Source organism: Leguminivora glycinivorella, chromosome 25 (assembly GCF_023078275.1).
Source record: "Leguminivora glycinivorella isolate SPB_JAAS2020 chromosome 25, LegGlyc_1.1, whole genome shotgun sequence".
Taxonomy (NCBI): domain Eukaryota; kingdom Metazoa; phylum Arthropoda; class Insecta; order Lepidoptera; family Tortricidae; genus Leguminivora; species Leguminivora glycinivorella.
The window spans coordinates 555,703-624,536 of record NC_062995.1 but is presented as its reverse complement, the minus strand read 5'-3'; the positions used below and the strand labels follow the sequence as shown (position 1 = coordinate 624,536).

General features: G+C 40.4%; 3 protein-coding genes across 4 annotated transcripts; 2 read left to right on the top strand and 1 right to left on the bottom strand.

Moving 5' to 3' along the window:
• Positions 1-8,674: 8,674 nt before the first annotated feature.
• Positions 8,675-17,022, top strand: LOC125239394 (zinc finger protein 595-like). The gene is made up of 8 exons (XM_048146962.1): positions 8,675-9,115; positions 10,163-10,359; positions 11,275-11,382; positions 11,878-11,956; positions 13,754-13,878; positions 15,066-15,177; positions 15,882-15,986; positions 16,850-17,022. Exons 1-8 carry the CDS (start codon positions 8,786-8,788, stop codon positions 16,979-16,981), a joined length of 1,188 nt encoding a protein of 395 aa, XP_048002919.1. The 5' UTR covers positions 8,675-8,785; the 3' UTR covers positions 16,982-17,022.
• A 2,635-nt stretch (positions 17,023-19,657) lies between these two features.
• On the bottom strand, positions 19,658-40,175 carry LOC125239416 (zinc finger protein 239-like). Of its 2 annotated transcripts, XM_048146987.1 has the most exons (10): positions 39,880-40,175; positions 38,589-38,708; positions 37,036-37,713; positions 36,403-36,563; positions 34,778-34,885; positions 33,387-33,506; positions 32,569-32,658; positions 28,279-28,390; positions 20,832-20,933; positions 19,658-19,862 (listed from the first exon to the last, which is right to left on the bottom strand). In XM_048146987.1, the coding sequence occupies exons 1-10, from the start codon at positions 40,006-40,008 to the stop codon at positions 19,692-19,694; spliced, it is 1,791 nt and encodes a 596-aa protein (XP_048002944.1). In that variant the 5' UTR covers positions 40,009-40,175; the 3' UTR covers positions 19,658-19,691. The 2 variants fall into 2 exon arrangements, with proteins under 2 accessions (XP_048002944.1, XP_048002945.1); XM_048146988.1 differs by lacking the exon at positions 37,036-37,713.
• Positions 40,176-40,836: 661 nt separating this feature from the next.
• On the top strand, positions 40,837-62,257 carry LOC125239484 (zinc finger protein 33A-like). Its single transcript, XM_048147098.1, has 10 exons — positions 40,837-40,948; positions 41,435-41,551; positions 43,411-43,974; positions 46,443-46,633; positions 47,102-47,209; positions 56,379-56,486; positions 57,129-57,332; positions 58,938-59,061; positions 60,495-60,599; positions 62,064-62,257. The coding sequence occupies exons 1-10, from the start codon at positions 40,946-40,948 to the stop codon at positions 62,217-62,219; spliced, it is 1,680 nt and encodes a 559-aa protein (XP_048003055.1). The 5' UTR covers positions 40,837-40,945; the 3' UTR covers positions 62,220-62,257.
• The last annotated feature ends 6,577 nt before the right edge of the window (positions 62,258-68,834 follow it).

Here is a 68,834-nt window from a genome sequence, read left to right as displayed (position 1 = left end):
AAAGTGGGGTGGACAACTTTGAAAAAAAAAATAGCCCACAGGTGGGCTAGTGTAGCTACCAAGTGGATGCCACAAATAGATCGCGGACGCGGCAGGCCCAAAAGTCGATGAGATAAGATGTTTATTTGTAAAAGTCATGTACATAGGATCTTAAAATTTTACAAATAGCTTCCATGACAGCCTGTCAGGGCACACAAATTACTTATATCTAGCTTAATACTAAGTTTCAGGCCATGTAGTTAGTTAGTAATTTGGATAGGTGCCATTATGATATAATAATTTTTGGTCATAGCATAATATAATTCGAGTAATACGATTTAGGAATAAATGATTTCCATTAAATTCAAAATATATGTAAAAAAAAAACCGTTTTAGAGGAAAATTTAAGTTAAATACTAAAAGGTTTCGTCATTAAAAAAAGATGGAGGGACGACCTAGACACCTTTCTCACTAACTGGCCGGAAGAGGCACTAAACCGGGAATCATGGAGGTCAAGGGTCTCCCCTTTGCCCAGCAGTGGGACACCATTATAGGCTAGCAAAAAAATGAACACTTTTTTATGAGACCAATGCTGAAATCGCAAAAAAATTTGCTGTTTCGTCGAAATGTATGAAACAGCTATATTTTTCTGCGATTTCAGCATTGGTCCCATAATCAATTTTGTTCATTACGACCTCAAAAGTCACTATGTAAAGTTTGACCTGCCCTTTTTATTTTACCCTGTAGGTATTACAACTCATTTAAATAAATGTGTTTGACCAGAAATATATGAGTACGCGCCATGTTGCGGAATTTCATTAGAACTATTTTCTTCATACTATACTGAACTGTCACCGCATACATCAGAATAACAGCGCCCTCTTGACAATAGTCATTTATTTCTGGTCAGAGTTTAGAGTATAATAAATGGCCAAGTTCTTAACTTTTATTTATAAAAAGGGTAAGAATATGTTTGAACTCATTTCTAGACTAAGTCCCTTCTAGGTTCTAGGCCAATTATGTGTAACTAGTATAGGTAATAAGAAAGATGATTTTATATATAAGCTACCATGGTAATATATTATTTAGTGTTAGGATCTTTTTGTAACTCGATTCTTAATCATTTTTTTTTATAAAAAAACTCAAAGAGAAACAGACTAAACATGTCTAAGGCCCACTTATACCAACCACTTAACTCAGGGTTAGTGGGCTGTCAACTGTCAAATTCCATATAAAATGGTGGGTTAACCCTCCATCTTCGTTGGTGCAAGTGACACTAAATTGATTATAGATTGGTACCGTCACAAAATTGAAATGTTATAAATTATAATCTACCTCTTACATATACATATACCAACTACCTTACCTAAATTATATTAAAAGGCAGCTGTAGAATACAATATGTACAGTTGAACACTATTCGAGTCGAAAATCTTTAGTCCTCATATTCGTTGCATACAACTTGGTACCCTTTACTTAAGAACTTCACATATCTAACTTAAATAAGGCACTGGTCTCACCGCGAGCTAGTAAGCTATGAGCTATCGGCTATAAAAACGAACAAAAGATAAGCACTCCCGCGTAAATAAAAGAGACACGGCGATATTGATAGCTCACCGCTGGGCGAGTAACTATAAACATCGCCGTGTCTCTTTTATTTACACGGGAGTGATTATCTTTTGTTCGTTTTTATAGCCGATAACTCACAGTTTACTAGCTCGCGGTGGGACCAGTGCCTAAGGATGTGTAAGTAATGCCGCACAAGTAGATAGGTGTTTTTTTCACATGTGTACATATCTGTTAATTTACTTGAAAGTACAAGGAAGCAATAATCAATAGCCGGTCCACACTGACAGCCTCGCGAGGCAGCCGTCCGTGCTCGTGCGCGCACGTTTGCCTCGCCCGAGACAATTTGTCGTCAAGATGGCGGCCCTCGGTCAGCTGTTCAAATTCAAATGTGTCGCTTAACTTCAAACTTGGGTAAATCCATTCTGCTTTAATGTTGAATATATAATAGTTATTTGTTATACAAGGGGGCAAAGTTGTATTTTAACGCCGAGTGTGGAATTGAAAAACGAGCACGTGAAAGGATTCTATAGTTGAACCACGAGCGAAGCGAGTGGTTCGAGAATAGAATCCTGAACTTGCGAGTTTTTTAACACACGAGAAGTAAAATACATTTGCACCAGAGTGTAACACAAAACTTTTCCCCTCACTACAGCGAGGAAACTACAACGCAAAAAATGCGTTTATCACTGCTTCCAAGTAGTTTCACAGGTGGTAAATCATCTTTATTACTAGATTCACCTAATTTTAATTTTAAAGCAGTTAATTTGACTACATTGAAGGTCAAATTACTTTACCCACTAGTGGATAAAATGCGTTTTTACCCGCTGGTATTAAAGGACAAAACACGTGTTTCCGAGCTAGTGAGGGGAAAAAATTGTAATACGATCTGAAAGATAATCAACTGTATATCAGAATTAATTTACCCAAGTTTGAAATTAAGCAACACAAATTGTCTACCCAAAATGCATTAAATTGTGTTTGGTCTTGAACTTTTTGATGGCAGTGTATATCTTATTAATTTATTGATGTAAGGGTAAGTATCTGCGTTAGATGAAATAAATACATGTATCTATTGTATTTTTGTATAATATATGTATAAGCTTTATGGTATTCAAATGTGACGATCCGCGGAAAAAGGTACCTTTACCCGTTGGACGTCACCAATGTGTAGGTACTAATAAGTGTCGGAATAGATTGAACTTTTTTTTGTATTACTTTTTTTTTTATTAAAAATTTTCTCAGATGTATTTTGGTCTCAATAGCATTTATTTCCTAAAGCAATTCGCTTCTCAATTAAATTTAGTTTGCTAAACATGTGTTTTATTTTTCCACTATATTGTCCATTTTGCTTGCAAAAGTTTCGTGTTCAAAGTTCATATCCTATGGTCGTAATCTTAAGGTAAGGTACAGCGGGGGCAAATCCCGACTGGGGGACAATTGTAACTGAAAAAAATAGATATTTTTTCCATTATTAATTATTACACTACTGAGTTCCAAATGTATCCACTGAACACGCGTGCCATTTTTTTTTTTATACTACGTCGGTGGCAAACAAGTATACGGCCCGCCTGATGTAAAGCGGTCACCGTAACCTATGGACGCCTGCAACTCAAACAGTGTCACATGCGCGTTGCCACCCCATTAGAAACTTGTACATTCCCCTTTGCTGTGTTAAGTACACAGCAAAAAGGAGTGTACAAGTTCTAAGGAGGGTTCGGGTTGCCGACGACTCAAAGGACAATAAACGGAACAAGTTAGTTTCGTAAGTCCTCCCGTCATCAGCACACCGCACCCCCGTTGAGCTCTGGCAGCCTTACTCACCGACAGGAACACAACACTATGAGTAGGGTCTAGTGCTATTTGGCTGTGGTCTTCTGTAAGGCGGAGGTACTACCCCAGTTGGGCTCTGCTCTAGATTCGAGCGAGACGATATCCGCTGTGCTGTGCCCTACCACACAAAGCGGAATATCATTCGCTATGCCTTACCTCATATATGTAAAACCAGTCTAATTAATAATGCAAACATGGAAAAAAATGGATCAGTTGCATTTGTCCCCCAGTCGAAATTGCCCCGCTCTACCTTAAGGTGCAGGGTGGTAATTTCAACTCATCGATTTTTCGACGTGAAACGTTAAGTTAAAGTGCGCTGTTGAGCATTTCTTTTTTTTTTGCCACTTATGAAGTGTGATATTTTTGAAAAAAAAAAATGCTATTTCTACTCAGAATTACTAGCCTTTTCAATCCTAGTAGTTAAAAAATTGTCCCATACGATTTTTTCTTAATTCGTTACCATTTTCCGTACATGTTGTGTGGGGTAACAAAAGAGGAAAGGAACAAAAATGTATGGAAATTCTGGGACACTTTTTGTCTCCCAGTGAGATTGAAAGTACTCGAGATTCTGAGTACAATTGACCTAAAATTCCCTAAAACAATAAAAAAAAATATTGGCAAAAAAAAAGAAATGCTTTGTTACGCCATCAGTGCCTGGCTTTATATTCAGCTGTGCACTTGAACCTGTCGAGCGGCTTCGCACTACGTCCGATCCCAATCCGTGAAAAAAACATCCGTCTTTGAACTTTTTTTTTTTAACCCCCGATGCAAAAACGACGGGGTGTTACGAGTTTGACGTGTCTGTCTGTCTGTGGCATCGTAGCTCCCGAAAGGATAAACCGATTTAGATTTAGTTTTTTTTTGTCTGAAAGCTGAGTTAGTTGGGAGTGTTCTTAGCCATGTTTCATGAAAATCGGTCTACTATGTCACTGTCGGGGGTTTTATCAAAATTTCAATTTTGTTGTTAGGTTATTAGGAAGCAAACGAGCAGACAGACCGCCCGACGGTAAGCGATCGCAGCTGCCCCGGGCACACCCGGACATCTGCCTGCCATGGACACCCGAAACGCCAAAAGTGTTGGAGATGCGTTGCCGGCATTTAAGATGGGTGTACCTACGCTCTTTTTTTTAAGGTTTGTATGGTAGTTTTCGCACTAATACAGTTAAAATGCGTATAGTACCCATACAAATAATTCTACAGCTGTGACGGATCTTATTTTCACGAATTCAGATAGGATAATGTGAAAACGCTCTTAGACTAAACTTTATCACAAAGCCAGAGAATCCGGTTCCTTTATTTAATCGTACATGCATATAAATGTTATTCACTTTAATTATCAAATTTACAAGTACAATTTCGATTCTTTTCGTTTGTGTATAGAACTATACAGGAGTAAGAAAAATACAGCCTGTCAAAAAAAAGAGAAATTAATAGGGGGCGCCACCGTCTACGTAAACCGTTTTGCATGTGGCAACTATTGAGTCACTTTTGTTTGTGCTTAAACAAAGGATACTATAGACTAGACAGCCAAATAATAATACCACTACCGAACGAGATGGTCACATACAAATTATAATAAGAGTGACAGAGAGCAAATAGTACATTACATCAGAGGCCGGGAAAATGAGGATTTCCGGCCAAATGGGTATATACGGATAGGGATACGAGGCCGGGAATCCGTTTTCACGCCGAGGCATGTATAGTGCTTTTCTTAAACATACAATGAAATTTAAAAAAATGCTCTAAAGGACAATATTTTATAAAAAAAAGTTACTTTGCAGTTACAGTCCTCTCGAGTTGTTGCGCCCAAAAAGCGGTACTTCCCAGCCCATTTTAAGGAACGTTAAGACAATATTTCATTGCATGTTTGAGAAAATGTTATTTTTTGTCTTTGTCATAGTTTCACTTTTCCGCCGCTGCCACAAACGAGTTTGTGGCAAACAATAAGGACGTGACTTGTCAAGCTTATTATCCGCCCAAATTACGTAGGTTGTGTATGGTAAACTGTGAGCCATTTTTAAAGTGATTCTTAAATTCGCTCCATTATTCTATTTCTGTCCCTTACGGGTGTACCCTTGTGTCAAGTCTATAGTATCCTTCGTCTGAGCTTTTGTGAGACCCAAATGAGGACATTAAGTGTTGCTATGATAAAAACTTTAGTTCCATATTTCTACTCTTTTTGCCTGACTGTACGGCTCTATGACTGTTAATTTTTCCCTTTAATAAGTTATACCTATTATTCAAACAGCCGCTGATTTCCTGAAGTCAACAAAGTTTTAAAAAACAAGGAAAATTTTACTTAGGAATTACCCTGTAGCAATTTACATACCTGTTTCCTCAATCAACAATATAAGAACATCGATCACCATACTTATATACAAATACACTATTTGTGCAGTGTGCACCCAATGTGCACCATTCACGCTATGATCTGCTCAAAACTTGACAGTTCTCCAAGATGGCGGGTCAACTTTTTAAAACTTTCTTTTTTCTAACGCTGGTCCTGGCGTTGGCCGAAGCGGTGTTAGTGCCGGAGTGCGCACAGGCGTGCTCGGCGGCGGTGCAGGAGAGACACTATTGCTGCAAGGCGCACGGGTACCCGAGGGGGGCTCGTGGTTGCGTCGGCGGGAAGGTGGACTGCTATCCTTAGCGCGTATACTCTGTCAAACAAGTCTGTCAGTAAATAAGAACAAAGAAAACTATATGCATCCTATTCTTTAGGGTGCTAGAGAAAAGGATACCTATAGTTTTCTTTGTTCTTAACGTCACAGTGTAAGGGGGAGGGGGGGGTCATACTAAATGTGACAAGCCCTGTTAAAGGGATACAAAAAAGCGTGACATAGGGGGGGGAGGGGTCCAAAAACCTGAAATTTGGTGTGACGTAATATGTGGATGATCCCTATTTACTGACAGACTTGTTTGACAAAGTATAGTTTATGATGTGTTTGAAGTGCTAACAAGTATCCTAATTAAATCATTTAAATAATTTGATGAGATTTTTCTTTCATTACTTATCACAGTTTGAAAAAAGGCGTGAAATTCAAATTTTCTATGGAAATCAAAACTTTACCCCTACCCTACATCCATAATTCCATATGTAGGATAAGAACTTATATACTTATAAAATGAGAAAGTGTGTGTTTGTCCATCTTTCACGGCAAATTCTACCAACGTCAAGGTAAGGCACGCGTCTTATGAGGACAACATTTTTCTAATTTGCCGCTTTTTTTCTTTGAAACGATTGTCATGAAATAAATTAAAAAAAAAAAAATTGAAACGATTTCTGAACGCGTGCGAAATGTCAGTGACATGACAAGGAAGCGTTCTGAGATAAACCTGATGAAAGAAAAATCAATATACGTAAATTAATTTTTGAATACATTCTATTTTTTTGCACCTCATTGTTGCTACAATTCACTAAATTAATAAAAATTACAATAAATTTAACAGCTGATAGTGGTTTTAGGAGTGATATGAAATGCAAAAATTTTACATATTTTGCCCGTGACAGGTATTAGAACGTACGACTTAAAGAAAATAAAAACAAAACCAAAAGTTGCGAATCTTGTTTGGTTTTTTATTATTTATTAAGATATTTATATGTTTTTACAGTCAATATTATAAATATTACATATGCTAGAAATTAAATATATAGATACAGAGTGATTTAAGATTATAATTATGGAGTTAGAAGATATTAAACATGAATACAAACTGGACAGATCGCAGTGCCATACATGTCTTACTTTTGGTCGAAAGCTTACCCCTTTGGGTGAATATGTGGATATATTCAGAAATATAGCACCACAGACTGGTTACTGGGTGAGTTTTTATATGAATCATAACTTATTTCATTAATATTTTCAAGGCCACCTATATGGTTCCCTTAGGTTATATTTAGATTTATTTATTAAAATTGTACATAACAGCCCTAAAAATGAAAAGTAAACCATACTGACACTAAACACAATCTCGCCATACATTGTTTTAACAGAGCTCAAATAGTTTCGGCAGCGTTTTCGATTGAAGCTCTTAGCCAGCGGAATTTTGTCCAACTCTATTAGCATATATGGTCAACCAATTCAGATGAAATCTTAACAAATTATATACCTCCTAAACCTTTCTTAAGAATCACTCTATTCATAGGTGAACAGCACGTGAAAATCTGTTCAGTAGTTTTTGCACACACATGCGGCAGGGGACTTAGTTTTATAAGGTGTCGGATATAGCCAATTAGCCAAGCCTGTATCAGGGGTAGGCAGATCTCAAAAAGTGTTACTAATAGCATTGCCAAGTAATTGTTACAGCGAAGAGATAAATGACCAACATATTTTGTGTAGATGCATGTCAACATGGAAACGGTGCATGTTTGCTGGGAGTGCAGCGGAGTCCTGGCCAAGATGGCCGCCTTCCAGAGGCAAGTGCTCAAAGCCAGTGAGATGCTGGAGATGGGACAGGTCGGTGTTACCTGTGGAATTATGATAAGTAACATTAAGTATACTTAATGACCGGTTTGGCCTAGTGCATAGTGACCGTGCATGCTAAGCTGCAGTCCTGGGTTTGAATCCTGGTAAGGGCATTTATTTGTGTGTGCACAGACATTTTTTCCTGAGTCATGGATGTTTTATGTATAAGTATGTATTTCTTTATCTATACAAGTGAGTATTTTTTTTTTTTTAATTATTTTTTATTATGGACTGATCTGCGATTGACCCTAGTCACACCTGATGGGAAGTGAAGACAGAGTCTAAGATGGAGCTCACCGATTCAGTATAATTGTTTTTTAACGTCCATATGGATCCGTAGTACATCTTTGCTTAATTTGGGGCTAGATTGATCTGTGTAAGGTGTCCCCCAATATTTATGTATATTCATTAAAAGTCAGTTCTAAACTTTGTTATTTAAGGTACAGCGGGGCAAATCTCGACTGGGGGGCAATGGTAACTAATCCACTTTTTCATTATTACACTATGATGGTGAGTTCTACATGTATCCACTGAACACGCCTACCATATATAACCGGTGGACACTATTTAATAATGCAAACATTGTAAAACATGGAAAAAATGGACCAGTTACATTTGCCTCCAGTCGAGATTTGCCCCGCTGTACCTTACTTACTAAGTAAATAGATAGCACTCAAAACTTTGTAAATAAAATACCTATTACTCATTAAGTGAAATGTAATCATTTATTTTGAATATACATGTAAATGTCTTTAAAATATAAATGTCTTTAAACAGATATAATCAAATACATACATAAGTAACACAGTTTTATTTTTCAGGCCTATGGAACCTTGTCAAATCTCACCACAGTCATTTTAAATGACATAAGTCCTAACACAATATACATCACACAAACAAACGAGCCGACACACACAGACACAAAATCTGAAACAGAAGACATGCATGATACTGGCCAGTTTTCTGATTTCATAGACAACATAGAATCTTTGAAAAAAAAAGAAAGTGAGATTAAAAAAACTTTAAAAGTTAAAAATAATAAGTGGACTTTGAAAAGAGCGTTGCAGAATAAAAAGCCTAAATTTAAAGTTATTGATAATGGGAATATATTTAGAAAAGTAAAATTAAGTTCCGAGGAATTGAAAAATTGGTTGGGGAAAGAAAAGCAAAGTGAATTTTATATGTCATGTGTATTTAAGTGTGAAAGTTGTGTGCTTGGTTTTAAGGACGAAAAATGTCTGGCTAAGCATATCGACAGATGCCATAATGAGGTATGTATTATACTTTCAATTGTGTCGCTTATCTTCAAACTTGGTAAATCCGTACTGCTTTAAGGTTGATTAATATAAAAATATATATTAAGATCTGAAAGATAATCAACCTTATAGCATAATGGATTTACCCAAGTTTGAAGTTAAGTGACACAATTTATCACCAGTATTAATTTTATACCGAGTATAATATCTTTACACCTCTAAACACTCACTACCTAGAGCCATGTAGACCTTTATTTAAAGAAATAAAAGTATTGCCACTTCCATGCTTGTACATCAAACAGATGTGCATGTTTGTAAGAGAACATCCTGAATTTTTTGAAAAGCAAAGTACATTCTATCCTAGATCTACCAGAAATAAAGATAAACTATTCCTACCGTATTCTAGAGTAAAGCTTCACAAAAATAACTCGTTCTGTATGGCAATTCAAATTTATAACCTGCTGCCTAAATCGATCTTAGAATGTCCTACAGATCGCTTTAAGAAATCACTTACGGAACGGCTACTAGACAAATGTTTTTACTCGGTAAAAGAATATTTAAGTTGCCAAGATCTCAATTAATTGTAAATCCTGAAATTAAGTAATTTATCTATGCCTATATTTGACATTTTAGCTGTGTAATTTATAAAATGTAATAAATTGACTCAATCCTTGTGTATATTTGTAATGAATTATTGTGTAACAAATTATATTGACATTATATTGTACATACTTGTAAATAATTGTTAAATATTGCATGCCTTGCTTGGTAGAACATAAGAACTGCTTTTCAATGTTATCATCTTATGTAATCTCACTATGTTCTTGCAATAAACTATTGACTATTGACTATAAAGTTATCATAGATTCTTTATCTTTGTATATTGTTTTTTTGTGACATTTAGAGACTATACAATACATCGCTAATTATTTATTTATATCCGTATACTTTTCTTAGAATTAATATTTTAAATTTTTAATATTCTATATACCTAATGTTGACGTGTAAAAATTGTCCTTGAGGCAATTTGCTAAATAAATAATTTTGTATTTTTACTTCCAGGCAACAGGCCCATATGCCTGCGATATATGTTACTCGCGGGCCCCAACCAAACGCTCCCTAGCGGCACACATACGCAGCCACTACTACACGTTCGAGTGCCGCCTGTGTGCGTTTGTCTGCCACGCGACGCGCCGGCGTGTTCACGCGCGCTCGCATAAGGTCGTGCTGGAGTGTGTCAAGTGTGGACTTCAGTTTGGGTATGTACGGCGACAGGCCCATACGCCTGCGATGTATGTAAAATGCGAGCACCAAGGTTACAGGCCCATACGGCTGCGATATATGTAACACGCGGGTCCCCAGGCTACAGGCCCATACGCCTGCGATATATGTAACACGCGGGTACCAGCCTACAGGCCCATACGGCTGCGATATATGTAACACGCGGGTCCCCAGGCTACAGGCCCATACGCCTGCGATATATGTAACACGCGGGTACCAGCCTACAGGCCCATACGGCTGCGATATATGTAACACGCGGGTACCAGGCTACAGGCCCATACGGCTGCGATATATGTAACACGCGGGGCACCAGGCTACAGGCCCATACGCTTGCGATATACATAACATGCGGGGCACCAGGTTACAGGCCCATACGCCTGTGATATATGTAACACGGATTCCCAGGGTACAGGCCCATATGGCTGCGATATATGTGACATGCGGGTACCCGGTTACAGGCCCATACGGCTGCGATATATGTAACACGCGGGTACCAGGCTACAGACCCATACGCCTTCGATATATGTAAAATGCGAGCACCAAGGTTACAGGCCCATACGCCTGCGATATATGTAACACGCGGGTATCAGGCTACAGGCCCATACGCCTGCGATATATGTAACACGCGGCACCTAGGCTACAGGCCCATACGCTTGTGATATATGTAGCACGCGGGTACCAGGCTACAGGCCCATATCCCTGCGATACATGTAACTCGCGGGCTCCCACCAAGCGTTGCCTAGCGACCAAGGATGATTTATAAAGGATTGACAATGTTCATATTAAGCATCGTACCTCCATTTATTAGCGCCATCTATTAAATGAAATGGAAGTTTGTATTGACACAGCGACCTTTGCTAACATTCAGTTGATATGTATTTCTCCTACTTCAGTTCCCGGCGAGAATTCTACCAGCACTACAAGGAGTGGCACGAGAGGTATATCTGCGACCACTGTGGCGTCGCCTTCAAGATGCGGTACTGCATCAAGGACCATATCAGGTAATGTCGTGTCAGTACGTTGCCAGCCAATGCATTATTTGATGAAATGTATATCAGTAACCATTTAAATTGCTTTCATATGTATGTACATAAGTTGGCACATTTCAGTATAACACAGCTAGGGTTGCAAATAGAAAAAAAAAACTTTTTTTTTTGAGAATTATGAAAAAAAAACCGAGCTCCATTATTTTTTCTAAATATGCTTTTTTTCAGATGAACAAATAATTCGACAATAACGGTTTTTCGTGAGTTGTAACGTGTTTCAATAACAATAACGTACGTTTTAATTCGATTAAGATTCAGTATACAAACGTTTATTGGGGAATCCCCGATGCGGAGAGGCGGTGGTGTTGCCAACAGTAAATAGTGATAACTATCAACTACAGATTTCGTAAAACGCCGCGAAAGGTAGTCTGGCTTTGTCGCGCCAATACGTAAGAGCAATAGAGATAGATATCTACGAGTGTTTTATTGTAAAATGCTATATTTTTTCAGGAAACAACATTCTGCTTTTGAGTGCAAACTCTGTGATAAGAAATTTTCCCGATACAATGGATTATGGCTACACAAAAAGGTATACACATATTCAGTTTATATTGTATTTTTTGCGTTTCTTTACACTTATTTAACCAAAAACCCGCCTGGTGGGCACTCGTGAACTTTGCTTAGTTGCCGGAGAACCCGCTGGGCGAGTTCTCGCAATACAAGCGAGCGGTTATACATTTTCCGATTTCTGACGTAATGCGCCATTCTTTATCTAGTTTCGAATGTGTTGATACTGTTAAGAGTGCACAGTAATCTTAGTTCTCCATTACAAATCTAGTTCATATTTTGAAACAACGCGTAACGTTAACATTTATTAAGTACTAGCTTTTGCCCGCGGCTTCGCTCGCGTTAGAAAGAGACAAAAAGTAGCCTATGTCACTCTCCATCCTTTCAACTATCTCCACTTAAAAAATCATATCAATTCGTCGCTCCGTTTTGCCGTGAAGGACGGACAAACAAACAGACACACACACTTTCCCATTTATAATATTAGTATGGGTTACGTTTTTTTACCACAGCAACACTTTCTGTTCTCATACAAAAGTGACTCAATAAGTAAATATTAAAATAAATATTATTATAGGACATTCTTACACAGATTGACTGAGGCCCACGGTAAGCTCAAGAAAGCTTGTGTTGTGGGTACTCAGACAACGATATATATAATATACAAATACTTATATACATAGAAAACATCCATGACTCAGGAACAAATATCTGTGCTCATCACACAAATAAATGCCCTTACCGGGATTCGAACCCGGGACCGCGGCGTAGCAGGCAGGCTCACTACCGACTGCGCCAGACCGGTCGTCAAACTCTCAGTTTCCACATGCAACACGGTTTACACAGACGGTGGCGCCCCCTATTCATTGTTACTCTTTTTTGCCGGGCTGTAGACCCCCTATCCCCTACTATTGTAACTATTACTAGGGCAACTTCTTGCCCAAGGAAGAGCCCTTTAAGTAATGTATGTATAATAATAATATTACACTACTACGACTACAACTTAACCCTTAAATGCATGGTGATGTATACCGGGTGCCCGGTAATTAATGGACAACATTTTAACCACCAAGAGGGCACCTTATACCGGTCCAGAAAATCGACTTTAAGGTTTAATAAAAGTCGCCTGGTTTTCGAGATTTTCACACTTTTTAAAATTTTAGGTAGTATTAAAATTTTAAAAACTGAAAATCTCGAAAACCAGGCGACTTTTATTAAACCTTGATGTCGATTTTCTGGACCGGTATAAGGTGCCCTCTTGGTGGTTAAAAGGTTGTCCATTAATTACCGGGCACCCGGTATATGCATCATATCTTTGATGGCCCGTGGCTCGATACGTAGCTATCCAAAATCACGTTTATTGCTTAATTATTATTCATTACTTATTATTATTTAAAAAACAATGAAATAGATTAAATAATATAATGATTTACTATTTAAGTATTAAGATGAAATGGCGGAAAAGAGTGAAAAAACAGGACGATGGCGATGTTTAGTATGTGAGGCTGATTTTTTCGGAGTTAGTAATTAGTTTATGTTTAAACATTTTATCATAAAGGTTTCACAAATAGTTAACCTTTTTAATAGTAGTAATTTTTTTAAATAAAACTTACCAATATGATATGTATATAAAGAAGATTTGGCCTATTTAACTTCTAACACTGATTTAGTATAAAAATCGATCTTAAATATTTTTTTTAATATTTTTCCCAGAGTCAGAAAACCATAGTCTATCACATTATATTAATATCTCTTTAAAAGAAAAATTCATGCATTTAAGGGTTAAATAGTAGGTAACAACAGTATGGGTGTGTTCTAGGTGTGTCACAGTGAGCCGTCGCAAAGCGCGTACTGCGTCGAATGCGACCGGCATTACGCGGACGTGTACCGCTACCGCTGGCATCTCAGCAACAGCGCGCGTCACCGGCCCAGGGCGAAACTACGGTATTTATTTATTTTTACATGTATTATTTTAACATGGGTATTTTTTACGCGATTCATACTCAGACTCGAGAGCTCTTTCGATCCTGATAAATGAAAAAAAAATGGAAAAAGTTTATTGTATAAATTAACAATTACTTAAAGAAAATCGCGACCCTGTGTCCTGAGCTAGGAAACCTTGTGTTACAGGACGCAGTTTCGTCGCACTAGTACCTTAATATATATTATTAAAACTATACAATTTGTAAGCGAGTTAGTATAGGAGAAAAAAAATGTCCCAAGATATCCATACATTTTTTCGAACCTTCCATTCCGTTACCGCCATACAAAATGTATGAAAAAGTGGTAACGGAATGGGAAAAAAACCTTGAGACTCTTTTTATTAGGATTGAAAGAGCTCGCGATTCTGAATGGAAAACACATAAAATATTCCAAATCTAAAAAAATGTGGGGTGGACAACTTTGAAAAAAAAAAATGGCTTAACTGTTATACACTACTTATTTGACGACCAGTCTGGCTCAGTCGGTAGTGACCCTGCCTGCTAAGCTGTGGTCCTGGGCTCGAATCCCGGTAAGGATATTTATTTGTGTGATGAGCACAGATATTTGTTCCTGAGTCATTGATGTTGTCTATGTATACCGGGTGCCCGGTAACTAATGGACGACCTTTTAACCACCAAGAGGGCACCTTATACTGGTCCAGAAAATCGACATTAAGGTTTAGTAAAAGTCGCCTGGTTTTCGAGATTTTCACACTTTTTAAAATGTTAGGTAGTATTAAAATGTACGTGAACGGATGAACCGATTTAGATTTAGTTTTTTTTTTTTTTACTACGTCGGTGGCAAACAAGCATACGGCCCGCCTGATGTAAAGCGGTCACCGTAACCTATGGACGCCTGCAACTCAAACAGTGTCACATGCGCGTTGCCACCCTATTATAAACTTGTACATTCCCTTTTGCTGTGTTAAGTACGCAGCAAAAAGGAGTGCACAAGTTCTAAGGAGGGTTCGGGTTGCCGACGACTCAAAGGAAGAGTTTTTGTCTGAAAGCTAAGTTAGTCGGGAGTGTTCTTAGCCATGTTTCATGAAAATCGGTCCACTATGTCGCGGTCGTTGGTTTTTCAAAATTTTAATTTTGTGGTTAGGTTATGTAGTCGTCACCCCTATTATTCTGAGTTGTTTTGTCCAGGATCCCGTGCCCTGGATGTGACAAGGTGTTCACGAAGAGAATCTACATGAAGGACCACTTCGACCTGGTGCATTTAAAGAAATATAAATACCGCTGCGAGCAGTGTGATAAGGTATAAAGAGCATTTCCCGAATACTTTGCACATAGCCACGTCAGCAAACTTTAATTGATCCTATTTTGATACCAACATTTAGTGATATAGGTCGACTGTCGTAAGATATATACAGGATAATTGCTATAATTAAGAAAATATAGATACTAGAGAACCTTAATGACCAAATAAAACTTACTAAAATCTCAATTCATCAAAAAAATCTTGGTAACAAAATAGGAATAATAAAAACAAAAACGTTTTCCTTAATTTTTGTAGAAACTTTTCGAGAAATATGCAATATATACAGGGTGTCCCTAAAATTAACGCCAAAACGAAACGAAAAGGGGCGATAGGATATCACATTATGCAAATTTGACCTAATTGAGAAGTCATGGTTTTCGAGATATTAGCAGTTTTTTTTTACATTTTATAAACGGTCAATATCTCAAAAACCAAGCTTTGGTCTTAGGCACACCGGGTCTAATCCATACTAATATTATAAATGGGAAAGTGTGTGTGTCTGTTTGTTTGTCCGTCTTTCACGGCAAAACGGAGCGACGAATTGACGTGATTTTTTAAGTGAAGATAGTTGAAGGGATGGAGAGTGACATAGACTATTACTATTTGTCTCTTTCTAACGCGAGCGAAGCCGGCAAAAGCTAGTGAAACTATAAAACTAACCGTCATCAAAACTATAATTTTTATTACTACTGCGTTTTCAGAATTTTCTACGTAACGCGGATCTGGTGCAGCACAGGAAGAGGGTACACGAAGGCATCCTCCCGCCCAAGAACAAGATCTGCTACATGTGCGGACGCGGGTTCACGGTACGTGTACAAAAATGCCATTTTTAGGGTTCCGTAACAAAAAGTTACAAAAGGAACCCTTATGGTGCGGCTCTGTCCGCCTGTCTGTCACATTATTTTATTTGTCGATTACCCATTTTCGATTTTGGATTTTTTATATCTACTCAGAATGAGCTCTTTAGGCACTGGTCCCACCGCGAGCTAGTAAGCTATGCGCTATCGGCTATAAAAACGAACAAAAGATAATCACTCCCGCGTAAATAAAAGAGACACGGCGATGTTTATAGTTACTCGCCCAGCGGTGAGCTATCAACATCGCCGTGTCTCTTATTTGCACGGGAGTGCTTATCTTTTGTTCGTTTTTATAGCCGATAGCTCATAGCTTAATAGCTCGCGGTGGGACCAGTGCCTTAAACCATAAATTAAATATAACAAGATCATACCATCCCATACATTAAAATGCGACCGCCTAAGACCGCGCTTACACTCCACCACACATAGATGGCGCCACAAAAAAAATGTCTTGTAGCTTTCGATTATACTTGTAGATGGCGTTAAGTGTCACTTTTGACATAGATTTATGGCTCGGAATTGACACTTAATGCCAATTTACAAATAATCGGTGGCAACAAGGCACTTTTTGTGGCGCTATCTATGTGTGGTGGAGTGTAAGCGCATTCTTAGGCGGTCGCAGTTTAATGTATGGGATGGTATGATCTTGTTATATTTAATTTATGCTTAAACTGGTTGAGACTAGGTCAGGACCGGGAGAAATGGCTTACTAGAAGAGATGCCTAAGCCCAGCAGTGGGCGATAATGGGCTGATCTGATGATGAGTCTTGACTATCTTGAGCCATCTGATGTGTTTAGTATATTTGTTGCAGACGAACAAGATCCTGCGCAACCACGTGCGCACGCACACAGGCGAGCGTCCGTTCGCGTGCGCGCGCTGCCCCGCCGCGTTTGCGCAGCGCACCGCGCTTCAACAACACAAGCGCAAGAGACACCACGAGTGATATTCAAATACAATCGATTTTTTTTTTTATATTTTAAGCGGGTTACTCACGTATTAAGTCGATATAGCGTTCATACCTACACCACACCTCGGACACTGGCGATCAAATATATGAAAGAGGCGCGTTCCTAGCACACAGTCTAAGCTCGTGTAGGTGAACGCGTGCTATGCTTGTATGAGTTAGATATGACAGGTCGACTGTACGAGTTTTTGACAGGCGGTAACTGTGAGGTAACCGAGAGGGGGTGGGCGGCACTTTCAGCGGGGAGCGGGAGTGGCCATACTGTACGATAGTACTCTTTATTATACTGTGCCTACACGAACGCTATATCGACTTAATACGTGAGTAACCCGCTTAAAATATTTTTAAATGTGTGAGTCTCACGGGAGTTTTGTTGATATTTTCTTTAATAAATGCATTCTATACTGGACAGTCTCCACTTTTACTACTCTCCGGTAAACCCTCCAACGCCGCACACTTTACACTACACGATCGCTGATGATCGTTGATCGTGATAGTTTCTAATCGGCTCATAAAAGTAGGATGACAAGAAATATCTGCAACAAAAATTGATTTTTATTGGAATCGCGGTTTGTTTTGTTTTGACTGAGCTAAGAGCAGTTCCCGGCAACTTTGTTGTACACAGCCACGTCCGGAAATTTTAATTGATCCTATTTTGTTACCAACATTTAGTAATATTAGTCGACTTAATTTGAGAAAATATGGATACTAGAGAACCTTAATGACCAAATAAAACTTACTAAAATCTCAATTCATCAAAAAAATCTTGGTAAGAAAATAGGAATAATAAGAACAAATTTAACTTTTTCCCTATTCTTGCACAAACTTTTCGAGAACTGCTGTTAAACAGTTGCATACAATACTTTTTCTACGATCATATTACCACCATCGACCTACAATAGGGACTGAGCTCACACTTTTTTTGCCATACTAAATTTAACCTTATCACCTGCGCATAAAGGCGTTCTTGACAGACTAGCAAAAGTGTGTCCACATGAGAGGGTCAAAGTTGGGGCTGGTGTCCCTCTCGCACGTGTGACCAGTGTTAAAAAATTACTATAGTAGTAGTATTTTTACCTGTATGATAACTAAGTTTATAAACTTCTTAAATTATTTTCGTATTATATCGAGGCAAGGGTATTAATACCTTGTAACGAATTGGTAAGTCATTATTACGAAGCCATAAAACCAAAAAATTGCGCAATTATTAAAAACCTTTAATTGGGTATTAGTAGATTTGGTAGTAACTTTGAATATTGACTGGTATCCCCAAATGATGACAGTGATGACGTCATTCAAATGATTTTGATAGTGGTAATAAGTGCGAGAGGGACACCAGCCCCAACTTTAACCTCTCATGTGGACACACTTTTTGGCCTAACAACTCATTCTGGTTTAATTATAATTCTGTGATTACCACTTATTTTTTTAATAGATTTCTATTTGATGACCGGTCTGGGTCAGTCGGTAGTGACCCTGCCTGCTAAGCCGCGGTCCTGGGTTCGAATCCCGGTAAGGGCATTTATTTGTGTGATGAGCACAGATATTTGTTCCTGAGTCATGGATGTTTTCTATGTATATAAGTATGTATTTATCTATTTAAGTATGTATATCGTCGCTTAGCACCCATAGTACAAGCTTTGCTTAGTTTGGGGCTAAGTTGATCAGTGTAAGGTGTCCCCAATATTTATTTATTTATAACTTTCGTGAAATAGTGTATATTTTACGAAATTTTCATGGATTTTGACATACAGCTTGAAAAAACATGTCTATGGTTCTCTTTTTTTCTGGGTTGTTGGTAGCAATGTAACGCAATGCAAACCCTTAAATCTTAAACAAAGGATACTATAGACTAGACAGCCAAATAATAATACCACTACCGAACGAGATGGTCACATACAAATTATAATAAGAGTGACAGAGAGCAAAATGTTATTGTTTGTCTTTGTCATAGTTTCACTTTTCCGCCGCTGCCACAAACGAGTTTGTGGCAAACAATAACCCTTTACCGCATATTGTTCCACATTTGGCCGTTATAAATTCTACTCTACTGACAACTGTTATAGTTCAAATTTGAACAAATATTGTATACGTCACATGCGGTAAGGGATATGTACGTGACGTCAAGCTTATTATCCGCCCAGATTACGTAGGTTGTTTATGGTAAACTGTCAGCCATTTTTAAAGTACTTCTTAATTTCGCTCCATTATTCTATATCTGTCCCTTACGGGTGTACGCTTACGTCAAATCTATAGTATTCTTCATCTGAGCCTTAAATACACTGTTGCAAGCCTACAAATTCGTTCACGGGCAATAGACTATAGACTTATCTTGACATGTTTTATGTAGGGTTTTAAAGATGTACGACCCTGTAAATCCATACTAATATTATAAATGGGAAAGTGTGTGTGTCTGTTTGTTTGTCCGTCCTTCACGACAAAACGAAGCGACGAATTGACGTGATTTTTTAAGTGGAGATAGTTGAAGGGATGGAAAGTGACATAGGCTATTTTTTGACTCTTTCTAACGCGAGCGAAGCCGCGGGAAAAAACTAGCAGACTATAATGTAGGCTTATTTCGACATATTTTATGTAGGGTTTTAAGTCTATACTCGACTCTGTAAATGACAAATGACAGTACGAAACAAGATTTAATATTTTTTTGGAGAGAAATGTATATTATAGTACATTATTCCTTGTGTGGCGTGGGTCTGGCAGGCGTGGGCGGCAGGTGCGGATGCAGACGACGCTGGTGCACGCGCAGCGGGTTGGGCTGCGTGAAGGCGGCGGGGCAGTGCGCGCACGCGTACGGCCGCTCGCCCGTGTGCGTGTACACGTGGAAGCGCAGCATGCGTTTAGTCTGCAACAAAAAAAAACGTTGAACCGTTGACGTTTGGAAGCGCAGCATGCGCTTAGTCTGCAACAAAAAAGTTGAACCGCAGCTAGCAATAAATACAGTTTTTTTGGAATTGCAGCATGCGTTTTTTATGCAGCAAAAAATTGTTTTTTTATTGGAATCGCACCTTATGTTTTTATCTGTAATAAAATAGTACATTACGATACAAGTGCGTAAAAAAGGAAGTTCGAAACGAGTGGCGATAAATTAAAACACGATCGAAGGGAGTGTTTTAAATCGACACGAGTTACGAATTTCCTTTTCGCACGTGTATCGTACGACGTTTTTCAGTACAGATGACCCTCCGAAGTTTTGACCTGGCATATAATGAACCACTTCTCGCACTAGTGCGTAAAAAAACGCCATCTGTACTGAAAACAAATTTTTATTGAATCGCAGCTTGTGTTTAGTCTGAAGCAAAATTTAATTTTTATTGGAATCACAGCATGCGTTTTGTTTGCAGCAAAAATAGAATTTCATTGGAATCACGGCTCATGTTTTATCTGCAACAAAAACAGTTTTTTGGCCTTGCAGCATGCGTATATTTTCGTTATTGCCAACATGTTACTCAAGTGTTATAAACTTTATTTCCTTCTTTTAGCCTCAAAAATGCAGGGCTGATTTTTTTCTCATTCCTCATCCACCGTGTACTGAGTAAACATAGTTAATTACAACTAAGGAACAAATCAAATTATTTTATTGAATATTTTTTGATTTGTTCTTTTTTCAAGTACTCACACTACTATATATAAATTATAAATTGAAATAGATATCATACACGAAAGAAAAAACGACAAGGCGGGCGGGTGGTCTAGAGGACGTTAGCCGCGTAAGCTGAAGACCCGGGTTCGATTCCCGGCTCGGCCACCAGTGGGCCTTGTCGTTTTTTCTTTCGTGTATGATATCTATTTCAATTCATAGTTAATTAGTTACCGAGAAGCCGCGGCCGCATATGCTGCATAGCTTGTCCTTCGGCAGTTTGATGTTGAGGTGCGAGTTCAGGTGGTGCTGTAGCGAGCACTTTGATGATAAATACTGGAACAAAATATTAATGATAATTCAATTTCATTTCACTCATTTACCAAAATTCTTAGATTTTAAAACTCAATTGATCGATCCGGACACTATACTCACTTTAGTTTAGGTATATATTTAGGTATTTTTTTAATTCATGTCCTTTCTTGTATATCGTAAAATGGAACGCAAATCTATTAGCGACAGTACGTAGGGTAGTTTCTTCGAATTAATTTGACATTTATAAAAGCCAGTTGAAGGTAGATCGATTTGATGGCTGCTCATTGCCCTGTGCGCAAGCTCGTTCGTCGCGAAAATCAAAAACTCGCTAAAATTGTCGATTGAGGTGATCAAGGCCCTCACCGCGACGTCTCCAGCACCAGCCCGCCATCGAGGAGAGTCGGTACCGACCAGCTGTTCGCCGAGCGGAGACAGGGTGAGTTGGCCTTTCGATTTGATTCGCTTTCACTGGCATAGATCGTTAGATTTTCTCAACTAAAGTAAAATTCATAATCCCACGGACCAAATTGACAAATGACTGACAGGTAAAATGATACCAGGAACAGCAAAATTAAAATAGGGAAGGGTATATGTCGATAACAATATATCGACAAGTTGTAAAGTACATACAACAGACAAGTTTGAATCAAGAATAAGTATATGAGTTTCAAATAAGAGGTACACATTTTGGTTTGTTCTATGTATCTTCGAGGTAGTGGATGGATACCATGCATTTTTACCCACTACTTAGTTTTAAAACATAAAAAGGTTTCCGAGGCTGTAAAAAATAAAATACCATGTCCGACGATACTAAATTATCTGTCACGCTATGGCAAGTATATTATAAATATCTATATAATTTTCGAATAATATTATTGCTGCTTCGAAATAAAAAAAATATCTCTAATCAGCGGTCTACAGACCTTTTGATCTGTCGAAATCACAGAAAAAGTTGGTATATTGATTAGCCGATCAAATTGCCAATTTCATTGTCCCGTCTGGGTGCACCTTAAATCTACGATGTAATAATAATTTTAATATCGATAAGAACGACACTGGCCAAACTGTGGCAACATTCGTTCACACTTACTTGTCAATTTGGTCCGTAGGATTATGGATTTTACTTTACAATTTCCCTACTCGAGGGCGATTGTACAAAATCCCAAATTGTCTGCATTTTACGGTAGATGTCTCGGGTGCGTATCGATCGATATAACTTTTTTTGATATATTTTTAGTCGTTATAACGATCATTTGATATAATTATTGAATCATATAACAACAAATAATATACTAACAAATTGTATAATTCTTATTTAATATAATGATCATTTTTTCGAAAAACATTTATTATAACATACTTTGAGTATAATGATTATTTCGGATAATATATAAATTGTATAACACAAATTCTTTCTAAAGCACAGTTAGAATTAAAAAAAATTACAATAAATTAGATCCAACATTTACCAGAAAAGTAGATTAGCTTAGAACTGTGACCCCTACACACAACGCGCTGCTACCAGAAAAAATAGGTTAGGTTAGGTTAGAACTGTGACCCTTAAACATATGTACTGTCAGAAAAGTAGGTTAGGTTACGTTAGAACTGTAATCCCTTCAAAAAAGTATAAAATTAATTCATGAAATGTTTTATACCTTTTGCTAGTTATATTATAGTCGTATATCAATAGATAGTTATACCATATAATGGTTATTATAAATAAGTGTTATACGAAATAATGATTATACTAAATAAAAGTAGATATTTTGTGGTTATACCAAATGTTAATTATGTCAAATGAGTAATTATATCCTTTAAAAATATACCAAATGTTGTTATATCAAATGTTACTATACCAAAAAAATGTATACCAATCATTACACACCCAGATGTCTCTACAGGTCCTATTGTCTTGGTGGAAAATATAGCTGACTTAGTCGAGTGTTTGGTGTCGCAGATGACAAGAGTTGCCTTGTCGCGCGCGAGGCCATACATCATGCGCGACTTCAAGTATGGACTCGCGCGCGACAAGCCAAGTTGTGCTAGAGGGGCTGAAGGATCGAATTATCGATCCAGAGGTCGTGAGCTCAAGTCTCAACGAGACAAAAAAATTAAGGTAGGCTGCGTCAGGGACACAGCCGCGATGGATAACGTGAAACGTTGTGTGGACCATCTAAAGAGGAGGGCATAGTTAGTAACTAAAATAGCGAAGGCCGAAGGCCGAGCTCCGCGTAGGGCCGAAGGCCCGGAGCGCCTCTGAGAGGCTCCCAAGCACGCGAGGCCGCAGGCCGAGCTCCGGACAGACAGTGCTCCCATGCAGACCAATAATAAAAGTGTTTAAAAAGCGAAGCGGCGGGCCGGAGGCCCAACGCTGAGCTTCTAAACCCAGTGAAGGCCGAAGGCCGAGCACCGCGTAGGGCCGAAGGCCCGGAGCGTCTCTGAGAGGCTCCCAAGCACGCGAGGCCGCAGGCCGAGCTCCAGACAGACGGTGCTTCCACGCAGAACAATAATAAAAGTGTCTAAAAAGCGAAGCGGCGGGCCGGAGGCCCAACGCTGAGCTTCGGAACCCAGCGAAGGCCGAAGGCCGAGCTCCGCGTAGGGCCGAAGGCCCGGAGCGTCTCTGAGAGGCTCTCAAACACGCGAGGCCGCAGGCCGAGCTCCGGACAGACAGTGCTCCCATGCAGACCAATAATAAAAGTGTTTAAAAAGCGAAGCGGCGGGCCGGAGGCCCAACGCTGAGCTTCTAAACCCAGCGAAGGCCGAAGGCCGAGCTCCGCGTAGGGCCGAAGGCCCGAAGCGTCTCTGAGAGGCTCCCAAGCACGCGAGGCCGCAGGCCGAGCTCCAGACAGACAGTGCTTCCACGCAGAACAATAATAAAAGTGTCTAAAAAGCGAAGCGGCGGGCCGGAGGCCCAACGCTGAGCTTCGGAACCCAGCGAAGGCCGAAGGCCGAGCTCCGCCTAGGGCCGAAGGCCCGGAGCGTCTCTGAGAGGCTCTCAAACACGCGAGGCCGCAGGCCGAGCTCCGGACAGACAGTGCTCCCATACAGACCAATAATAAAAGTGTTTAAAAAGCGAAGCGGCGGGCCGGAGGCCCAACGCTGAGCTTCTAAACCCAGCGAAGGCCGAAGGCCGAGCTCCGCGTAGGGCCGAAGGCCCGAAGCGTCTCTGAGAGGCTCCCAAGCACGCGAGGCCGCAGGCCGAGCTCCAGACAGACAGTGCTTCCACGCAGAACAATAATAATAGTGTCTAACAAGCGAAGCGGCGGGCCGGAGGCCCAACGCTGAGCTTCGAAACCCAGCGAAGGCCGAAGGCCGAGCTCCGCATAGGGCCGAAGGCCCGGAGCGTCTCTGAGAGGCTCCCAAGCACGCGAGGCCGCAGGCCGAGCTCCGGACAGACAGTGCTTCCCCGCAGAACAATAATAAAAGTGTCTAAAAAGCGAAGCGGCGGCCCGGAGGCCCAACGCTGAGTTTCAAAACCCAGCGAAGGCCGAAGGCCGAGCTCCGCGTAGGGCCGAAGGCCCGGAGCGTCGCTGAGAGGCTTCCAAGCACGTGAGGCCGCAGGCCAAGCTCCGGACAGACAGTGCTCCCAAGCAAGAACAATAATAAAAGCAAGGACGATTATAAAGGACCAGCAGAGTCCATACTAAATACCGTACCCCGTTGGCAGCCGTAAATCTATGTCGCTAGATGTCACTAAGAGTGTCATTTGAATAAAAATGTCGTTTTTTTTTTTAAATACGCACGCGGTAGTTCAACGGCATTACAAGTGATACAGTGAAAAGTGTATAGATGACGCTAGGGGCCCGTGTCATGTTTCAGTCCCCGTTCCCAACGCAAGCCATCGTTCCTATTTTGAATTACGAGAATCATGCAAAAGAGTACCATACTGTCAAATTTTCTATCTCTTTCATTTTGAGCGTGACGTCAGTGATTAGTAATATTACTTTCAATATATTTAAAATTTAGATTTTAATGAGGCCATTTCGAACGGTGTTTATGATAGTGAGATGACATGTTGACAATCAATCTCCTGACCGTCTCGCTCACACCAATCCTATCCTATATTTGAACGAGTGCGACCGAAACAGTTGAGTATTATTGAAGATTTTTGAATGCCTAAAATCTTATTGGTAGTTGTCGAAAACCCGCTTTTTCCATAAAGTGTTGGCGCGACGTCAAGTGGGTGATAGGCGTCCGAGCAAGTACGCGTTGGATGCTCGACTACTATGCGCGGCGGTTTTTACACGTACTTACGGTGAGTGTGACACACAATCGAAAAAGGTCGTCGAGCCATAAGTACGCATACTTGCTCGTATCGTACGTCTATCACCCACTTCAGACTGCGTTTCGATCGGCGTTTAGCGTCAATGATTATCAGCTCGGCTTCATGGCTTTACGAACCTTAGCTCGGACCATCGAATATGAAACTTATAAACTTCTTTATACACAAAGGTATGAAGAAGTTTATAACCAGGTGCTCCATGACACCATTGCACCAATCTGTCGCCAGCACCGCTACACTTCAACGGCCAAGTCACACAACATCCATACTAATATTATAAATGGGAAAGTGTGTGTGTCTGTTTGTTTGTCCATCTTTCACGGCAAAACGGAGCGACGTATTGACGTGATTTTTTAAGTGGAGATAGTTGAAGGGATGGAAAGTGACATAGGCTACTTTTTGTCTCTTAATTTTTATATCCCCCCACTTCCTTAGAATGGAGGATGGAAGTTTGTGGAGAGATTTTCGAATTTAACGCGAGCGAAACCGCGGGCAAAGGCTAGTTAACTATAATAATAAAGAAATCGCAGTAACTTTATGTAGATTTCATTCCTTTTTAGAGATAAACAAGCAGCTCCATCGAGACGGCTATTTTTTACAGAATGTTTTTGGTGGGATATACATAGGCATAGATAGGTATACAGGGTGTTTGGAAACCGGATGCAAAGCCGAAAGTAGGAGATATTCTAGGCCATGTAGAACATTTTTAGCCATACTTGTCTTAGACAAATGTTATTAGTTTTTTTTTAATTTAAATTTTAAGATTTGTCGGAGAAAACTGCAAAACTTTTAGTACTTTTTACTGCAGGTAGATTTTTTTTTGTTTTATTTCGTATTGTGCAATGTCTATCAAACACTAGATTGAGAGAAGTGATTTCAAACATCTTTGTCTAAAGAAAACAAGTTGACAGCGATTTAAAATTTTAGTTACATGAAAATGTAAATGATTTAAGTGATTTCAAAGTACGATAAAAAAAATTTAAAAATAACATTTGTCTAAGACAAGTATGGCTAAAAATGTTCTACATGACCTAGACTATCTCCTACTTTCGGCTTTGCATCCGGTTACCAAATGTATAACACTAACAAGGTATCTATTGTCTTAGCCCGTTTTCACATTATCCGATCCGATATCGGATGTCGGAAGGATTTAAATGGAAAAAATCCAAGATAGCGCCTGTAATGTATGGGGTATAAGTCCTACATCCGATATCGGATCGGATAATGTGAAAACGCATTTAGTCTCATTCATTATTACTTATGTCAGAGTTTCACTAATTATTTATTTTTATTCATTTATTATCTCAGTTTAGGTTTATACGAGTATAATACTTATAAAAATATATTACCAAAACAATACAAACTATCATTAATTTATTATAAAAACGTAATCCATAGTGCCACACCTAGTCGGCCAGTGCATAGCCTACGCTGCCGATGGTTAGGGTGCTCGGAGTGACATACAAGAAACGCTGAACTATCCGCGTTGTGTCCAAGACGAAGCCTGACCGACGAAGCTAGCAAGTCTCTCTACATGTTAGCTGAAATACTGTCAAACCGTTCAACGTGATTACTCAGATTATTATAAGCAAAATGATCTTCGAATGAACTTTCTGGACAATTGAGATGCATGGGCGCAGTCGAAACCAGCTCGCCCCTTCAGCCGAGTCCCGTTGAAAATCGGAAAGATTATTTTCCTTAGCACATTTAATGTTTACAAATTGGATTCGCCTTCTGTCACCTAAACTGGTAAATTTATGTATGAGGTCATTGGTCATACAATTATTAATTTATACAGTTATTAATTCTGTATATCTACACGCATTGCTGCTGCGATTCTAAAATATTTAATATCCATATTATGAATATTCAATAAATCATACAATGACATTTGTGATGTGACATGGATGTCAGATGTCACATCTGTTGGCACAATGATTGCGTTTTGTTGAACGTATTTGAGCTCAACATATAGGTTTATTATCACTAAGTATATTATATTAATGAACAACGAAACGGATGTGACATTTTCCTAGTCCACCAACGTCATCTAGTCATTTTATTTGGCAATAATTAGACAACATGCGAACAAACTTAGCCAGCGAAGCGATCACAACTACGTCGAGGCCGAGTAGGCCGACCAAAAAATATAATTTGTAAAAATTGTGTTTTGAGCCAATATTTTGATATTAAAATAAAGTTTTTTGATAGTTATTCATAGTATAATATAAAAACAAGTAAAAATATGTGTGAAAATATGTTTTTTTCCACTCCCGGGTTACGAAACAACGCCATCTAGTTTTAAAGCAAAAACTAAGCTTTTTTCAGGGGTACGCTTTTTTGTATGGGCTATATCAGTCTAGTATTAAATGGTCCTTGATAAAAGTGTCTAAAAAGCTAAGCGGTGGGAGCATTGTCTATCTGCAGCTCTTTTAATTCTTATTAGTTATTCTTAGTATTTTAGGTAATTTTTGACAGTTCTATGCTTTAATTTTTGCATACGATGGCCTCAAATGTGAACAATCACCAAATTTCTGTAAAAAATGCCACATTATTGAATTTTTACCGCTGGTTATAAACAAATATGTTAGTCTTTTATAATATTTCGATAAAACAGCACTAGATCTATCTATTAATATCAGTTTATGGTACGGCACAGTACAATTTTTGTGAGTAATTGTTAAACAAACACTGCAAAAAACGTCAATTTTGGCCCGAATGGAACGCTTTTACAGCAAAAGTGGCGCCACCTATATCAGCAAACTATATATATCCGAGTAATGGCTACTTTCCTCTACACATTCATATTAAAATTGTTTATATATGTATTATAATTACAGAGATATAAGCCGCCGCGCCATAACACTTTTCGTTACACCTGGTTTTCGGTCCGGTCACTCTACTACGGGTTTTTAAAGACGTTCACCTAACGTTTCACGTCAAAATGGCGCACTACGTCAGAAACCGGTCGTAATTTATAAGCGTATGGCGAGAACACGCTGGGCGGGTTCTCCGACATCTGAGAAAAGTTCTCAAGTGCCCACCAGGTGGTCTTTGGTTGCGAAAGTGTTAATATTGATTTACCTTGCCGCAGTGTACGCACTGGTAGCTAGTCTTGTCGCTATGAAACAGCGCGTAGTGTTTCTTCATCGTGTCTTTATTGTTGAGCGTTTTACCGCACGCGGGGCACGGCCACCTGGATACAGTTCATTGTTTCACAAGAGAGCAAAATTAGAGCATTAAGTTGTGTCACAAGAGAGCAAAGGTCAAGCCTGGCGACCACTAAGGCAGAATGGGGCTGCGTCGAATCGAGTCCTCATACATTTTGAATGCGATTCGACGCGGCCCGATTCTGCCTTAGTGGACGCAGTCTGATAAGAAATGCAGGGAGCGAATTAGTGAGGCTCGACTCGACGAGACTAGTGGATGTCAGGCTTTAGAGTAGATTATGTGACAGGGGAGTAAACTTAGAGGAGTAGATTGTGTGACAGGGGAGTAAACTTAGAGGAGTAGATTGTGTGACAGGGGAGTAAACTTAGAGGAGTAGATTGTGTGACAGGGGAGTAAATTTAGAGGAGTAGATTGTGTGACAGGGGAGTAAACTTAGAGGAGTAGATTGTGTGACAAGGAAGCAGAATAAGAGGAGTAGATTGTGTGACAAGGAAGCAGAATTAGAGGAGTAAATTTTGTAATAAGGAAGCAGAATTAGAGGAGTAAATTTTGTGATAAGGGAGTAAAATTAGGGGCAAGAGCGTTTATTGAAACCTGACGGGCAAGCACGGTCGCGTAATATAGGCTAACGCGTCGGCGCGTCCTTGTCGCACCTACCGAGCGTACTAAACGGAAGCAGTGACGCGATAGGCGCGACCGTGCATATTGATTCTTATAAATGGACACTAATGTAATAATTATGTTTTTTTTTTTTTTTTTTTTTTATGGGATAGGAGGCAAACGAGCAGACAGGTCGCCTGATGGTAAGCGATCACCGCCGCCCATGGACACCCGAAACACCAGAGGTGTTGGAGGTGCGTTGCCGGCCTTTAAGATGGGTGTACGCTCTTTTCTTGAAGATTTGAAGGTCGTATCGGTCCGGAAATACCGCAGGCGACAATTCATTCCACAGTTTAGCTGTGCGGGGCAGGAAGTTTCTGGAGAAACGCACAGTTGAGGACTGCCAGCCATCTAGATGATGACGATGGAAATGTTGTCGCGTAGGGCGATGGCGGAAAGAAGCGGTAGGGATTAATCCGAACAATTCCTCGGAGCACTCCCCGTTATACATGCGATAGAAAATGCAGAGCGAGGCCACATCTCTACGCAGCGCCAAGGGGTCAAGCCGATCGGAGATATGCTGGCAGTTGACAATTCGAGTCGCTCGTCGTTGGATGCGGTCCAGAGGAGAAGCTGGTACTGAGGTGCCCCTGCCCATAGATGAGAACAGTACTCCATGTGTGGGCGAACCTGCGCCTTATAGAGCTGAAGGCGGTGGGCTGGAGTGAAATACTGTCTCGATCTATTGAGCACACCCAGCTTTTTTGAGGCCAGTTTGGCCTTTCCTTCTAAATGACCGCGAAACTGGACTGCACTCGAAATGTCAACGCCTAGAATTCCTATACTGGCTGTGGCAGTGAGGGAGTGCTCTCAAAAAAGGGTGATGCGACAAACTCTAACTTTTTTGCGGTAAACGCGCAAACCTGTGTCTTGGTAGGGTTAAATCGGACTAAGTTAAGTCGACCCCATTCAGAGACTTCTTTCAAGGAAGTCTCAATTTCAGACACAAGTTTGTTCCGGCTCTCGATGACGTTTTCCCGAGAGATATTGGTGCGGCCGGTGTAAGTAGCATCAACCGTACTATCATCCGCATAACAATGAATGCCGCTGGTTTGCAGCATGTCATTGATATGCAAGAGGAATAGCGTAGGTGATAGCACACAGCCTTGGGGAACACCAGCATTCACAGGCATGGAGTCAGAGCATTTACCGTCAACTAAGACCTTTATGCTTCTGTCTGCCAGGAAGCTACCCACCCAAACACATAATCTCTCGGGAAGCCCGTAGGATGGTAACTTCGAAAGAAGTGCTTTATGCCAAACGCGATCAAACGCTTTCGCGATGTCCAAACTAACGGCCAATGCCTCACCCTTCATCTCGATTGCCTGTGCCCAACGATGTGTCAGGTTAACTAGAAGATCACCAGCCGAGCGGCCTCTACGGAAACCATATTGTTGGTCACTAAGCAGCTGGTGATCCTCTAGGTACCGTAAGAGCTGGCAGTTGATGATGGATTCCATTATCTTCGAGAAGAGGGAAGTTATAGCTATTGGCCTATAGTTGGACGGATTTGAGCGGTCGCCTTTTTTAGGGATCGGGTGCACCAAAGCTGACTTCCAAGAAGCCGGGACTACGCCGGAAGAGTAAGAGAGCCGAAAGAGACGCGTTAAGACCGGAGCCAACTCAGGAGCACAAGTTTTTAGCACAATGGCAGGGACTCCATCGGGCCCACTCGACTTATGAGTGTCGAGGGAACGAAGTGCTTTACGCACTGAGCTTTGGTTGAACCGGACATCCGGCATATAGCTCTCGCACCGCGGTATAGTCGGCGGCGCGTTTCCCCCGTCATCCAAAGTAGAGTTGGACGCAAAGAGTTTGCCCAGAAGGTCGGCTTTATCTTTTGCGTCGTGGGCCCATGAATCACTTCCCATGTGCAGGGGTGGAAAAGATGGCGTGCAGAAATTCCCCTGGATAGCTTTGGCGAGAGACCAGAACGCACGAGTGCCTGAAGGGAGGTGCTCCAATTTCTCGCCAATTCTACCGATGTGCAGCGACTTTGCTCTGGCGATAACTCTTTTGAAGGACCTGGAGGCGAAGTTAAACTCCTTTTTTAGTGCGCTGGTATTTTCATCCCGTACTGCCGCCGCATTAACCCAGGCTCGGTAGCACTCGTTTTTCCAACGCGAGGCCTCTTTACAGAGACGACTGAACCAGGGTTGCGATTTACCACCAACAGGGACTACAGAAGATGGAATGAAAAGCTCCATTCCCTGCAGCACCACGTCAGCAACAGAATCGGCGACGACATCGGGATCATCCGGCGAGAAGCAAACTTGCCTCCAGGGGTAGGACGCAAAGAAGGACCGCATCCCATCCCAGTTCTGCTGACCTATAGTGCCACACACGGCGTGTACATGCAACTCGCCGACGCGGCGTGCACGCGAGCGGAACCGTGCTCCGAATCAAGCAGTGATCCGATGACCCCAGCGGGGCTTCAACGGATACACCGTAATCTGTCGGATGAGAAGTCAGCAGAAGGTCCAACAGGGAAGGTTCCTGTCCTTCCACATCTGGGATTCGCGTAGGCGTAGTAACCAGTTGTGTTAGGCCGTATGCCAGAGCAAAGTCAAAAACAGATCTGCCCGCATGATCGGTCTTATTAGAGCCGAGCCATTCGGCATTGTGGGCATTAAAATCACCGAGCACAATGATCTCAGCGGATGGGATCTGCTGCTGCACAGAGTCTGCAGCCGTTTGAGTGTGCTCAATGAGTCGGTCAGTTTCGGCATCACCGCTGTGGGACCTATATAGGCACGAATAGACGCGGGGATGGTCATCGCAGTCTATACGTAGCCATAGGGTGGAGAGGTCCTTACCTTCAAGATTCCTGAGGCGGCGAGAGCTGATATCGTCTCTAACGTACACACACACCCCAGCTCTAGGCACGAAAGTGTGTTCCAGTCCGTATCCAGGATAGGACAGGTAGGATGTGTCGGCTGGAGACGATATCTGCGTCTCGGTCAGAAAGAGCAAGGCCGGCTTTGCTGTCTCGAGGTGCTGATGGACAGCATTAAGGTTGGAATGTAAGCCCCTAATGTTGCAGAAGTCCACGGACAACATGGTAGGGGTGCCGAAGCAGTACTGCTCTTACCTCGGGTAGATGGCAGATGAGTGAGCGCGGTTTTGCCCCCCCAGAGTACGATGTGGGGCAGCCTCGGCGTCCACTCTCAGGCATAATGCGACCTGAGCGTGGAAGCCCAGTGAGGGATTCTCCAGCACTGCTGGTACCCTCCTGGGGTAGCCTCTTGAACTGCGCAATCATCATGATTAGGGGGGGTGGGGGTGGAGCACTGGGAACCTTACTCACCAACAGGAACACAACACTACATACCTACAGGGTAGGCAGCAGTGCTATTATGGCTGTGGTATTCTGTAAGGTGGAGGTATTCCCCCAGTTGGGCTGCTCCTGATTCGAGCGTGATGGCATTACGCTAGGCCCTACCTCTCTTTTTGGACGTAGTTTAAGGACATACCCGGGTCCAAAAGCTATGTTGTGAAATAAATATATCTATTTATCTAATGTATTTATTCTATGTGTGGTACCTCTTTTTGGGCGTGCTCCGGTGTTGGTTCATAACGTGCATCTTGTACGCCATAATGGAGGGACACTGCATATCACACTCCACACAGTACCTGCAACGTAAGTTGTCCACACAGTATAATAAAGAGTACTATCGAACAGCCACTCCCGCTCCCCGCTGAAAGTGCCGCCCGCCCCCTCTCGGTTACCTCACAGTTACCGCCTGTCAAAAATGCGAACACCTGTCGTATTTCACTTCCGTCGACCTGTCATATTTCACTCAAACAAGCATGGTACGCGTTCACCTACACGAGCTTAGACTGTGTGCTAGGAACGCGCCTCTTTCATATATTTGATGGCCAGTGTCCGAGGTGTGACGTAAGTTTTCATAACAATACTTTTTGAAAAAATAAATAATAATATTGTTGGACACTTTACACAGATAAATCTTCAAAATAAATAAAATCCATCAGTTTGTTTAACATTTGTGACTCGAAATCATCATTTAAAAGTCAATTCCATAGCCAGCTATGGGCGTAAAGTTAAAATTTATATGAAATTAGTCAAATTACTTTACACTCTTGTGAATAAAATGCAACTTTCTTATCAGTTTTTGCAGTATCGAGAGAGCTTTTAACTTATTGAATTTTAACACCCCGTCGTTTTTGCGTCGGGGGTTAAAAGCAGGTATAAATTTGAACCTTACAATTATCAGGATACAGTTGCTTCTTGTTGTCTTAGCGCGTGGCAATACAGAAGCTCTCGCTCAACACAAAAGGAACAATACCTTTGTTTAGAAACGTTCGTTTCAAAAAATTCATACTATAGTAAGTAAGTGTACCTAGATTCTGGCGGCTCGAGCGCTAGGACCGGGTGCGCCATCTTCTGGTGCTGTCGGTAGTATTTCCATTTGGAGTACGTGCGCGGACACTGCGGACATTTTATCGGGAGGTGGCTGGCTCTGGAACAGACCACAACATGTACAATAGGGAACTTGAATGTAGTTAAAATAATAGTTATTTGTTATACAAGGGGGCAAAGTTGTATTTTAACGCCAAGTGTGGAATTGAAAAACGAGCAAGTGAAAGGATTCTATAGTTGAAGCGAAGCGAGTGGTTCCAGAATAGAATCCTGAACCTGCGAGTTTTTTAACACACGAGAAGTAAAATACATTTGCACCCGAGTGTAACACAAAACTTTTCCCCTCACTATAGCGAGAAAACTATAACGCAAAAAATGCGTTTATCACTGCTTTCAGTAGTTCCACAGGTGGTAAATCATCTTTATTACTAGATTCACCTACTTTTATCAATTTTAAAGCAGTTAATTTGACTTTATTCAAGGTCAAATATACTTTACCCACTAGTGGATAAAATGCGTTTTTACCCGCTGCTATTAAAGGACAAAACACGTGTTTCCGAGCTAGTGAGGGGAAAAATATTTTATACCATGCACGAAATAAAGCATCAGATAATTATAAGAAAAACATGGACAGAAGTTATTTTTAAATCAAATTTCTTTTTAATAAGTCAGGTAAAGGTCAGGTAGCAATATATAAAGTAACTGAGTTGACCGTGACGTCACTCATTCATATCAATTCCATATTAGCAAGTCGTTCAAATTCGTTTTGACAGTTCTTAAAAAGAAGCTGATTTGACTAGGAGGCAAGTAGACTATTGTTACAAGAAAAAAAAACATTAAATAAATATTATCATCCATACTAAAATTTAAATGGGAAAGTGTGTGTGTCTGTTTGTTCGTCCGTCTTTCACAGCAAAACGGATTTTTTTAAGTGGAGATAGTTGAAGGGATGGAGAGTGACATAGGCTACTTTTTTTCTCTTTAAAAGCTAGTAGAGGAATAAATAAGAAAAGAGTGGTAACTCCATACATCAGTAAATTCGGGTTATTTTTAGTGACATCTAGCGTCAATCACACAAAGCGGAAATTCCTATATTCCTACCTCCTACAACCATCTAAGTGAGAATCAATAAAAGCTGTAGCGCCATCTAGTCCACCGTACATTGTTCTTGATGGTTCCGAGGTTTTTTAGGGTTCCGTACCAAAAAGGTACAAAAGGAACCCTTATGGTGCGACTCTGTCCGTCTGTCACATTTCTAAATATCTCGAGAACTACTTATGTTATTAACTTGAAATTTGGAATAGTTATGATAATTGTTATTTTTTTCTTAGACTTTATCTGTCTGTACAAAGTGTTTTTGTCAATACTAACCTCATGTGTCGCTCCATGTCGCGAGTGTTTCTCCTGGTCTTCCCACAGATGTCGCACACGAGCGTCGCGTGCACCGTCTTCCAGTGGTGCGAGTGGTCAGCTTTGCTCCTTGAAAATAAAAAGAAATTTTAAATTGGACCCGAATGAAGGGACCCATGAAGGCGTTAATGAAGGGCAACCTACTACTAAAACTATAGAGGAATAAGTACAGAAGACCGCAGCCAAATAGCACTAGACCCTACTCATAGTGTTGTGTTCCTGCCGGTGAGTAAGGCTGCCAGAGCTCAACGAGGGTGCGGTGTGCTGGTGACGGGAGGACTTACGGAACTAACTTGTTCCGTCTATTGCCCTTTGAGTCGTCGGCAACCCGAACCCTCCTTGGAACTTGTACACTCCTTTTTGCTGTGTACTTAACACAGCAAAAGGGAGTGTACAAGTTTCTAATGGGGTGGCAACGCGCATGTGACACTGTTTGAGTTGCAGGCGTCCATAGGATACGGTGACTGCTTTATATCAGGCGGGCCGTATGCTTGTTTGCCACCGACGTAGTATTAAAAAAAAAATAGGAAAGAGTTGTAACTCCATACATCAGTAAATGCAAGTTATTTGTATCTTATGTTTCATGAAAATCGGCCCTCTGTATAGCAGTTTTTGGCGGGGGTATTTAATTTAATTTTGTGGTTAGGTTACTTATGATAGTTATAGGTAGCAATAAACGAGCAGACGAGCCGCCTGATGGGAAGCTGTCATCCCCGCCCATGGACATAGCAACATCAGGGGAGCCACTTATGTAACAAACCGTAGATTAAATATCAGAAGATCATACCATCCTATACATTAATAACCTAATTACAAAATTAAAATTTTGAAAAAAACCCCCGACCGCGACATAGTAGACCGATTTTCATGAAACATGGCTAAAAACACTCCCGACTAACACAGCTTTCAGACAAAAAAACTAAATCTACATCGTAAATTTAAATAGATATCATACACGAAAGAAAAAACGACAAGTTCAAGTGGGGTTCGATTCCCGGCTCGGCCACCAGTGGGCCTTGTCGTTTTTTCTTTCGTGTATGATATCTATTTAAATTTATAATTTATATATAGTAGTGTGACTACTTGAAAAAAGAACAAATCAAAAAATATTCAATAAAATAATTTGATTTGTTCCCTAGTTGTAAATCTACATTGGTTCATCCGTTCGGGAGCTACGTGGCATCGTAGCTCCCGAACGGGAGGAGGAGACAGACACACACACAGACAGACAGACAAACACACAGACAGGCACGTCAAACTTATAACACCCCTTCGTTTTTGCGTCGGGGCCCGGGGGTTAAAAAGTGACCGCCTAAGAACGCGCATACACTACACGACACATAGATGGCGCCACAAAAAATGCCTTGTTGCCATCGATTATTTGTAGATTGGCGTTAAGTGTCACTTTCGAGCCATAAATCTATGTCAAAAGTGACACTTAACGTCATCTACAAGTATAATCGAAAGCTACAAGACATTTTTTGTGGCGCCATCTATGTGTGGTGTAGTGTATGCGCGTTCTTAGGCGGTCGCTTTTCAATGTATGGGATGGTATGATCTTATATGTAATCTATGAACAAACTCACCAGAAGAAGGCTCTTGACCACCTGCATCCCGCGCACTGATATTTGCGTCTGTGACTCTCGAGCAGGTGAGAATGTGTGTGTTCCTTGCGCAGCATTCTGTTGCAGTAACGACACCGATAGAGGGCGCTTGGCTCCTTTTTAATATGCTCTTTGTGCATTTCCTGAAATCCATAGTTATTTCAATTTTTTTGCACTCGCGTTAAGTTCCAAAATTTTAAAATGCTCAAACTTTCACCCCCCATTTTAGGGAAGTGGCGGGTTAAATAGAGACAAAAGGTAGCCTATGTCACTCTCCATCCCTTCAACTATTTCCAATTGAAAAATCACGTCAATACGTCGCTCTGTTTTGCCGTGACAGACACACACACTTTCCCATTTACAATATTAGTATATAAGTATATTCATACTAATATTATGAATGGGAAAGTGTGTGTGTCTGTTTGTTTGTCCGTCTTTCACGGCAAAACAGAGCCATGAATTGACGTGATTTTTTTAAGTGGAGATAGTTGAAGGGATGAAAAGTGAGATAGGCTTATTTTTTTTCTCTTTCTAACCCCCACTCTCATATTTATCATTATTATTCATAACTCCCGCTCTGTGCAAATGCACATTTACCGTGGAAAACGTTCTTACCTTTTTATGGCTATGATTAACATGTCTAGTCAAAGGTTTCTTTGTCCTAAAACTGATTCCGCAAAACTCACATCTGTATGGCTTAGAGTCGTCCACAAGCTCCGCTTGCTTTTCTAAAACACTTCTCATTTGATCGCTCATTTCTACTTCCGTAAAATATTCTGACACATCTTCACCGTACTGTATAATAGTTCTCTTGTACGTTAAGATTCTTTTCTTATATTCCTTTTTATGTTTTCCATCTTTGTAACTGTAGTCGGAATCATTTGTAACATGATCATCGTCAAATGTATCTTGGTTGTCTTCAACATCGCTAACTCTTTCTGATTTAACTTCTACTTCTATGTTTTCATTTACATTAAAAACTCCAATTTCTAATTTATTTTTGTCTTTCTTAGTTTTCTTTTTACTTTTCTCTTTCAAATTTGTTACTAAAGCTTCTTTTTTCTTTTTCTCTATTTTATTTTTTAATTTCCTCTTTTTAGGAGGAACATTTAGATCACTATTGTTTATAGCTTCGACTTTGACATGATCATCTGTTTCTGCATTTCTAGGTAGTTCATTTTTGATTGACTCTATAGAAGGGATTTCTAAATCTAGAATTTGACTGTTTTCGAAGCAAGCGTCATACTTATCCTTAATGTAAATACTGAGACATGATAATGTGTTTTTTGTTGGCTGAAAATTAAATAGTTTATTGAAAATTACCAAATATAACCATATTTAAAGTCACACACAGGTCGAACGCGATTAATTAACATTATTTTTACCTTTTTTCCCAACGTTGGGAAAAAAGGTAAAAATAATGTTAATTAATCGCGTTCGACCTGTGTGTGACTTTAAATATGTGTACAAAGCGCGAGAACTTAAAGTGAAATATAACCATGACTTTTAGAAGCAGGATAGATAAAAATAAGTAAAGGGAGCGCATTCAGTAACTGAGATAAATTATTTTAATAATAATATTTAAGGTACAGTGGGGCAAATCTCGACTGGGGGTAATTGTAACTGATCCATTTTTTCCATTACACTATGATGTTGAGTTCTACATGTATCCACTGAACATGCCTACCATACTCGTATATAACCGGTGGACATTCTATTTAATAATGCAAACATTATGAAAAAACTGGACCAGTTACATTTGACCCCCCAGACGAGATTTTCCCCGCTGTACCTTAAAATATTTCATAATGTGACAGACAGATTTGCGCATAAGGGTTTCTTTTGTAACTTTTTGGAATCCTAAAAAAATATTTACAGAATATTTCAACAGAAATTTATACAACTTATTTATTTTGACGGCGATAGTTACTCATGAAATAAAACTATGGATACGGATTATATCGCGTATGAATTTGAAATTCATCCCGACGTTTCGAACTCTTTACAGTGTTCGTGGTCAACGGGTGACTGAGGAAAAATTACGGCGCCATCTATGTGTGGTGGAGTGTAAGCGCGTTCGTAGGCGGTCGCATTTTAATGTATGGGATGGTATGATCTTGTTATATTTAATTTATGGTATAACGAACACATTTTAAATAATAACTCACAAGTGTCAGTGATTCTTCGAGAACTGTATGGGCTCTCCGCACCTGGCATTGGAACAGTTGGAACCTCCTCAAAACTGTGTTACACTCCCAACATATAAGTATGTACGGCTTACTCAACACCTGTAAGTAAATAATTCAATAAAAGAATTGGGTCGGAACACAGATATAGTAAGAAAGGAGATTGTACATTATTATTATTATTATTATTTATTTATTCATAATAAACAATTACACTTATGCAATACAATTACTGCGCCAAACGGGAATAACCAGTTTGTTGGCGCTGCGCTCAGTTCTAACTTTAATCCTTACTGGTTGATAGGTAACTGTTTACATGTTGTGTCTTATATGAATACTATTGTTAGTAGAGATAAAGCATGCAAATATGTTAGGACATGATGGGCTATTTATCCATACTAATATTATAAATGGGAAAGTGTGTGTGTCTGTCCGTCTTTCACGCCAAAACGGAACCACGAATTGACGTAATTTTTTAAGTGGAGATAGTTGAAGGGATGGAGAGCGACATAGGCTACTTTTTGTCTCTTTCTAACGCGAGCGGAGCCACAGGCAAAAGCTAGTATTGAATATGTCTGTTGTAAATTCTTGAACCCACACACACTTGTAGACGCTCCTAGTGTGTCATCAAACACAAAGTATGTACACTGTACAGTGAGCTACCAAAGTGCATGGCGAATATATCAATTCATTGATAAAAGGCTACTGAGGAGTGACGTCTATGGTCAATTCATTTACTTTACATATTTCTCTTTGACTTATTAAATAGAAGTAATTTCTAATACATACAATCACACCTGTATCCCATAAAAGGGTAAGCAGAGCACATGAAACTACTAAAGCTTCAGTGCCACTCTTGGCAAATAAGGGGTTGAAACAAAACGAAACTGTGACATTGCAGTGACAGGTTGCCAGCCACAATTTAACCCATATCCCACAGTCGCCTTCTACGACACCCACGGGAAGAAAGGGGGTGGTGAAATTCTTAACCCGTCACCACACAGGCACAGAAATTATGCTTCAAAATAACTACTGTTCATATTTTTCTTCTATTATGTGGTGCTTTATTTCATGCACTGCATATTTAAAATATTTTATTTTAAGTATAGGAAACTAGCCTAGTATTTAAATATGGTCATGTAAATAAAAATTACAATCTTTTTTAAAGGTATATTAAGAAAGTGACGTCGCACAGATTCAACTAGCGTACAATCTCGGTTTGAGGCTCCTTTGAGGTCGCTGCGCCGTTAAGGGCGCGCTTAACAAATCTTACCTCTGTCCTCTGCTTTTCGGCCAAAAAACTAAGAAACAGATCATAGTTAGATAAAGGAGAGAGCCGGCGGTCCGTGCTGAGGCAGCCCCGGCAGATTAAATCGTCACATTCTCTTTTCACACAGTTCATTTTCTTCCACCACTTTTCCAATAAGAACTACATGATATCGTCACTTTATAGCATTGCTTGAGTTAATTATCAATGGTAGTCAAACCAGCATCCTTAGTGACTTCATGATTGTGTTTATTTTTGATAATTAACGCGAATTTTCCGCAAAACTATCTAATAAGACAATCCTATACTATACAAAACAATACAATACATACAACAACACCACTGAAATAATATACGTCCATGAACAACACAGACGCTGTCGTCTTGTCAACTGTCAAAATTGCTATTAAAATTTCTAAACGTTTTGCAAGTCAAATGCACGGCCAAATACAGTACGACCCAATAAAGCTAGGAACACACTACGCGGACGTCCGTCGTAAATCGACCGCGGACGGGAATCTGGACAATGGAAATACACGTAGCCGTGCAAACTATCGGTCGACGGACGTGGACGTGGCCTTGAGTGCGTGGACGTCCGATCGAAATCTGGCTCGCTGGATGTTTTGTTCCGTGCACACTGATCGGTCGCGGTCGCGGTCGTTTTACGACGGACGTCCGCGTAGTATGTTCCTAGCTTTATGGACGACCAAATTACACATTCTCATCCATAAGGCGTTTTAAATATTAACTCAAACGTCGTTTGGCTTAAAGTTCTAGTAGCCAGGCCATAAATTTCCAAAAAAAATTGTTTTGGTGTCGCTGTCGCTGTCGGGATGTCACTGTCATGTCATTGAGATTTGAGAGTAAAAAACACTAAAAAGTGTACTCTTCCTACTCTTATTTATTTATTAGTGTAATATTTCATGAAATGGATAAAATCATTATCAAGAATGAATACTTTCCGCATTACGGCACGATAAATTATTGCCACGCATGTTTAAGCTCAGACAGAGTTCTTTCAACAGTAAGCGATTATGCCGATATCTATTTCAAAATTTTGGATGTTCAAAATATGGTAAGAAAATTTTACAACCAGAGTCAATATAAAGATCACCGGTGTTACTACATATTTTACTTTGACAATAATTCTCTATATACTCGATCTTCTTTGGTTTTATTAATAGTTTTTTTTAATACTACGTCGGTGGCAAACAATCATACGGTCCGCCTGTTGGAAAGCGGTCACCGTCACCTATGGACGCCTGCAACTCAAGGAGTGTCACGTGCGCGTTGCCAACCCATTAGAAAGTTGTACTCTCTGTTTGCTGTGTTAAGTACACAGCAAAAAAAGTCTATAAGTCCTAAGGAGAGTTTGGGTTGCCGACGACTCAAAGGACAATAGACGGAACAAATTAGTTCCATAGGTCCTTTCGTCACTGTTACACGCGTGACCCTCGTTGAGCTCTGGCAGCCTTACTCACCGGCAGGAACACAACACTATGAGTTTGTCACTTTACAAGCTCACCTTAAGAATTATTGTGTATATTTTTATTTATTTTAGGTACAGGAATTGTATTTATGCTGGGAATGTATAGCAATACTAAAGAAAGTCAGGATGTTAAAAAAAAAAGTGGAAGAGGCGCAGAGGATTCTTCAATTTTATTACACAAACAAACAGGTAAACTAACCTTCGCAATAAATCTGATTGTTAAGAGTTAAGAGATAATTCCTCTCTTTTTTCTCCATCCATCGATTTTGAATAGAATTGATGAAAAGTTTGTCAAAAATGCCGTTTTTTCTCGCACCATGTATGTTTTTTTCAAAAATCTGTAAATGCCATTTTTCACCAATTTGAAATCAATGGATGGTCCCCTTAAACCATTTTCACGTATATTGATTTAAACTAACACGATCTTCACTCATATTATTAAATTAAAACGGGACTTAATCGCGTAAAACTTACGTTTATATTTATCCCGACGTTTCGGACATGACATTACGTCCTTGGTCACGGGTAGATTGGCTGCGAGTTGTATCAACATCTTCTTGCTGTACGAGTTTTTCGAACTACCTGCACTTGATTGCCACTCTGCCTACATACAACCCTCACGACATCGATGGTATGGTATGGGACCGGAAGTTTTCTCACGTTTACACTCGCCAATCACTGGATTCCACGAAGATGAAATCCCTTGCCCTTCATTTTGATTGAAATTACTATGTTTCCTGATTTCAATCGCTTCACGTACTTTCCTGCTATAGTAAACACGTTCAGTTGAAAGGATTTTGGGATTATGCAGTTCAATTCAGTGGTTTGGTCCTGACTTCAGCAAATTCTCATAGCTGCCCTTATAAATAAAAATAAATAAAATTAGCCTTTATTATTGAAGTTTCATTTAACTACATTTTTTTTTTTGTTACTCATTTACATCGGCAACTCCAACTCGTCCTTTGACGAAGGCCTCCTCCAAAGTCCTCCACTGGTTTCTGTCTCTTGCCACAGTCATCCACGCCCTTCCACCCGTCCCTCTCAGGTCCCCGGACCATCTACATTTTTGAGGCCCGCCTTTTATTGTGCTGTACCTAGGGCACCACTCTACAAGCTCTCGAGTCCACTTGTTTCTGCCCTCTCTCATTATGTGGCCAGCCCTTACTGACCCGCTATCAAAATACACCCTGTATATTTGAGTGATTCCCGAAAAGTTTGTACAGTCAACCAATTGGAACCCTAGGCCACTCTACAACCATGTCAAAGTGACAGGCAGTAAGAGATTTCTTACAATCTGATTTATAATGTCAAATTTCATAGGTTATTTGTTGTTAAGTTATATTGTTTCTGTAAATTTGTTATTTATTTTTTAATTTATTTTAATGTAATTTTGACGATTCGAAAGAGGTTGTAAAATCCTACTTGAATAAACGATATTTTATCTTTATCTTTATCTATCTACTGTGACATAGTTCTACAGTGGCCTAGGGTTCCAATTGGTCGACTGTACATTTGGATCACGTCTCCGATTTGGATAAAAATTGGTAGGCTGATGGAGTCCATGATGCTGAGCAAGATCCACTAGCTTTCCCAAAATGTCCCAAGCTGTTTGTATGAAACTTTCCTTTTTTGCTGTCACTAGGTAAATATTTGTAAAAAATTAAATACGTCACTAGGTAATCTAAAATTTATAGAGGTAGGTTGGCATATTTTTTACTAAATGTTAGTATATAAATATTATATGTTAAATGAATACATTCACTGTTTTCATTGGTGGTTTGTGAGAACTGAGTGAGCACATGTTAATGACTGTATCTTTTGATTTATCTTTTTACAAATTCAGAGATTCGTTTTACAATTGTTTTAGAACTTTTACTAAATGATCAGCATATTTTATTTTATTTTTGGAAGGTGCTCACTCAATCCACACGCACACATAGAAATCTGGTAACAATTCTATCAGCCTACCAATTTTTATCAAAATCGGAGACGTGATCCAAATGTACAAACTTTTCGGCAATTGCTGATTTGTGTATTTTATTTTTCAGGACACCTTTCCTGACGCTCTTTCAAATCTCACCACTCACACCACTGACCATCAGATATGTTTAACTTACCAAGAAAAAGAAATAAAACCAGTCAAAGAGGAAATTGACATTTACGATGAATTTGACCACTTCGACAATGAGAATATCAAAGATGAACCCGATAATGAGACAAATATTACAGTAGTAGACAAAGTGCAAACTACTCTGGTAACCACTCCGGTAATCACTGCGGTAACCACTCTGGTAACCACTCCGGTAATCACTGCGGTAACTACTCCGGTAACCACTCCGGTAACTCTAGAAACCAATGATTGGATGGAGTTCAATTTAAAGCGAATTAAGAACCGGAAAGCAAAATATAGATTTTTGAATGTTAAACTAAGAAAACATAGGAAATTGTTAGTTAGGAAGATACCGATAGAGTTTGATGCTGTTCTGAACGGTTTGGAAGAGGAGAGACGGAGCAATACATTTTTAATAATGAAGTATAAGTGTGTTAGTTGTGTCGCTGCGTGGAGTGATGAAGAGGGGTTGGCGAAACATTATAAGAAGTGTCATGATGAGGTGAGATTTTATTTGTGTTGTTTGACAAACATCCGTGAAATGAAATGAAATATTTATTTTCCAAGTAGGCATATTACAATGCGCATATGAACGTCAAATAAAGCTACGCCGGCTCTAACCCTACGCCTCAGCCTCGAGAAGATTTCAGTCCCCCCTCAGTTGGAGGGGGGTATCCACTATGGGACCGGTAAGAAACTCGGCGGCAGGGATCGGAACCGGTTTCAAAATATCGGTTAATATTGTTCGTAAACAGTTCAAATTTCTGTTCTGTCATTAACCGGTAATCTACAATAACGTTTTGACAGAGAACAAATCAATTTCGGTTACCTGTATTCAAGATGAACAGAATTTATTTCGTTCCGTGAAGTTTATTGAACGGGTTAATAAAATGACATGCTGTGTCAAGTTTGACAATAAATTTATTTACATGTCTACAACAGCCTCTTCAACCAGCAATATACTGATATTGCACCTTTTTATTGTGAAGTTATAAATCGGTACGTCAGACATTGACTTAAATGAGGAGGCACACTGACATTTTATCCCACATTGAGTAATTATTAACATAATTACTAAAAGTTATCCCACCAGGCGGCGCCTGTGCAAGTGTCTAGCCATGTCACTGTCATTCATATGTGAGAGAGAGAAAACAAATATCATCTTCTCTCTCTCACGTATGAAATTCTTCATCTGTGCAATGGAAGGACGGGACGGCGCCATCTGTCATAACTTTTGAGTGTGCCTCCTCATTAAATGCAATAATTGATACCTTTAGCCAGAGACTTCGGTAGAAAGAGGTTATATTCATTTATTACATTTTAACTCGAAAATATGAAAAAAAAAATATATTTTATTATACAAGAAAAGAAAATAAACACCGTGGGCCTGAATAACCCGAAAGATTTTAACCACATGCATTTTTGATGTAAAAACAAAAAATATTGTATGACTTTTTTATTTCTTTTTGTGTTTTTTTACTCTTTTTGAATGTATTTTCACATAAAAAAGTAAATGTTAATTTTTTTGAAATATTTTACTTGTCACATAATCTGCTTAAAACTACTAGGAATCACATTACACAGTGTAACAACATTAAATTTTAAAATCTAAATTATAAAATGCAAACATGGAAAAAGCTTGCCCACTACGAGGATCGAACCCGGTACCTACATATTCTTAGTCCATGTCCCAGACCGCTAGACTACGGAGAGAGATTACTGACCGGACCAAATTATTGAACCGTATCGGAGTGCATTTACCTACACCGAAAGATTCGCCTTATATACATGACTATAAGGTCCATTTCAAAGATACTTTTAACATAATAGTTTGTAGCTTGACGTCATATAATTGTCATTCGCACCAAAGTTTCGCTGCCTGCAAATGAGAAAAGAGTCGTTGTATCTCTGACGTTGACATCTCTGACGTAGAAACCGGTTAATTTCGTTCAACAGAAACAGATCTGCTGAAGAACAGTTCTCTCATATTAACCGGTTAAAAACCGGTAACCGAAAACAAGAACACTATTTTTTCGGTTTGACGTCTAGAGCCAAAACCGGTTTGGTTGAAAATACCGGTATCCGATCCCTGCTCGGCGGGCCACTTCTTTTCAAAACATTACATCTTATAATTAACATGCATTAAAAAACAAGATACAATTTAAAAAGCAAAAGTATTCATAAAAAAATATTAGCAGACTATGATTAATAAGAGATGTTAGAGATGTATAGAGTCTCTAAGTGTCAAAGTACATCTAAAAAAAAAGAAAAATTATACATGATAAAGAAAAAAAACGAACTGATACAAATAAAAGATTAATGATGATATAGACAGTCAACCAAATCTTGGCACTAAAAAATGCCGCAAATTTTACGAATTTCCTTTTCGGACTTGTTCAGTACAGATGGTGCTTTTTTTACGCACTAGTGCGTGAAGTGGTTCATTTTATGTCAGTTCGAAACTTCGGAGATCCATCTGTACTGAAAAACGTCGTACGATACACGTGCGAAAAGAAAATTCGTAACTCGTTTCGATCTTCCTTTTTTACGCCCTTGTATCGTAATGTACTATTCGAGACTAATTTTGAATAAGCTATCACCATCATCATCCTCCTTGCGTTATCCCGGCATTTGCCACGGCTCATGGGAGCCTGGGGTCCGCTTTGACAACTAATCCCAAGATTTGGCGTAGGCACTAGTTTTACGAAAGCGACTGCCATCTGTCCTTTCAACCCGAAGGGTGCCTAGTCCTTATTGGAATTAGTCCGGTTTCCTCACGATGTTTTCCTTCACCGAAAAGCGACTGGCAAATATCAAATGACATTTCTCACATCAGTTTCGAAAAACACATTAGTACGAGCCGGGGTTCTAACCCGCGAATTCCGGATCGAAAGTCGCACGCTCTTACCGCTAGGCCACCGGCGCTTTTAATTTTGAATAAGCTATATCATCAATATTATATTTTTCCAGTCAATCGGGCCATACCAATGCGGAATATGCAAGACTCGCTTGCTGGACAACCTCGGAGCGCACCAGACGAAGCATTACCAGAGGGAATGTAAAGTTTGCCGACTGCGGAGCTGCTCACAGTTCGCCATGGACCGCCATCTTGAGCAGCACGACCGGATGGTGCAGTGTTTGGCCTGCGGGCTATGTTTCAAGTAAGTCACAATACAATACAACGATCATTGCCGGAGGGAACGTAAAGTTTGTCGGCTGCAGAGCTGCTCACAGTTCGCCATGGACCGCCATCTTGAGCAGCACGACCGGATGGTGCAGTGTTTGGCCTGCGGGCTATGTTTCAAGTAAGTCACAATACAATACAACGATCATTGCCGGAGGGAACGTAAAGTTTGTCGGCTGCAGAGCTGGTCACAGTTCGCCATGGACCGCCATCTTGAGCAGCACGACCGGATGGTGCAGTGTTTGGCCTGCGGGCTGTGTTTCAAGTAAGTCACAATACAGTACAACGATCATTGCCGGAGGGAATGTAAAGTTTGTCGGCTGCAGGGCTGCTCACAGTTTGTCATGGACCGCCATCTTGAGCAGCACGACCGGATGGTTCAGTGTTTGGCCTGCGGGCTGTGTTTCAAGTAAGTCACAATACAATACAACGATCATTGCCGGAGGGAACGTAAAGTTTGTCGGCTGCAGAGCTGGTCACAGTTCGCCATGGACCGCCATCTTGAGCAGCACGACCGGATGGTGCAGTGTTTGGCCTGCGGGCTGTGTTTCAAGTAAGTCACAATACAGTACAACGATCATTGCCGGAGGGAATGTAAAGTTTGTCGGCTGCAGGGCTGCTCACAGTTTGTCATGGACCGCCATCTTGAGCAGCACGACCGGATGGTTCAGTGTTTGGCCTGCGGGCTGTGTTTCAAGTAAGTCACAATACAATACAACGATCATTGCCGGAGGGAATGTAAAGTTTGTCGGCTGCAGGGCTGCTCACAGTTTGTCATGGACCGCCATCTTGAGCAGCACGACCGGATGGTGCAGTGTTTGGCCTGCGGGCTGTGTTTCAAGTAAGTCACAATACAATACAACGATCATTGCCGGAGGGAACGTAAAGTTTGTCGGCTGCAGAGCTGGTCACAGTTCGCCATGGACCGCCATCTTGAGCAGCACGACCGGATGGTTCAGTGTTTGGCCTGCGGGCTGTGTTTCAAGTAAGTTACAATACCTCAATCATTGCCAGAGGGAATGTAAAGTTTGTCGGCTGCGGAGCTGCTCACAGTTCGCCATGGACCGCCATCTTGAGCAGCACGACCGGATGGTTCAGTGTTTGGCCTGTGGGCTGTGTTTCAAGTAAGTCAATACTAGAGATTGGCCGAATACGAATATTCGGCCGAACATTCGGTTCAGCTGTTACCGAACCGAACATTCGGCCGAATATTCGGTTGAGCTATATTTTAAATCCTGGCTTAGAGTTAAAAACGTTTCAATGATTGGTAATGGATGAACATTTAAGGCTCTTAATGTTCCTATAGGGTGTGTAATGGTTGGTATAACTTTTTTGGTATAATAACATTTGATATAACAACATTTCGTATATATTTAAAGGATATAATCACTCGTTTGACATAATTAACATTTGGTATAAACACAAAATATATACTTTTATTTTGTATAATCATTATTTCGTATAACACTTATTTATAATAACCGTTATATGGCATAACTATCTATTGATATAAGACTAGTATAATATAACCAGCAAACAGTATAAAACATTTCATGAAATTTTTTTATTCTTTTTTGAAGGGATCACAGTTCTAACCTAACCTAACCTACTTTTCTGATAGCAGTACATATGTTTGAGGGTCACAGTTCTAACCTAACCTAACCTATTTTACTGGTAGCAGCGCGTTGTGTGTAGGGGTCACAGTTCTAACCTAATCTACTTTTCTGGTAAATGATGGATCTAATTTATTGTACAATTGTTTTTTAGAAAGATTTTGTGTTATACAATTTATTTATTATCGGAAATAAGCATTATACTCAAAGTATGTTATAATAAATGTTATTAGAAAAAATGATCATTATATTAAATGGGAATTATACAATTTGTTAGTATATTATTTGTTGTTATATAATACAATAATTATATCAAATGATCGTTATAACGACTAAAAATATATCAAAAAAAGTTATATCGATCGATACGCACCCGTTCCTATAATCTCTAGTCAATACAATAAGCATGTTCACATTGTTCACACGAGCGATTTTTGGTCGGAGTCGGAGAAAACCGTATCCGCGTCAATACGTTTGGGGAGACCCTAAGATTTAACATGCGTACTTCACAAATTTTTGTGCACGTTTATAAATGCACTACATATAACTATAAAATATATAATACACCTCTATAATGCTCCATTGTCTTTGGTTTTAGTATCAGGATTCGTGTACTCGGTTACACGTATTATCCTTGTACTCGGTTACACGTATTATCCTTGCACTCGGTTACACGTATTATCCGTGTACTCGGTTACACGTATTATCCTTGTACACGGTTACATGTTAGGTACTATTGTTGTGTTTAATTTTTCTTGGATCCGCCTATACAGTCAGTGTTTAAAATTAAAATAAATAGCCGGGGCCACGCAGAGTGAGTTATGTCGCGAGGCAATAGTTCAGTGTAGGTAGAGTTGTGGAGGCACCTTGGCCGAGGCAGCACGTGCGTTTTGCTCCTGCCTCGACCGAGGCACATCAACATAGCATAGAACCAGGGGCGGCTCACTCCGCGTTTCTTCCATACATTTCGACGGCCGCGAGTTCGCGGCCCATCAAGTTTGACAACCTTCACGCAGCGCAATAGAACTCAATATCGCATGCAGTCCGTTGACAGGTTGTTGAGAGTGAGCCTTCTGTACTTGTACTTTTATATATTCTGTGATAGAACGACCGGTTTGGCCTAGCGCGTAGCGACCCTGCCTGCTAATCCTCGGTCCTGGGTTCGAATCCCGGTAAGGGCATTTATTTGTGTAATGAGCACGGATATTTGCTCCTCAATCATGGATGTTTTCTATGTATATAAGTATTTGTATTTTATATATATCGTTGTCTGAGTACCGACAACACAAGCCGTCTTGAGCTTACCGTGGGCCTCAGCCAATCTGTCTAAGAATGTCCTATAATATTTAGGCCTGATTTAGACGGCGTTCGAACTCGCATGCGATTTTAGTTACATTACGGGCTGTTGAGGTTACACATAATTATGTACAGCCATCAAATACCGCAATGTAATTGTTAAGGATTGTAGCTTTAAAAATATATTAAAAATAATTTCGCCTGGCAACATTATGCAAAAAAGTAAAAAAAAAAATATAACCGTCGATTCACTCCCGCTTTTCCCATGTCGTCTCGAGGAGCATGTCGCGCTAACCTTTTCGAAATTAAAGTAAAATATAATATACTCGTGAAAAATCGTGTGTGAGTTTGTGGAAGGCTGATCGATTGAAGAAGCACGTCGCCTGTTCCATTTTCGGTGTCTGAGCTGGTTAAGGTAACTCGGATTCAAGGTAAGTCTGGACGAGCCGAGATTCGAGGAGCCTGGCCAGCCACCGCCGACTGCTGCATCGTCGCCTACAGCCGAACAAGGTGAGTGCTTCCCACAATTGACCCAGCCTATCTTAAATTCCCTAATTTCTTGTCGTGTCGTTCGTGTCGTTAAGCTATAAAATTAATCGAATACAGTCCACATATATAATTTAAAGATATCGAAGTAAAATAATCCCCTACATTTTTTGTTCCCTCGACCGGATAATTGTAAAGTGACCGTGGTTAATTTTCGATTTAAAACCCTTTCATTATTAGTTAAATTGTTCGTTGTGAAATCATAAAAACATTGGAGGGTAAGATTAGAAACACTTGGCTTGGGCGTTTTTCCATTAGTTAAGAAGGTGCGTGTTCATACTTTGCATAGACTAAAATTTGTTTCGAGTTTCGATTTAGTGAATTTCTGAACGCAACCATAACTGTCATCGCTGTTGTGTCAAAGTGAAAAGTAAACATAACCTCAATTGATTCCTTACATAAATTAAATTTATATTAAATAGTTTACTAGAGTAACATGGCAACGGAAAGTTTTGATAAAAACCGTGTAGGGCGGGATTACGCCTTTGTGCGGATGGAGTTTATTCATAGCAGTTGCGACTTAAAAGGTTATTGTTTGAGTGACGTGATCAGGCTGGAAGAGGAGTTTCACGCCTTTCAAGTTGATTTATTGACGGCGACTGCAGCTGGTGACCGTAAAAGCGAGCTGGAAATATCGGCGCAGTTCGAAAAAATGGTAAAATCTATAAAAATACGTTTATCGGAAACAGGACCCACCGTGTTAAAGACCAATGAAAATACGACTTCAAGTGCTAAATTGCCTAAAATAACTATAGTTCCATTTGACTCTAAAATTGAAAATTGGGTATCGTTTATTCAGATTTTCGACTCACTAGTTCATAGGAAAAGTATACCTGCAGTTGAAAAGCTTCACTATTTGTTATCAAGTGTGACCGGGTATGCCTTCGATTTGATAAAAAATTACCCATTGTGTGACGAAAATTACATGATCGCGTACAACACACTTAAGGAGCATTTTGATAAAAAAAGAATAATTGCTAGTCTGTTTTATGAAAAAATATTAAACTGTGAGGTGGCAAGATCTAAAAGTCCATCTGAATTAGTGAGAATTTGTCGAAATTTTAAAGAAAATATTGATATTTTGTCAAAGTATAAATTACCCGACAGGAATTTTATGCTATTCCATTCATTGTGGTCTAGATTGGACGCTAGTACAAAAGAAGCCTTTGAGCTTCAACTTCATTCAACCACGGAAATTCCTAGTTATGAAGAATTAATGTCGTTTATCGAAAAGCGGAGCCAAGCATTAGAAAACAGTCTCGGTAAGTCGTTAACAGTTAGTAGTAAACCGGTGTCGAACAAGCCAGTGCTTAATAAAGTTAAATCTTCATTTCTTGTTCCTCCAGTAAATAATGTGAGTGATTGTGTTATGTGCTCCGCACCAGGGCACACATTTGAGCATTGTCCAAAATTTTTGGAATTGCGGCCAATGGATAGGTTCGCCCAAGTTAAGGAAAAGAAACTTTGTATAATGTGTTGTAGGCCATCCCATTCAGTTAAGAATTGCAAGTCCTCGGTGTCTTGTGGCGTTTGTAAACATAGACACCATACATTATTGCACTTTGATAAGGAGTTGGAACCGTCCACTCGGCAAACTCAAGTGACATTGACTGTCCATAATGCAAATGCACCAAGCCTGTTCTCGACGGCTATTGTAATGATAAAAAATAAACATAACCATTTAGTACCAATTCGTATGCTATTGGATAATGCTTCTGCATGTAATTTTATTACATTAGAGTGCGCTCGAAAACTAGGAATACCAATTAAAGTTAACTCACCATCGGTGAATGGTGTCGGTCTAGCGTCAACTGACACTTTTGGAATTGTCGATTGTGAGATAGTCCCGGCAAATGGGGACTCATCTTGCACATTTTCGTTTGAAGCGTATGTGCTTCCTAAGATCTGCCCTGATATGCCACTGGAGCCACTTAAGGTGTCGTCCTGGATGCATCTAAAGGATTTAGATCTCGCTGATCCATATTTTTATAAGTCTGGACCAATAGACATGTTGGTTAGTGTCAACCTTTTTGCTGCGGCATTACAGTCTGGTGTTGTCAAGGGCAACCCAGATGAGCCCATAGCCGTCCGCACGGTGTTTGGCTGGTTGGTGATGGGTGAGTGCCCTAGAGACATTAACACTTCTCGTTCTCGTTGTTCTAAGGGGTCCGGAGGTGATATGGAGAGGTGTTTTCTCGTGTCGAGTCTTTCATTAGACAACAGCATCAAGCGCTTCTGGGAGTTGGAAGGCTTTGATCTGCCTAAAAATATCGTTTTGTCGAAATCGGAATTGTCGTGTGAAAACCAAATGGAAAATTCATATTGTCGCAGTCCCGGGGGAAGGATGGTAGTACCATTAACTTATGTCGACCCTCAGGACAAACCAAGGTTTTCAAATTCTCGTGAGATAGCTCTCAAGCGTCTCTTAAATTTAGAGAGGAAATTTAAATTAAATCCTCAATTTCGGACAGCTTATGTCAATTTCATGGACGACTATTTAAGTTGTGGTCACATGGAAGAGGTTGGTCCTCCAGTGGCGTCTGAGGGTCAGTTCTATTACATACCTCACCATGGAATTTTGCGGCCAGACTCCGTCACTACGCCTCTGCGTTGCGTTTTTGACGCTAGCGCCCAAGACTCTTCGGGGCAGTCCTTGAATAGTGCGCTGCTGTCAGGCCCAAAGTTGCAAAATAATATATTTGATTTGCTGGTTCGTTTTCGATGGCATGCAGTAGTGTTCACCGGGGACATCAAGCAGATGTACCGGCAGTTTCTTGTCGCTTTACAGGACTGCGACTATCAACGCATTTTATGGCGTCCATCATCTGATGAGCCTGTGAAAGATTATCGTTTGCTCACAGTGACCTATGGCGTGTCCTGTGCTCCCTATCAGGCGCTTTGGTGTATATCCAAGCTAGCAAAGGAGTTTTCGTCTCGCTCTCCCCAAGGTGCTGCAGTATTGGCTAGGGATGCATATGTCGATGACATTGTCTCAGGTGCAGACTCTGTTGAGGATGCGTTAGTGCTACGCCAACAGTTGGTGGAAATATTATCGTCTGCGCAACTTCATTTGCGCAAATGGACATCAAATAACCCCGAGTTTCTAAAAGGTTTACCTGGTTCAGAACTATATTCGGAACAACTTCACAACTTTGAAAACGTTCATGATCTGTCGCTAAAAATTCTCGGCCTGTCATGGCTTCCCAAGGAAGATACCTTCACATTCAAGACCTCCTTGAATGATTGTCGTTGTACAAAGCGATCGATCCTTTCGGATATCGCCCGTATTTTTGACCCTCTGGGCCTATTGTCGCCTGTCGTATTTTTCGCAAAATATTTAATTCAACTCCTATGGGTTTCTGGTGTCGATTGGGACAACGAGGTTCCTACTGACATCGCCCAAGAGTGGCGTAAATTTAAGTCACAATTGGTGAAGATGAATTCGTTATCCATTCCCCGTAGAATGGTTGAATCTTTCGTATCGTTGCAGCTTCACGGGTATTGTGACGCCTCGGAGAAGGGGTACTGTGCTGTCATTTATTGTCGTGTCGTTCAAAATGACGGAACTATTGTCGTGCGCCTTTGTTGTGCTAAAACCAAGGTGGCTCCACTTCGTAAATGTTCCATTCCGAGGTGCGAGCTGCTAGCTGCTGTTTTGTTGTCGGATTTAGTCGTCTCGTTTACAGACGCTTTAAAGGATGTTCATACTTTCGATGACATCTATGCTTGGTCAGACTCGACTGTCGCGCTGACTTGGATTCGTTCGTGTTCATCCAAGTGGAAAACCTTTGTAGCTAATAGGGTTGCGCACATACAAGAGAATATTTCTCCTGAAAAGTGGCACCATGTTTCTGGTTTGGATAATCCTGCGGACTGCGGCTCCCGCGGCTTGTTACCTGCTGACTTAATCGAGCATACGCTATGGTGGGCGGGGCCTACCTGGCTTTCCAAACCTCAAGAATCTTGGCCACAATCTGAGATCTTTCCAGATCAAGCCGCTTCGAACGAGCAAAAGATTTATAGTTTGCTCACGGCGTCTAATATGTCTATGATCGATGACATATTAAATCGATTTTCGTCCCTACAACGCATATTGCGCATTCTTGCCTATTGTTTTAGGTTCATGCACAACTTACAAATGTCATCTTCGAGATATACAGATCTGAATCTGTCACCAGAAGAAATTTCCAAGGTTCTTCTTTTTCTAGTAAAGCATGTTCAGGAGCAAGCCTTTGCTTCGGAATTGCGTTGTTTATCGAAAGATAAAGCCACTCACTCCCTATCGAAACCCATGCGGAAATTGGCGCCGTTTCTGGACGACCGTGAATTGCTAAGGGTGGGCGGTCGCCTTTCTAAAGGAGACCTGTCGTTCGATGTGAAACATCCACTACTATTGCCTCGCGATCATAGGTTGACCACGCTGATCATAGAGGATTATCATCACCGTTTTATGCACCCTGGATTGCAAACATTGCAAAACTTATTAGCCCAAGAATTCTGGGTTCTATCGGCAAAAAGGGCTATAAACTCTGTTGTTTCATCCTGCATGAAATGTTTTCGGGCTCGTCCTAAAGCGGCATCCGCTCCAATAATGGGAAATTTACCCGCGTTTCGGATTAATCAAATCAAACCATTTTCGTCAGCGGCAGTAGATTACGCAGGTCCTTTTGATACTAGTTTGGCCCGGGGCCGCGGTTTACGCACATTTAAATCATACATTTGCGTTTTCGTATGCACTGCTACCAAGGCAGTACACCTTGAGCTTGCCTCCGAGCTCACGACAGAGGCTTATCTTGCAGCTCTGCGCCGTTTTATTTCCCGCAGGGGCCGGTGTTCCAGGCTGATCTCAGACCAGGGCCGAAACTTTGTCGGCGCATCTAACATGCTTCAAGACTTCATGGCTAAAGCTTCACGTGCCGAACAAATAAAATTTGTTTTTAACCCACCTGGCAGTCCACATTTCTCTGGGTTAGCGGAAGCCAGTGTAAAGTCAGTAAAGACTCACCTCTCTCGAGTAGTAGGATCACAACGCCTCACATTCGAAGAGTTTTACACAATATTGACTCAAATCGAGGCAATGTTGAACTCGAGGCCATTGTCGCCCATTAGCTCCGATCCCAACGATCTGTCGGTTTTGACCCCCGGACATTTCCTTACTTTGGAACCGCTCACCATATTACCTGAAAGCAATATGGTTGATGCAAAATTAGGTCCACTTCAGAGATGGAAATTGCTCCAAAAGATCCATCAAGATTTCTGGCGCAAGTGGCACGTCGAATACCTGCACACCTTGCAGCAACGCCACAAGTGGTTCGATGACCAGAAAAACATCATCGTCGGGACGCTCGTGCTCATTGTCAATGAGCAATGTAGCCCCATGAAGTGGAAGATTGGCCGGGTGGTACAACTCCATCCAGGGAGCGATGGGATCTGTCGAGTAGTCACGGTCCGCACAGAATCGGGCGAACTTAAACGCCCAGTAGTTAAACTGTGTCCACTGCCTCTACAAAATTAAATTATCTAATAATTCACTATCGTATCGTATCATTGTAAGCACTAACTTTATCGTAGATTTAGATTAAATTTCATATTTAAACGTATGTAAACTTAAACTAGGGAATTAACCCAAGCCATATTGTTCCTTTTTTTCTTATCCTTAGCATACAGTACTTGTGGAAAATACGTTGCATTTTGGCGGGCGGAAAATGTTAAGGATTGTAGCTTTAAAAATATATTAAAAATAATTTCGCCTGGCAACATTATGCAAAAAAGTAAAAAAAAAAAATATAACCGTCGATTCACTCCCGCTTTTCCCATGTCGTCTCGAGGAGCATGTCGCGCTAACCTTTTCGAAATTAAAGTAAAATATAATATACTCGTGAAAAATCGTGTGTGAGTTTGTGGAAGGCTGATCGATTGAAGAAGCACGTCGCCTGTTCCATTTTCGGTGTCTGAGCTGGTTAAGGTAACTCGGATTCAAGGTAAGTCTGGACGAGCCGAGATTCGAGGAGCCTGGCCAGCCACCGCCGACTGCTGCATCGTCGCCTACAGCCGAACAAGGTGAGTGCTTCCCACAATTGACCCAGCCTATCTTAAATTCCCTAATTTCTTGTCGTGTCGTTCGTGTCGTTAAGCTATAAAATTAATCGAATACAGTCCACATATATAATTTAAAGATATCGAAGTAAAATAATCCCCTACAGTAATAAAACTCGTATGCGAGTTCTCGTATCATCTAAATGGGCCCTTATTTTCCCTTGTTTTTAGGAATGTAAGGTTATTTTACAACCACTACAAGGAGTTGCACGCGAGCTTCGTCTGCGATGTCTGCGGGAAGCGTTGTAAATCGCGCGCCATCATCGAGAAACATCTTAGGTAACGTTATTTATAAAACACTGATTTAAACTTTCACGATTATTATACATAATTATTTTTAAAATCGGGACTTAATCGCGTATGACTACATATTAAACTGACGTCCAACGTTTCAGGGACGGCGCTGTCCCCGTGGTTTAGTTTAATATGTAGTCATACGCGATTAAGTCCCAATTTTAAAAATAATTACGTTATTTATAACCTGAAATAAATTATGTATAAACTAGCTTAAGCACTGGTCCCACCAAAAGCGAATAAGCAAATAAGTAGTTGGTTATGTCAATAAGTACCAATTTTAGCTATACCCTTTTAAGGTCCATGTACCTATTGTAAAATGTATATGATGCAAATAAAGAACTATTGAACTATCGAATAAACACCTCAAACAACTTTGACGACCGATCTGGCCTAGCGGCCTAGGTTCGAATCCCGGTAAGGGCATTTCTTTGTGTGATGAGCACAGATATTTATTCCTGAGTCATGGATGTTTTCTATGTATATAAGTATTTGTATATTATATATATCGTTGTCTGAGTACCTGCAACACAAGCCTTCTTGAGCTTACCGTGGGACTCAGTCAATCTGTGTACCTAAGAATGTCCTATATATAATATTTAATTTATTTATTAAACACCCTTACAGGTACCACTTCGGTTACGAATGCCCACACTGTAAGAGAAAGCTAAAAAACTCGACCTCATACAAGAACCACCTGGAAACCCACACATCTTCCGTCTCGGACGGTTCGTACTGCGTACAGTGCGACAGGAGATTCTCGAGCGACAGGATGTATAGGCGGCACCTGCAGAGCAGCGCGGCGCACGCGGCAGAGCGAGACAACACTAGGTAAACTATTACTACTTGCCTTAGCGTCTATTTCGGGTGCAATGTCCGAAAAACATCGCTTTTGGTGGCTAAACAGAACTAATTTGTTCCGTCTATTGTCCTTTGAGTCGTCGGCAACCCGAACCCTCCTTGGAACTTGTACACTCCTTTTTGCTGTGTACTGAACACAGCAAAAGGGAGTGTACAAGTTTCTAATGGGTTGGCAACGCGCATGTGACACTCCTTGAGTTGCAGGCGTCCATAAGTCACGGTGACCGCTTTCCGTCAGGCGGGCCGTATACTTGTTTTCCACCGATGTTGTACAAAAAACAGACCTCGAGAGCATACTTTGCCACATAGCTTGCAATCGATTGCGACGTTTCGCTAAGGTGCCTTCTTTCCTTTTTGTCTGCTAGTGTTGCAAACCAAGTCCTCTCATCGACGAACTTGTGACCATCTCCAATGCACTCGCCATTCCGTCCGTCCCGTCCGTATGTCCCTTTTGGCATAGAAAAAGACACTAGAGACCGACAGACGTGTCTCATTGAGTGCGTGCGTGGTGACAAGACTCGCTGGTCGTTCGCATGCACGCAGACATGGAAATGATGCGCGTGTGTCGCGCAATAGGAGCGTATTAGTTTCATAATAAACAAAATCCAAAATTACACTTTCTCAAAATACCTGAAATTTTATTTACAGTGTGCATTATTCCTTGCACTGTTTGTTTATTATTTCTTGCACTGTTGTTTTATTAGGGTTCCGTAGTCAACTACCTACCCTTATAGTTTCGCCATGTCTGTCTGTCCGTCCGTCCGTCCGTCCGTCCGCGGATAATCTCAGTAACCGTTAGCACTAGAAAGCTGAAATTTGGTACCAATACGTATAACAAGATTTCACGCCAATAAAGTGCAAAAATAAAAAATCGAAAAAAATGTTTTATTAGGGTACCCCCCCCTACATGTAAAGTGGGGGCTGATATTTTTTTTCATTCCAACCCCAACGTGTGATATATTGTTGGATAGGTATTCAAAAATGAATAAGGGTTTACTAAGATCGTTTTTTGATAATATTAATATTTTCGGAAATAATCGCTCCTAAAGGAAAAAAAAGTGCGTCCCCCCCCCTCTAACTTTTGAACCATATGTTTAAAAAATATGAAAAAAATCACAAAAGTAGAACTTTATAAAGACTTTCTAGGAAAATTGTTTTGAACTTGATAGGTTCAGTAGTTTTTGAGAAAAATACGGAAAACTACGGAACCCTACACTGAGCGTGGCCCGACACGCTCTTGGCCGGTTTTATTATTAACTTTAGTATTCACATAGTTTACTAATATTTAAAAAAACTACAAAAATACAGTTTTCATGGATACTGCATTTTGAGAAAGTGAAGTTTTGGTTTTAAGCTAATTTGACTTTTAGACATTTTGAGAATACGGTAATCTGAAAAAGTTTAAGTCATTTCAAGTTTTAAGACATTATGAGACTAATATGTTTTGACATTGCGGCGTTTTAGGAACATGGTATTATAAAATTTGATTCTAACGAACCGTATTCAAATATTTCTGGACAGACTTCACGTGTACGTATCACTTTTATAATTTTAACACTTATATTTTGTTCGCAGAGTCAAACGAAAGTATCCGTGTCCCGAGTGTGCGAACGTGTACTCTCGGCGCACGTACATGAACAACCACTACAGGCATGTACACGCAAAGCAGAGCCGGTACCACTGTGCAGACTGCGACCGGGTGAGTACCCGGGTACCCGCGTGTCCAGCTACCCGTGTCCCGTGTAACGTGTAACAACCACTACCGGTTTATTTCGTGCATGGTATCATCATCCTCCTTGCGTTATCCCGGCATTTGCCACGGCTCTTGGGGGCCTGGGGTCCGCTTTGACAACTAATCCCAAGATTTGGCGTAGGCACTAGTTTTACAAAAGCGACTGTCATCTGACCTCCCAACCCGAAGGGTAACTAGACCTTATTGGAATTAGTCCGGTTTCCTCACGATGTTTTCCTTCACCGAAAAGCGACTGGCAAATATCAAATGACATTTCGCACATAGTGAAAAACTAATTGGTGCGAGTCGGGGTTCGAACCCGCGACTACCAGAACGAAAGTCGCACGCACTTACCGCTAGGCTACCAGCGCTCCTATTTCGTGAATGGTATAAAATGTTTTATTTTAAGTGCAGGCAAATTCCCTATTAGCACAGAATATATAATAGTAGCTACAAGTACAAGTACCTAGTAGTAAGTGCTATAAGAGCGGTTTTATACTACGTCCGTCATAGCCGTAGATCTATATGGTAGTTTTACGCACTAGATCCGAAGAATGACGGAAACAAATCGGATGACGGAGATCTTATTTCCACGGATTCGGATCGGACGTACAGTTGTAGTGCGAAAAGGGTTTCCTTCGTATTTTTCCGGAAACGTTCTTATCTGTCACGCTAGTTCAGTCAATGTTAGTACATCTTGTACAGAGACTGACTGAAATAGCATGACACGTTCGTACGTTTCCGTAAAAATACGAAGCAAGGATAATTTATATAGGATTTACAATCTTCATACTAAGAATTGTACCTCCATTTTTTAGCGCCACCTATTAAATACTATCATAACTATACTGATGAAGCCTACAATTTTTTTTTAAATGTGTATTGACGTGACATCATGATATTAAAATAATGAAATATGTCCTTTGGTCTTATAAAAAATAAAAACACTCAAATATGATTAAATTGATTAATTATGATTTTTTATTTCGAAGCACCTACTCTTTTTGATTATGTTTGTTATTTCCGCTACCCAAAGGTTGTCTGGTAGAGATCGCTCTCTAGCGATAAGACCGCCTGTTGTCTGCCTCTATTTATAATCATTTGTTTTGTCTCCACTGTATCTTTTGCTGAGGTGTGCCAATAAAGAGTGAGTGCTATCTATCTATCTATCTATGTCGGGAAAATATGATTTTGGCCACTTCCAGGCTGCGAAACGGCGCCATCTAGTTTTAAGCCTAAAAAGGCCATACATTTCAGGGGTACGCTTTTTTGTATGGGTTTTGTAAGTCCCGTATTATATCGTTCTTGATACGAAGGCAAGTCTTTTCGCACATCTGTAGTTCGAAACCGCTCTAATATCTTTTTGAACCTTTGTAACTAAATTATATTAATTATTTTAGCATTTCCTGAACCGCACGCGGTACTTGGACCACCGGCGGTTCCAGCACGAAGGTCTGAAGCGTGACAAGGACAAGCTGTGCAACATATGCGGCCGAGGTTTCGCGGTGAGACATTATTACTACACTTATTTCATCTACTACCTTAGGAGCGAGAATTATCCTCCTTGCGTTATCCCGGCATTTACCACAGCTCATGGGAGCCTGGGGTCCGCTTTGACAACTAATCCCAAGATTTGGCGTAGGCACTAGTTTTTACGAAAGCGACTGCCATCTGACCTTCCAAGCCGAAGGGTAAACTAGACCTTATTGGGATTAGTCCGGTTTCCTCACGTTGTTTTCCTTCACTGAAAAGCGACTGGCAATATCAAATGACATTTCGCACATAAATTCCGAAAAACTCGTTGGTGCGAGCCGGGGTTCGAACCCGCGACCTCCTGAACGAAAGTTGCACGTACTTACCGCTAGGCTACCAGCGCTTCAGGTAAGATAATGGGCTATATTAAGAAATCTGTATCTGATAGTGCATCTTAATTTTTATGTTCTGTCTGGAAGCAAGAATCATGCCTATTTGCGAGCAAAGTTCATAATGTATGCACTATGGCTACACATTTTACTTTGAATGTAATTCTCTAGTCATACTAATAATGACGTCCGGTATGGCCTAGCACGTAGTGAATCTGCCTGCGAAGCCGCGGTTCTGGATTCCCATCTCGGTAAGGGCATTTATTATGAGTGATAAGCGCAGATAGTTATTCCTGAGACATGGTCAAGGATGTTTTCTATGTATATAAGTATTTGTATATTATATACACCCTGTTTTTATTGAATTCCGACAACTTTAAGAGAAGGTTCTTTAGATCAAATACAATTAATTTCTCTAAGAAACTAGCGTCCTAACTCTTACGGTTATGGAATTATTAAAAAAAAAAATACTGAACACGTGTGTGGCATCCCTTACTACTTCCTTATGTTACTTGTTTTGACACTTTTGACATTTGCCGTCAGACACTTGACACTGACTTTAATGTTATGATTAAGGTCCTCTCACACTAATTAATTTATTTATTATGTACGGAAAGGAAAAAAATATATTTTTCGAATTTAACGAAAAGCGATATACAGGGTGGTTCTTGATGATGAACCTAACTGACGACCGATCTGGCTCAGTCGGTAGTGACCCTACCTGCTAAGCCGCGGTCCTGGGTTCGAATCCCGGTAAGGGCATTTATTTGTGTGATGAGCACAGATATTTGTTCCTGAGTCATGGATGTTTTCTATGTATATAAGTATGTATCTATCTATTTAAGTATGTATATAGTCACTTAGCACCCATAGTACAAGCTTTGCTTAGTTTGGCTAAGTTGATCTGTGTTAAGGTGTCCCCAATATTTATTTATTTATTATTTATTTATAACTGCGTGTCGAATTTAAAGGAAAACAATAGAAACACGATGTATATTGTTGTCCGAGTACCCACAACACAAGCCTTCTCGAGCTTACCGTGGGACTCAGTCAATCTGTGTAAGAATGTTCTATAATATTTATTTATATACTCGATCTTTGTTGCAGGCGAACAGAACGCTAGTGAACCACATCCGGACCCACTCGGGCGAGCGCCCGTTCGCGTGCGAGTTCTGCGGCGCCAAGTTCACGCAGAAACACGCCATGCTCTCTCACGTCAAGTACATACATCTCAAGAGCAAAAGGAAGACTAACTACGAGTAGACGGACTCGTGTACCCGGGTACACGGTTACACGTGTTCACGCAGGAACACGCCATGCTGTCCCATGTCAAGTACGTACATCTCAAGAGCAAAAGGAAGACTAGCTACGAGTAGATGGACCCGTGTACCCGGGTGCACGGTTACACGTGTTCACGCAGAAACACGCCATGCTCTCCCACGTCAAGTACATACATCTCAAGAGCAAACGGAAGGCTAGCTACGAGTAGATAGACCAGACTTCCACCCCCACTTCAGGAAAGTGGGGGGTTAGAAAGAGACAAATAGAAGGCTATGTTACTCTCCATCCCTTCAACTATCTCCACTTAAAAAATCACGCCTATTCGACGCTCCGTTTTGCTGTGAAAGACGGACAAACAGACACACACTTTCCCATTTATAATATTAGTAAATATGCGCTAATGCTGTCGCACGTCAAGTACGTACATCTCAAGAGCAAAAGGAAGACTAACTACGAGTAGATGGACCCGTGTACCCGGGTACACGGTTACACGTGTTCACGCAGAAACACGCCATGCTGTCCCACGTCAAGTACGTACATCTCAAGAGCAAAAGGAAGACTAGCTACGAGTAGATGGACCCGTGTACCCGGGTACACGGTTACACGTGTTCACACAGAAACACGTCATGCTCTCCCACGACAAGTATATACAACTCAAGAGCAAGTGGAAAGCTAGTTACAGTAGTGTTATTAGGTCCGTACAGACACACTCCGAGGTATGTATAAACACACAAGTCCGTACAAACACAGAGGTCTTTCCAGGCACACCTCGATTAAGGTTGAATTTCGCACTCGATTCGACCTCTTATGATATACCTCGTCATTAAGGTTGAGTTTGACGCATCGTTTAATTAAAAAAAAAATAGGCCCCTAGTGGTAATTTACAATTCCAACAATCGAGCAATGATTTATTTCACTTAATTATCGAGTGGTTACCGTGTAGTCAATTTTTAAATATATTGTTGACGGTTCCTAGTATGAACTGATTCCAAGATCATGATCGTATTAGCATTAGAGATGCAACGAATAGTTGTTTAGCCGGATACAGGATACCGAATATTCGACCTAACCATGAGTATTCGGTATCCGGCTGCCGAATATTCGGAGAGCAGAATTTTACCTGCAATACCTACAATTTAAGCAGGGAGCGGGCGCGTCGTGCAGGTTTTGACTTGTTTCGTAGTGAACTTCGCGCGGAGTCCATTTTTCTTTAAATGTTTATTTTTTTTTAATAATAAAGGGCTATGATTATAAGTATTATAACCGTAACTGATTTTTTTACATTTAATTTGTTTACTCCTAAATCATTCAATCAAAAATAGCACATCCGGTATCCGGCCGGATAATACGTCACTATCCGGTATCCGGCCGAATATTAAAATAAGGGCCGAATAGGCCGGATACCGAATAGTAACCGAATATTCGGTGCATCTCTAATTAGCATGTTACATTGTAGTATGTGACAAACCTTTACGTCTTGGCGTGGATTGTTAATGTTAATTGGTGACATTTCTTTGCAAATATTTTTGGTTTTGGCTTTGAAATGCGGCCAAACAGTTATACTATAAAAGCTAGAGTTCTGGGATGTTAATTATGTATTCACTCGCGTCGGTTTGAATAGAAACGAGTATGTTCATCTCGAATTTGCCACCGCTTTCGGTTTTCCTACTTATCGAGTCGTCGATAAAATAAATAAATATTATAGGACATTCTTACACAGATTGACTGAGGCCCACGGTAAGCTCAAGAAGGCTTGTGTTGTGGGTAATCAGACAACGATATATATAATATATAAATACTTATATACATAGAAAACATCCATGACTCAGGAACAAATATTCTGTGCTCATCACACAAATAAATGCCCTTACCGGGATTCGAACCCGGGACCGCGGCGCTCCTAACTACCGACTGCGCCAGACTGGTCGATAACTAGTGAGAAAAAGAATTTCACCTAACCCCCATGGTGCGCGACATTCATTCCCCGCCGTGTACATCAGCGAACGAGTGGTGGTTTTTAAATGTTATTTTTTTTATTTTTTAAACATTGTGTATAAATATGACCTGTAATAGTACATTTCGATACAAGTGCGTAAAAAAGGAAGTTTTCTTTTCGCACGTGTATCGTACGACGTTTTTCAGTACAGATGGCCCTCCGAAGTTTCGACCTGCCATATAATGAACCACTTCTCGCACTAGTGCTAAAAAAAAACACCATCTGTACTGAAAAATATTTTTTTACCAATAAAGATATGTATTCTGTATACATTACGAAAGCACGAGTGATGGATAAAACTGAGAATGTAATGAGGGGCGATTGGTTCATCAAACTCCAGACGGCGCCCAAAGGATCGATGGAGCCGACCACTTCAGTATGGGCAAAGACCTATATAACTTCGTATAGACAGATAAAGTCTAAGAAAAAAACGTACCCCAAAACCATACAGAAAAAGGTACGGTGAGCTAGATGGCGATACACCTTTAGGGTACGCTCGGCAAGGTGGCGCTAATATTAATATTTGTCTTTTAAAACATTTCAAGCTAAGAATATGGGCCAAATTGTCAAAACTGAGGTTCAAAAGTTTTAAGCCTGTCTCGAGAGATGGCAGTCTATGCACTGTGATTACACATTTTACTTTGACAGTAACTCTCTATGATACTCGATCCTCTTTGGTATGGGTAAAGAAGACTGAAGTTACACGAGTTCCGATATGCACCGAAGACGCCGATGTCAATGTGATTCGGGTGGAAATTTCTCGCGAGAATGCCACAGTTCGTAACCGTCGAGAAGTGACTGTAAAACAGACCTGGTTGACACCTACACCCAATTGGTGCGAGACGTTGGGGTTGAGTTCTCAATAAGGGTGGATAAAAAACCGATAGTCGATACCCAAAAAGTGGAAAACGTGCGGAAACCATTGGTTTCCGGAATAAAACCTCGTAATGAGGCGGATAATGATGATAAGAACGTTGAAAAAGCCCAGGATAAAACGACTTCACCCCGCGATTGTTGATTGTTGATGAATTGATAAGTTGGACTACGATTGAGTTGGAAAAATTAAAACAGGGTAAATTAACATACATACATACAATCACGCCTGTATCCCATAAAGGGGTAGGCAGAACACATGAAACCACCGAAGCTTCAGTGCCACTCTTGGCAAATAAGGGGTTGAATGAAAACGAAACTGTGACATTGCAGTGACAGGTTGCCAGCCTCTCGCCTACGCCACAATTTAACCCACATCCCATAGTCGCCTATCTACGACACCCACGGGAAGAAAGGGGGTGGTAAAATTCTTAACCCGTCACCACACAGGCACTAAATTAACAATGTGCGAGAATAAGAATCCTGCGTCAATCGTCAGTTACCCATAATTAGAGACCTGGAAGTCGGCCATTATCGAGTTTATTTTACATTGTAGCTTAGATTATTACATTAGCAAACTAGTCGGATTGTTTACATATGTACCTATCGAGCGTTGGGTGTATTTAAAGAGCTATCAGTGCTAAAGTAGTCATATATCTAGTTTTAAGGTAGTAGGTCATATATCTAGTTTTAATATTTATAATGTTTTCTCGTAAGTTTCATTTTTGTTATATGTTCAGTACACGCGTGCGATCGCTTGGACAGGTCTCCACGGAAGACCAGCGTCAAGTTACCTGGTAGGTGGTAGGTAACTTGACAAAATGCTGAGGGGAGACCTTCAGTGACGTTAATAATTTAATATCAATACCTATTAATGTATATCATAGACATAAGGAATTTTGTTAACGTCCTGAATAAAATTATTTTCTTTCTTTCTTTCTTCTAAAGAGCGACATATACTTGACTAGCTCCTCGCTGCGAGAGTGATATGCATAAGAAAATAAAAATGGCTCTACGTCCGGACACACCGACCGCACTCCACTTCAGAGGGGGCTCCAGCTCCGTCAAGATCGTCACCGCAGTCCTAAAGCGTGTCACCACCACTGCTGTTAAAGGCTGCGAGCATGGGAAGGAGTCTTATCTTGAGGTCGATTATTAAATCAACACCGCTGCCACCACCGTCACCAGCGCCAACGCCATCATCATCCAAACCAATAAGCGACACGCACAACTGCTATCGCTGACCTTTTGCTGTTCGTAATTTATAAAAAAGTGAGTTTTTCTTACTATCTTAAAACTGCAAAAATATCATCATCATCATCAAAGACCAACGCCACCACCATCAGCCTGGAGGCCATCAACGCTGTCGGGGCCAATCTCATGGGTCCCACTCAGGGACCTGCCCAGGCAGAAGAAACTGTTGATACATACATACAATCATACATACAATCACGCCTGTATCCCATAAAGGGGTAGGCAGAGCACATGAAACTACTAAAGCTTCAAGGCCACTTTTGGCAAATAAGGGGTTAAAAGAAAACGAAACTGTGGCATTGCAGTGACAGGTTGCCAGCCTCTCGCCTACGCCATAATGTAACCCATATCCCACAGTCGCCTTCTACGACACCCACGGGAAGAAAGGGGGTGGTGAAATTCTTAACCCGTCACCACACAGGAGTGACTTTTTCTTACTATCTTAAAACTGCAAAAATGTCATCATCATCAAAGACCAACGCCACCACCATCAGCCTGGAGGCCATCAACGCTGTCGGGGCCAACCTCATGGGTCCCACTCAGGGACCTGCCCAGGCAGAAGAAACTGTTGATAACATCCTGTAAGCGCTTCCAGTCCAAGTTCGACAAGTGGAACGGGCAGTGGCCCGTTTCTCGAAAGGTACAAGCCTTGTATTACAAGTGTGTTTCCATGACAACCCATACGATTTGACAGTTCGCGCACTTGTAATACAAGGCTTGTACCTTTCGAGAAACGGGCCCCAGGTAGTGCTTTTAATTGAAGATTATGGGCACGTGTCACTCCCGGGCGCTTCTCAATACTGAAGGATGAACAATTGGCCGTCCTAGACGGGGGGTGAAACATCTAATATTACTGGGCGAGGTGGGGAAAACATTCGAGCTAGCGTTCGAATCGACATCGCCTCTCCCGAACTATCAGTGCGTGTTTTGTGTGTGTACGTGTTTGAACTAAAAGGTGTTACTAATTAAGCATAGATTTGCACAAAACTAGTGTTATAAAGTGGCAGAACTATGTCGTCGAGCACATCATCAGCCTCATTATGGCCATCTCGAGAGAGATTGGATGTGATGAAGGCGATAAAAATTCAAGAGATAGAAAAATTCACGCTCTTACAATACAATACAAATACTCTTTATTGCACACCTCAATAGGTACACGAAACAACATAGCAAGTATAAACAACAACTTAAGAGGTAAAACAAGAGGCGGTCTTATCGCTAAAGAGCGATCTTTTCCAGACAACCTAGGTAGTGGAGAATAATAAATTTAACCTTGTAAGTAACCTATTTTTATTCCATTCGGCGTCGAGGCCCTTGGTCCGTGGGGCCCTGGCGCTCTGAGTCTCTTCAAGGACTTATCGAAGAGACTAAGAGACGCCACCGGTGACCGAAGAGCTGGCAGCTTCCTCGCTCAGCGTATTAGCTTGACAATCCAGCGAGGAAATGCTGCCAGCGTCTTCGGTACTATGCCACAGGGGCCGTTTTTTTAGATTTACTTTAGTTTAATTTTAGTTTTATTTAGTTTAATATTTAATCTATGGTATGGGTTTAATTTAATTTTTATTTAATTTTATTTTAAGTTTAATTTTAGATTTAATAGTTAGTTTTATTGTGTAAGATAATTTTATGTCCCTAATGTTTTATTATGTTATATATATAAGTATTAAATTACCTTGTAAGTAGGCGTACTAAATGTAGACTTGGAGGAAATCTAGCACAAACTATACTACGCAAAACAATATACTACACACATAAAAATAAAATACAATACATAAACATACAAATACATATATATAACAAATTACATGCCAGCTATAGGGGGCTCTTCTCACTTTGGCAAGGTGAAATTACCATATATTGCCTCACTATGAAAGTAACGCTCATTCTACGAGCTCTACACTTTATTACGCCCTCCAATGCCTCCATGAAATGTGGAGGGCTTTATCAGACCACATTGAATGGACCACTGGAGATGTAAATGTTAACTATAAGCAGTTTATTAACCCTTAAATGCATGAATTATTCTTTTAACGAGATATTAATATATGTGATAGACAATGGTTTTCTGACTCTGGGAAAAATAATAAAAAAAATATTTAAGTTCGATTTTTATACTAAATCAGTGTTAGAAGTTAAATAGGCCAAATATTATTTATATAAATATATCGTAATTGATAAGTTTTATTTAAAAGAAATGACTACTATTAAAAAGGTACACTATTTGTGGAACCCCTATGATAAAATAATTAAACATAAAATAATTACTAACTCTGAAAAAATCTGCCCAAATCATTTACTAAAAATCGCCATCATCCAGTTTTTTCACACTTTTCCGCAATTTTTTTTTGGTTGGAAATAATGTTTTTATTTAGTTATTTAGATGCAGGATCTAGGAAAAATATATAAAAACGTCCAGCTTATATTTTGGCTAGTTTATTTAAAAATATATGCATTGTAGCCAAATGGCAACAATA

Excerpts from the sequence above, each read along its gene's own strand:
- LOC125239394 (XM_048146962.1), top strand. The coding sequence starts at position 8,786 with ATGCATGATACTGGCCAGTTTTCTGATTTCATAGACAACATAGAATCT. Across the intron at positions 10,360-11,274 it reads AAGTGTGGACTTCAGTTTGG|TTCCCGGCGAGAATTCTACC; the intron begins GTATGTACGGCG and ends CTCCTACTTCAG. Across the intron at positions 13,879-15,065 it reads CGGCCCAGGGCGAAACTACG|GATCCCGTGCCCTGGATGTG; the intron begins GTATTTATTTAT and ends TGTTTTGTCCAG.
- LOC125239416 (XM_048146987.1), bottom strand. The coding sequence starts at position 40,008 with ATGAACTGTGTGAAAAGAGAATGTGACGATTTAATCTGCCGGGGCTGC. Across the intron at positions 38,709-39,879 it reads CCGAAAAGCAGAGGACAGAG|GTGTTGAGTAAGCCGTACAT; the intron begins GTAAGATTTGTT and ends ATTTACTTACAG. Across the intron at positions 32,659-33,386 it reads CTCGAGCCGCCAGAATCTAG|GTACTGTGTGGAGTGTGATA; the intron begins GTACACTTACTT and ends CTTACGTTGCAG.
- LOC125239484 (XM_048147098.1), top strand. Across the intron at positions 57,333-58,937 it reads GCAGAGCGAGACAACACTAG|AGTCAAACGAAAGTATCCGT; the intron begins GTAAACTATTAC and ends TTTTGTTCGCAG. Across the intron at positions 59,062-60,494 it reads ACTGTGCAGACTGCGACCGG|CATTTCCTGAACCGCACGCG; the intron begins GTGAGTACCCGG and ends TAATTATTTTAG.